Source organism: Saccostrea cucullata, unplaced genomic scaffold (assembly GCF_032062105.1).
Source record: "Saccostrea cucullata isolate Sc308-1 unplaced genomic scaffold, CSIRO_AGI_Scuc_v1 ctg4453, whole genome shotgun sequence".
Classification (NCBI taxonomy): Eukaryota; Metazoa; Mollusca; class Bivalvia; order Ostreida; family Ostreidae; genus Saccostrea; species Saccostrea cuccullata.
In genome coordinates, this window is record NW_026937483.1 from 668 (window position 1) to 72,756 (window position 72,089).

The 72,089-nt window shown below is 33.3% G+C and overlaps 2 protein-coding genes and 2 pseudogenes across 2 annotated transcripts; all 4 read left to right on the forward strand.

Moving 5' to 3' along the window:
- The first annotated feature begins 13,943 nt into the window (after nucleotides 1-13,943).
- On the forward strand, nucleotides 13,944-21,881 carry LOC134248273 (PR domain zinc finger protein 12-like; annotated as a pseudogene).
- An 8,321-nt stretch (nucleotides 21,882-30,202) lies between these two features.
- LOC134248270 (uncharacterized) lies at nucleotides 30,203-31,341 on the forward strand (annotated as a pseudogene).
- A 916-nt stretch (nucleotides 31,342-32,257) lies between these two features.
- LOC134248271 (uncharacterized) lies at nucleotides 32,258-34,369 on the forward strand. The gene has a single exon (XM_062730685.1). It carries the CDS (start codon nucleotides 32,258-32,260, stop codon nucleotides 34,367-34,369), a length of 2,112 nt encoding a protein of 703 aa, XP_062586669.1.
- Nucleotides 34,370-34,557: 188 nt separating this feature from the next.
- Nucleotides 34,558-37,839, forward strand: LOC134248272 (uncharacterized). Its single transcript, XM_062730686.1, has one exon. The coding sequence runs from the start codon at nucleotides 34,558-34,560 to the stop codon at nucleotides 37,837-37,839; it is 3,282 nt and encodes a 1,093-aa protein (XP_062586670.1).
- The last annotated feature ends 34,250 nt before the right edge of the window (nucleotides 37,840-72,089 follow it).

Below are 72,089 nucleotides of genomic sequence, written 5' to 3' on the forward strand. Positions count from 1 at the left end.
CAAGTACCGTCGAATAGGATATTAACCCATCTGCTGCCACACCTACTGCCTAGATATTTCCAAACCTTTAAATTGCGTGGTGCAAGGAAAAAGAAAGGGGGGGGGGGCAGATGTGATCAATGGGATTCAGATGCGGAAATTTCACAGTGTATTATCACACAGCTGCCTTTTGGTCAATATTCTAGGGTGTTTAGCACGTAAGTGGCCACCGCTTTAAGGGTACAGGTAATTCAGACTGCTAGAGCTGAAATAAGACTGTCACGAGCACAGATTTCTTATCATTTTTGTACGATTGAAATTGTTTGTTTTCCTGTTTCTTATATTGTTTCAAGACAATATACCACTCTTTTAACCTTTTGTGTTGCCACATTTTGGCATCAGACGAAGATCAAGGTAACTTCCAGCTAGGTTAAATTTTGTCAAACACGTGCAAGTTGTGATAAATTTGTGACGAAAAATGATGCACAGCCTATAGGAAAATGTCCTTAAATGGGTTTTGATTCCGGTTGTTAATTTTTTCAAAGTAATATCAAGTACAATTAAACACTAAAATAAGAGTTAGTAAAACGTGGAGCAAGGAAGATCAAGATATCAACATTCCAACGGCCCTACCTTCTACCTCAATTGCCATTTTGCCAATGTTTTGTGTTTTTTAGTGAAACCAGTTTTTTTTAAATTTGATAATGATCACAAAAGATGCTAATTACATAAAAAAAAAACGTGCCGCAAAGTACAAATTTATTGTTTTTAAGCTTTGTCACTGAACATTGGTTTTCATCGGTGATATTTGATTTTCTTTCAACAATTGTTCAGAAGACTCACTTGTTGTAATAATTTGAAAATATCATACCATTCTATAAAATAGTTTTGAAATAAATACATTTATTAAAGTGAACACTTAGAAATTTTGTTGAGTGTATTGTGTGATTTTCGAAAATGCTCCTGTTACGCCATGCAATGAAATGCATGCACATTCAACTTCTTGCGTGTTCAACATTATATATACACGGTATATAGCATCTTTTTTTCATAAAGATAGTAGGGAAAATGCAATAACATTTCAGTAAACAAATCTTAATTCAAACTGCCTCAACCCCCCCCCCCCGAAAAAGAAAACCTGGCACCCTTCTTCCATTATATTGAATGACTTATCAATTAAGAATGTCGGAAAAAAGATCGTCATTACATTTTCATTCATCCTAATCGTATAAGATTTGAACGTAAAAGTCAGATAAAAATAATATAACATGCGTGCAAATTTATGTGCCTACGGTTCGAAGGAGAATTCTCAAAAGGTCAGCTCTTTCTCTCTCTCTCTCTCTCTCTCTCTCTCTCTCTCTCTCTCTCTCTCTCTCTGTTAAAACTTGCAGATCCACTCACCCTAACCCTAAGGCAATTCAGAGACGGGTGAGCGGAACTGTGAGTTTTAACTATGACATTTTGTATGACATAGGGTTCCTACAAAACAACGCGTGTCTAAGGAATTTTTTGGACAACCCTCGTATGCATGTTAATATAAAAATTACTATGGATTATATTCAATTAATTCCTTAATATTAAATATATATATTATGACTTCTATGGCTTCTACTAATGGAAAAAAAATACTAGGGTTTGAATTATCATCATAATTAGATAAAACCGATGATGACAAATCATTTCTTTCTAAGGTGACTTCACAACAAATATTAACTTCCAGTCAGGAAGTTTTGTTTGTCAGTAAGGTTTTGGATCTATCTTTTCTTTGTAAGGATTGTTGTAATAAACTATTAAATCAATCGTATAATTTATTTTTATACATTTTCTATGTAATGACGTTCTTTTATTGTGTAAGTTAATATATGCCTGTTTTGGATAAAGCGGCATTAAGAAAGACCGAAAACGTATTTCTATAAATTCCCTGAAAGCGGTCTTTTGTTCGAAAGTCCGCAGTCTGTAGAACGATGTCAGGTGTATGAGATTCCGAAAATGTTCATTACCAGACATTATAAATCAATTCTTATTTCATATCATGCTAATAAGCATTGGTATCTAAGGCTGGATTCAAGTAAATCTTATTTCTCTAAAACTGTATGATTTTTTTCTTTTATAAGGCGCAAATATCAACTTTTGTAAGACCTTTTCTAGGAATTCCAAAAACCTTGAATCTTATAAAGATGAATGAAATGAAAATTGTTACATGAAAAAATTTCATTTTAAGCTTCATTTTGATGCAATGTAAATAAAATATTAATTTTTTGAGTTATCCTTCCTGGCTGAGGACCCGATATCCTTAATACAAATTCTCCATAGCAACCATTTTCGTTTCATTTTTTTTTTAGTTTAAGAAATAATTCCACTCTAGAAATCTGTAAATAATAGTTTTCTTGCTATTATGCTAAAGAAAATGCCAAAAATGGAATTTTTCAGATATGTTAACATTTTTAAAATTCACACTATTGACTGAAAGACAACTCTTTCATGACTTTCTACTGAATAATTTAATAAGTTGCAGTAATTACTCCAACAAATAATCTATCAGAGTATGCAAAAAAGAAATCTGTAAATAATATATAGAAAAGAGAAATTCATGATTTCGATGGTGTACTTTCCGTAGGTTACTCTGTATTCTTGGCTTCAAAATTGTGGTTTTGGTAACCATGGCAACCGGGACTCACAATAAAAAGAAAATGACCCCATAAATGTTCTATACATGGTGTTTCAACATAACATGCAAAAATTTTTTACCTTTTACTTGGATCTCAGAAAATGGCCTTATTTTGAAAAAAAACTTTGGCAATGGCTGATTGTGTGACCTCTCAAGTTTATTTACGTTTTTTTTACATAATGTTTCATTTTACACAGGATTAAAATCCACCATTCAGTCGACTGAATGGTAACTGAATGCCCACTGAATGGTCACTGAATGGTCACAGAAAAGACCTTTTCCTGTGACCTTTCTGTGATCATTCAGTTAACAATCAGTCGACTGAATGGCACATACATTTCAGTGACCTTTCAGCTATGCATATTTTTATTAGATAATCGGCATACATGTATTTTTAACTTAAAAATTTAATTTAATTTTTTCCTGGTATAATAGCATTAAATTTATCTTATTCTGAATAAAAAATTGAGAAAGAAAAACAATGCTCATGTCCAGAGATGCACACGGGTCTCCTGTGCAAGTGTCCGCGACCCTATCAATTACGCTACGACTGCTTGTTGATTTCGCCGGATTAAAATTCAATGAATTTGTAGAAATCGATGGAACAATCAGTTCACCTGTTGTATCGATGAGCTGCGATGTGTATATATCTTGTATATCTTTTGTATATTCTATGTTAGTTGCGCGGATTTTGGGGACAGCCTGATTAATTACACATCTCCTATCGGGATGATGACGATTATCAGCAACGGGCACCTGTTCCAGTGTCAGAGATTTGAGATCGTTATAAATTCTCTATCTAAAACCTTAATAGAATAATTTTATTAAAACAATATCATTTAGAAAACTAAAATCTACTATATTTAGTTTCTTCTACAAGAGGCGTGTATAAATGATTTATTCCATTCGTGTTAAATGATTTTAAAATGATGTCTTTCAAAAGCTAAAATATCCTGCGGTTTTGACAATTAAGAAACGAAATTGATCAGTAATATTAGGGATCTTCAAGAAAAAGAGTAAACAACTAGAACCGAGCTCGTTGCAAAGCAACGAGTAGGTCTTCCGTCTGAGCTACGGACAGAGAGAAATCACCTTGAGTCAAGGTCATGCCACGTTCTAATGTTAAAGCAATCTTTTAATTGTAGATATCATCTTATCATGTATTAAGACTATTAGGATAGTAAAGGAATGTTTGCGACCTTGACCTTGTCAAAATGACCTTGGGTCACACCATGACACAGGCTGGTGATGAGCATATCCAATTTGTGTGCTACCGTATTGACAAATTCACACGTTTTTTTCAAACAATGCATCCAGCCAAAATATCTTATCCTAAATGACCTTGATTCAAGGCCATAACCCACTCTGCATGATTTAAGCCATATCTTTTTTTTTAGATAGGCCTTGTCACTGCTAATATACATGTGTAAAAAGTTATGGTCAATTTTCAACAATGTTTAAATTTTGGAAAAGCCGGATAAACTTCAAGGTCAAATTAAAGTTCAAGATATACTAGTATTTGAAATGATTTTATTACAGGTTACGTACATGTGATGTTTGTGTAATATGAAAGACCTATCTCTCCTCATTAAAAATTTATGATCAAGCCTCAAGGTCAAGCTGTCAAAAGTCAGTGTATTTAGAAAAGAGTTGTCTTAGGTAATACAAAGGGATGAAATAAAAGCCCTATCTCTTTTCATTCAAAAGGTATGAGTATTGTTTATGTTTTTGAAAAGCAGGTCAAACTTCAAGGTCACAAGGTAAAAAATCAGTGAATTTTGAAAGGTGTTGTCACAGTTAATACATCTTTATTAAATGGAAGCTTTCAAATGTTATGGTCAATTTAAAGTAATGTTATTTTTTTAAGTATGTCAAGCTCCAAGATCAACGTCGAAGGGTCAAAAATCACAGTATATTTGAAAATCAGATGTCACAGATAATGCACATGTGAAATATCAAAGTCCTATTTCAATTCATTCATTACCAAGTTTAAAGTTCTCGTGACAGATGGACAGACTGGCTGACGAATAATGTTTAATGTTCCCAAAAAATAAATACATGTCATTTGAACAAGATAAATTGAGAAGTACGAATAATAAAAAAATAATTAGAATATATTAGAATATAAATCAGGATTCCTACATGAGATTTCCTTAAAGACTTATTAATGCATATTATTCAAGTACATGCAATACATGTACGTTGGAGGTTCAAGACGCGGAGACCGGTCATTTCGATGAGAACATATACACAAATGTCTCGTTACGGGGTAGGTGGTGTCATAAAAGGATTAATTCGCCTGATTCCACCTCTGATGCTTTTTTAGCCTGTCTTTGCGCTGCTAGTGATTTATATTGTTTAAACAGAATTTAATTTTATGAAAAGAAATATTGTAAATGCTATTTTTTGACATATGCTTTAAATAGTAAAAAGGAATTTGTCACTCAGTATTTATCTAAGGAATTGGTGTCAATCCTCTACATCAAAGAACGTCTGACTTTTATGTATGATATAAATTGCGTAAATGTGTTAATTGAAATTTGATTGAATCCCGTATGTTGTGTGAGAGAGTCAGTTTTTAGATCCGCCGTGGACTATCCCAGACGTGAACATAAGATGCACTGGAAATTCCGTCATCAAGAAAATATAGTTTTACTCTGGACTACCGTATGAGTAGAATTTAGCGAAAATTTAATTTTCATTATTAGCGAGGGTTCTGACATCGCTAAAATTGAATATCGCTAAAAATTAATTGTGCATTATTTGTGATAGCTTCTTTAGTAAGCATTTTAAAATCGCTAACATTGCTTCTCGCTAAAAATAAAATACCATATTTTAGGTCGAAATCGCTAAATTTGCGTCTCGCTAGAATTTCCACTTATACGGTATTTCGAGTTACCAAAACGTTTGTGTGTGTGTCGGAGGGTGGGCTTTACAACCTGGCTTTGTTTTCCGTGACTTGATTTGATTTATTTTTCAAAATACAAACTTTAACTTTTTATTGCTTGACTTTCGTTTAATAAATTTTCATCACAAGTTTACTTGTGTTACTTTAACCAAATATATTCTATTAAAATAATGATTCTTTGTTAACTTTAAATTGCTTGAAATATAGTGTAAAAATCCAGAATGAAAATAATGAATGTTAGAAATGAAATTATTAATTGTCGGAAATGCAATGCACATTTCTGGAAATCAAATGCAGCAAAAACTGGTACCTCCCTTTACCCAAAGAAACAAATATTTGTAGTACATGTACACACTTCGATGCTCGATTGAACACTCTTATCGGCGCAAGTTTAAGAAATTAAAACGTTTATATGTAGGAAAGTTTAGTGACGCATACTAATCTTTTTTTCTTCATTTATTTGACGACCTGCGAATAAAAAAAATGTCGCGTATGACTATTGGTTAACATTATAATAGGTTATGGATTAATCAAGGATTTCAACACCAGTCCTGACCTGTACGTACCTGAACAAACTAACCAATTGACATTATCGACTCTGAAGGAAACATTGTATCATTTGAGGGAAGGGGGGTTACGTATCGCGATAAGAGGAAATTTAATAATCTCTTTTAGTCCAATAAACACGAAAGAATGGCTTGGAATATTTGTATGCAACTACATGGCTTTCTCAGATACAATTTTGCATTTGTTTAAAAAACTTCTAATTTTTTCTCTCGTATTCTGAAAGCTCGGAGTGTATATATTTTTGGGGCCCCTGTGTATAAAACAGCATGTACTTAGTTACAATCATGTACCCGTAAAATCGTGTCATAGTGATATTCTTTTTATTCGAGATAATAAAAGAAATACATTTGGCACAATACCAATACAATTATAAGCTATGTATCAATACATGCAAAACTCAAAGTTGCTTCATTTAATTTTCGATTTTCATGAGAATTGGAAACGTCACTTCCACTTACAATTTGCTGTGCGCATCTGACGTGTTTATTTATTTGCTTATTTAAACAACATCACAAATTTTTTCTGATATAAAGCAATTAGAATAACTTGATATAGGCCCGTATAATGTAACGATTGCAATACTTCAAAGTGGAGGGGGAGACGGGGCCTAAAAAATCCTCGTTCTACATGTGTACCTTTCCAATAATAGAATCATCCGTACAAATCAAAAACAAGTTGCAGCATTGATATCCCCATTTTTTTAAATAACGAGACTATAAATAATGGACTTCACAAGGGTAGAATTTAAATTTTAAACATTATTTTATGTACAATGTGCAATTAAAATCACAATCAAAATTGGCAGAGTTATCGATAGGTCATCCTGTATCACCCTTCAGTGTAAGCGATGAACTCGTCCATAGATACCTCAGCAGATGAGAAAAGCGCGCGTAAAAGCAGCACCTTTTTTCATTCGTCAAAGAATAGAATCCGACATTCAACACTTATAAATCATTTTCAAGAAAACCTTTATATTTGTGTATAGAAATACTTTTACGATTAGCGCAAATGACATATTTTCTTTATCTTAAATCTAGGACTCTAGTAAAAATCAAACAGCGGTAATGTTGACCTCACTAATGTATACAGGTCAATGTGCGATCGATAAACGGGTTGAATAACCATGTGATAACTGTACACACAAAACACGCACACTGACAAAACTTTCAGGGTCCGAGGAAAATTCACGGTGCATGAATTAAATGACTGTGAATAATCTTAAGCTTGAATTTTTAAAATAAATATTGCTTTATTGAATATTAATACTTAAAAAGTATTTTTCCTATCTCCCGTTTTGTTCTTTAAACTAAACACAAGGAGAAAATTGTCTCTGAACAATCTGTATGACATCCAGCTAGAGAATACGTTAAAAATATCTTATTTCAACAAAGTTTAACATTCGATTTAGCTAGGTCTATTATTCTTATCTTGTTAATTTCAGTTATACGTGTGATACGCGTACGCATATAGAATTCTTCACTTGCTGTATAAAATCATTTACCTGTACATGGACTATAAAGTTTTCTGCTCATCTAATAACACATGAATTTAGCAAAATAACGTTTTCATGAGATCAATAAGATGTTAAAGAACCCATTTCATATCGATAACCATATCGAAATATTTACCGATTCTGAGTTATAGAGCAAAAACTTTCAAGCTCCATCGATCCCTAATTTGAGGGGCCAGCCCCTTTTAAATGATGTCAAATGATAGATCTTAAAATTAAGCACAATATTTGTTCAACATGTCTTAACAAATTATTTTTTCGTTTAAAAGATACATAAGGTAATATGTGTAACTTTTTTAGCTTTTAGGCATTCTCATTTTTTAACCCCTTTCTAGCACCGTTTTAAGGGCAGAAATCGAAAAAATAAAGCGATGTGCACAACGTCAATTCTTTTAGTATTAGAATTCATTAGAATTTCTGCTCCAGGTTTTGTCGTTTCTCAGCCTTTGTCTGGAAAAGAACAGTACCAAATTTTCATTTAAAGGGAAATAACTCGAAAGCGGAAGAAAGTTTTTGAAATTTTTGAAAACATTCTAATTGAGTTTTGTAAAGTTTAAAAACTCTGAAAATTTGAGCGAAATCCGTTAAGAAATGAGCGAGTTATGAGGTCTCAAAGTTGGCGTCTAGGAAAAAAAAAAGAATAATAGGAATAATCTTGACCATCAGATTCAGTAGAATTATTGAAATAAGAAAGAAACGAAATTGATCAGTAATATTAAGGATTTTCCAGAAAAGGTGTAAATAATATAAATTCTGTCTCGATCATCATTCAAAACTAGATGCAATTAGGTCAGAAGGTAAATTTAATTCTAGTTTAGTGTTTATTTCAGCACAGTACAAAGGGAAATAATTCATACAATATCTACTGTCGTAATCAATATAAAGTTATTTTCTCAATGGTTCATGTAACTGAATAGATGAGAGAATAATCAATAGCACCGTTTTGAATATTAGATAACTCTTGATAAATGTCAGTCCCTGTGTTTCGTTGAAAAAATAAATCATTCTCAAACAGATTTGAAATGTGTCAATGTATACATTAAATTCTATCGAAGAAAATTTTGTTTAAGTTATGTTTATGTCTGTTTTCCTTAACTCATTAAATAAAGCTGCACGTGTAATACACAATATTTATATATATATCGGTAAATATCCTCGCTGTAAGCATTTATTATCCCTGACACTAGTGTGTGTATTTAATAAATGTGAAACCCATTTTCTTTACTTATATAATAAACCTGTTGCATGAAAGTTTTTATGTTCATATGAAGCAGAATTTGTGCAAAATCTTATGCGTGAAATGAAGAAAACACTTGTTGTGACCTTCAACTCGACATTTAGATATATCGACGATGTATTGTCCATAAACAATGGTAATTTCCATTCTTATGTAGATACGATATATTCTGGTGAGCTTGAGACCCATCTGTTTCATACTTCGATATTGTACTTTAAACAAATGGTCAATGGTAATCTAACAAGCTATATGATAAACATGATGACTTTAACTTTTCTATCGTCAAATTCCCTTACTTATGCAGCAATATACCTTCATCACCTGCATACGTAGTGTATATATATATATCTCAGTTGATTCGATAGGCAAGAGCATGCTCTACGTAAAAATTCTATGGTCGGTACAATGATATTGTCAGCAAATACAATTTACCAATGAAACAAATGCTGACTGACGTTTTTCATACTATTTGTTAGTGCATTATTTATACACTGAATTGACGACGGATTTTTTCGTTATTTCCCGGCAAGGAGCACACAGCGGGTGTGACAGATCAGCAGGGGATGCTCACTCCTCCATGGCACTTGATCCCATCTCTGATGTTTCGGAGGTCCGTGTTCACTCTGCTCCTATTTTGTATTGCTTTATGGACTTTGAAATTGAATACTTTTCGTTATCTCCATATCTTTTTTTTTTATCTCTCTCATTTAGTCGAATTTAGCATGGTTTGTCTTACATGTATAAAATTTGTTTCAATCAGTTTCATTATCAAAACTTACACAATGTCATTTATAATATACTAGTATTCTTATATGTCCATGCTATAGAAAAACCTCTTTCATCGATAGGTATTTAGAAAAAAAATCAAGTTTGTATATGTTTGTGTTACTTATTTTCCTAATGATATTCACGCTTATATGATTTAAAAAATAAACGGTTTCCATTGCGCAGGTATGTTAAGGTTACAAACAAAAATTCTACTTGCCTGTATGATATGACGTCATAGTAAACTTTATGACGCGAAGTTTTAGAGATAACGATTTCTTTAAATCGATATCTAAGATTGATCTGAGGTCGTATCTTGGATCAAAATATGCAAAGACATAAAATAAACGGAATTTTGTCTTCTCTGGGTCTCTGTATTTATGACAGGGGTAAAATACCAAAACCGTGACGTCATAACTGTCGATAATGCAGTAGCAGAGTGAAATGGAAACGTAATTCATGTAAACAAACACAAGAAATCGGAGTTTAAAAGCATTTAGAATGAATATGTGTGATTCATGTGGGAATAAAGCTTATGAATAAGGTATGCTAATATAACTCTACAGCTTCTTCGCAAAAATAAAGCATAAAGGGTGTTTACTTGCCGATCAGCCTTTCCTCTGTCGTTCGTAGCAAAAAAGATGCAAAAGTTCAACACTACGCCGTATACTTTGAAACTTAATTTTTGTTTCTATCTAAAGTTCTTATTCTATTGTTTTTGGAAAGTGCTGCTAGAATCGTATGATTTATGGGCATTGATGCATTTTTTTCGATGTTATGAACAAAATGTAAACATTTTCGGAAGGTTTCCTCCGAAAGTGTTGAATAATTATTTCTGTGATAGGACAGTAGGATTCTAGCAGCACTTTTCATAATACAGAGATTTTTTTTTACATAACTATGACTACAAATTGAAATTAATTGTCCCCGGGGTAGTGTTGAACTTGTCACTTTTTCATTAAGGCATTTTTTTCTAATTATAGACGTCACGTGGTGACGTCGTGGTGTAGTGCCTCTTGTAGTATATGTCTCATTGACGTCTATAGAATGCATAATGATAGCAAAAGATTTATCCATGACTTTTCCGATTTATTAGTGTTACATAACTATAAAAAAAGTGTTAATTCGCCGAATTCTGATCCATGTGCTGCCTTAACATACCTGCGTGTGTCACAAACAGCTTCTATTAGACAAGAAAGATAACTCTACATATAATTTGGTTCAAATTTTAAATTTTGCATCAACTGAATAACTATGATGCTGTCTACTGAATATTGTCTTGTCTTTGTGAACTTATTCATGTTAGTGAAAACAAGGGTTCACTTCATAAAAGATATTTAATCTATTTAAAACACGACAACACAGTGTTAAAAGTTCAGCGGGTTTTATAATCCAATAAATAAATAAACATCTGTATCTTTACAACTTACAACAGGTCCTACAAAAATCAAAGTAAAAAAACCCCAGTACATACCATATATGTATTCAGCAATACATACCATATATGTATTCAAGCTCTGCATTTGAACAGCCAGTTTGTGCTAATACTCACCAATGTAAGTTCAATAACTCCTTTATTATATATCTAAAACATTTCCTCATATTTTTTAGTATCAGTATTCAAATTAACGCCTGTGCTGCACGTGTTCAATATCGCATCATTCTGATGACCCCCGAGCATTATGATTAGCATTTTTGGTTTTAAAAGGTTAAATATGTACTAAAATTCTAATAAGCATTTCATTTTTGTGCAAATAATGAAGAAATCTTACCCAGATGTCACTTTTTTTATTTAACTCAAAAATATTGATGAACACACATTACAACTGTTTACCTCAGTGGAGAAAATACAATCTAGCAAAATGTGTATCAAATTATATCTATCTTTTAAAATGTTTATAATTCATGATTTGATAACAGATTTTCTAATAGGTGTTGCAATGCAACTTGAAATCAATTTAGATCCACGGGCAGAATGCTCCACCTGATGAAAACACCAAGAGAATAACAACTATTTAGTATGCAGTGTAGAAATGATTTTTTTTTACAAGTTAGATACAAGGTTTTCAAAATAGATAGTTAGTACATATTTTAAACTCACAAAGCTATTGCTCCAAATGTGTATCCCTTCTAGCGCAGATATTGATTGATGTAGACTGGCAAGCTTTTTAAAAAGATGTTACTTGTGTCTAATTTCATGTCACAAAAGGTAAAAGGCTTTTATGAGACAAGAAGAATAACTCTTCATGATTTATCTCGTCAGGTTTTACTTCAAGAGTTTTTCATAACTTTATTTTTAAGATAATTTGCTGTTTTGATTTACAGTAAAACTATCAGTTATTCAAATCGGATATCTATAACAAATATCAGTCAAAAGAATTCATACGCACTATTTCTGAACTCAAAAATACATATATGCCTATAAATTAAAAAAAAGTCAAAACTAGAATAAAACTTTTACTTTTCCTCTCTATATGACACATTGACACATTATCATGTTTACACAAAAATGGCTCTGCTATTATTTCTACTTTCAAAGAGAGTTGCTGAAATTGTTTCCTGGATTTGATTATTTATTTACGGTTAAAGAAATACCAAATGCATTCATTTCAAACTAATGTCAAGAGGCCTTCCGATTGTAGCTACATTCTTATTGAGTTGGACTGTTACAGGTAAAACATATTAAAAATCATCTTTGGAATAATGACAAGGTTAAAACAAAAAAGAGAGGTTATTTACTTTTAAATTATTTGAAATTGGTAATAGTCTTTTTTCTGAAGCAAATATATCAATATCTCCTCTTGACGTTTGTTTTAAAATATGCTAATTTTAAGTCATTTTTGGTAAGAAAAATTGTCTTATCGTCTACACTGAAATAAAAATATAAGGAATGAATCTTATTTTAACACATGTTTTAGTATATAACATTTTTTAAGCCGTAAGGTATATTTACGTTATACATGTAGTGCATTATATAAAAGAAACTTAACTCCTCAAACGCTATCATTGACATTTTAGCATATTTACAATGACTTGTTGATGTGAATTGAAGTACATAAAACTTTATATAATTTGAAAACATGAAATTGTAAGAGTGGGAACATCTTAAAGATTAAAGCATAATCTGTTAGATGACGAATATATCCTTCTATTATTTAAATCATTTAAAGTTTTGATCGCCATTAAAACAACCTTTGAAATATGTTTTTCAGCATTTTTATCATACATTTTAATTTATCTTTAATCAACAAGTTACCAAAATTTTGTGCGATTTTGAGTGATAGTTCCGAGATACTGATATCAATATGGTTCCCCAAAAATTGAGATAATCTCTGGATTTGTCACTTGATTTTCCTGTGCATTGAGTTAAACCAGAGCATTTATTTTTTCATAGCATTATTACAAAAGTCAACCCTTCCGACGGTAGTATATTAATATCATGTTGAATTCCAGTGTATTATTCCAAAGTCAACAAATGTCACCGCGAATTTTCGATTTAGGATAGAATATACAGAACCCAGCAGGTACTAAAATATCTGAACCTAGTTTGGTACTTGTGAATGTTTGTAAAAAAGAATTGACAAATATTAAACATTTTTCCAAATAAACATGCTGAAAAATCATTACAGGGGAGGACGCGTACGTATGTTTGATAGTAAAATTGACGTAAGCTGTAAATCGCCCAAATTAGAGCGGAGAGTTTCTGTCAGTTTAAGTGAAAAAAGTCATGTACAATGTACATGATAATGCCTTGACAATAATTTGTATGAAAATCTAATCTTGTTGTACTTTATTTTTTCACCGTCATGGTTTTGGAAACATTTTAAGTTCATCTCTGATAACCAAAAAAACACTTTTATTTGGTTGAAAAATTGAAAACAATTTGTACATCAGAATGCCTTTTTTTTAAATTGAATTCAACTAAACCCACAGTAGATTCCGCCACCAAACCGCGATTGCAAGAAATTTATACTGACTGCAAATATGCAAAAACAATGTCTAATTCTAATGCAAAGTATGGACTACAAAATTTTTTACAAAATTATCATCATAACAGCACGTGTTTTTGAAATTTATCTTTTCCCCTACGTGAAATTATTTCATGGTATAACAAAGTGATTTTACTGCAAAGTAACCAAAATAAACAATGACCAATTTTTAATTTTGTCACATAGTCAGAGATGAATTTTATAGCATGTATCTTGTGCGTTTCTTTTTCCTTTCAGTATATTATTTATATCAGTTGACAGTTTTGATTGCCATTAAGAACCTTTGAAATGTTCCTCTGGGATTTATCAGAGGTTTTGAGATGCTTGGATTTGTCAATGTGAGTGGTTGTGTTTTCTCTTTCCACAAAAAACCGACGTCCATGTTGAATTCCAGTGACTTCTGTCACCAGCAGCAGAACTGGTCGTCTCTCAGAGGAGAACGAAAAAGTACTCACCAAATATATTGAAAGCAAGAGAACAGGGGAAGATCTCTGTATGGAATTGCGCTGTAAATCTAAGGTCATATTAACCATTATGTACAATGGACATATATCAGGGTATATAGACTTGCATAATCTAAATATTGATGAATCGTAATTTGACATCGAATATCGAAATACACTAAACATACTCTAAATCTCAAGTTAAACACTCGAATATGTGATTTTAAATGGAACCAACCACCCCACCCCACCACATCCCCCATCCACCCCCCCTTCCAAAAAAAAAGAAGAAGAAACTCATACAAATTTAACAATAGATAAGAGGAAAATTGCTCAGAAATTACTTATAGCAAAGTGTAAACTGGTTAATAAATTAATATTTTTTTTGTTTCTTTATAACATATATCAAGAAGGAAATGTAAGTATGAGAAAAAGAGGGGGGTAGGAGAGAGAGAAAGAGGGATATATGACATGTAAAACGTGTTTACCATTAAATCCTTGGAAATGCTTTTGTTCTGAATATGCTAGCTGCGGAACTATAGATCTCTGATTAAAAAGAAAATAAACGTAATTCGAAAGCTGCATGAATCTCTTCTACAACTTCCGACAGACATAACCTACATCATGATCTCACATAAACAGAAACTCTCTATCACAGTAACGGGAACTCTATCACATTAACAGTAAGTCTATTACATTAACGGGAACTGTTTTACATTAACAGACTCTTTTATATTATAACGCTATTTTATTCATGAAATCATTACATCAACAAGAACTCTATTACATTAACAGAAACTCATAATATTAACAGGAACTCTATTACACTAACAGAAACCTATTACATCAACAGGAACTCTATATCATTAACAGGAACTCTATTTCATTAACAAGGGCTTTGCCACATTTACAGGAACTCTACTACATTAACTGGAGCTTCGGACATTAACAGGAACTCTATCACATTAACATGAACTGTATTACATAAACAGGAACTAAATCACATTAACAGAAACTCTATTACCCTAACTGAAACTCTATTGCATGAACCGGAACTCAATCACATTAAAAGGGACTCGATTACATTAACCGGGGCTTTATTACAGTAATAGAAACCTTATTATATTAATAGCTCTATTGCAACTAATAGTAGTTACAACAGTAACTCTTTTACATTTACGAAAAAACTCTATCACATGAACGGAAACTCCATTACATTAACAGGAACTTTATTACCTTAACAGGAACATTATAACTTTAACATTAACTCTATTTCATTAACAGAAACTCTACAAAATTAACAGACTCTATCAAATGAACAGGAACTCCATTATCTAAACAGGGACTTATAATATAAACAGTAACTCTATTACTCGAACGAGATCTCTACTGCATGAACAAGAATCTACTACATTAACAGGAATATCAGATTTCTCAGAAGGAATGGGATATTGAGGCTGAGAAAAAAGCCTGTAAGGATTAAGGTTCAATAACCCTCTGATAGTAGAGATAACTCTTACATTAATAAGTGTTTGTTTGTTTTCTTTTCTTGAATCAAGTAAAATTTTATTTTTTTTCAACTTATGAATAATTTAATAAAAAATAGATTTTAATCGGAAACTTACAAATAAGTCAAGTTTACATAGAGACCCATATAGATGAGATTCTAGGGAAAACCCATTCTTGCAATGAATCGAGAAGCCTACTTCTAAAATTTTCATTTTTGTCATTCGACAATAATTTTTTCAACCTACTAATTCCTTTTTTTTGGGAACTGGTGCGAACTTGAGTGTGAAGTTTTTGCAAAGTGTAAACTTTTTTTACTAATAGCTCTATCACATACATACGGGGTATATATCTCTCCGTTGATGAGATAAAGAAAAGCATTACGCAGCACTGTTAAGGCTTACTACGAGAAATCAACGGAAAACAGAAGTGCAAAAACGGGCATTGTTTTTAAAACTGAATTTATTTTTATTCAGCTGTTCTATTATCACAGAACTTAAATACTTATGGAAATAGTATAGTATAACCTACTCTGTACTGTATGGAGTTTAGTCCCATCGATGGACAGTCACGTGGTGAATGCATAGTAGGTACAAGGAATGTAGGTCAATAACAAATCTCAATATCGCAAGGGCATACCCCAGTTGAAATTAAAAATTCAAGCTATTAATTGTTTCTGCATATTTTGTACTTTCTGGAAAGTGCTGCTGCATTGAAAAGAATCCTCATTTTAATAGTTAAAATTTTATGTAAACAGGCCAATGTCGAAATATGTTTGACTTTTACCAAATATTTTGTGTACTTATAAAGTCATGCTCTCGATTTAAAGAAAGCAGCAGCACTTTTCAAGTTAAGGAACATATCCTCTATTTATATTCAAAACACGGTCAAGATTTATTAAGTGTATGCCCTTGCGAAAGAGCGGTTTAATGAGGCACTTCGATGTAAAATATACATAACCTGAACATAAAAACGCGACAGAATTATCTAAATACATTCTCTCGATAGTTAATGAATAATGGCACTAAACAAATGAGATACATTGGTATTATTTGCCTATTAAAAATCTGTAAATAATGTTCTGTTTTATAATAAAACGCATTTTTCATTGTTAAAAAATTCTCAAATCTGCCTCTCACAACACTGAAATACGTCATATTTACCAAAATGACGTTATGATTGACAAGTTCATCGAGATTAGTGATTTGTTTAAAACCAGCTGTATGGGATTTAACTAGCGACTTTTGTTAATGCATTGATAAGTTTTATTGTTGTTTATTATGCTAATACAGTTTAAAATTATTTCATTTTCGGGTAATATGAGGAATGCATAAAAGTAATATTTTTGATGTGACGTCACAGTTGACTTTTCCCGTATAAATTAGGCCCCACCCCCTTTTTCTAGCCTAAACAGTGCTGCGTAAGGAGATCTGATCAAACATTTTTACATTTATAAAATATAAAGTATATTTTTCATATAACTACTCGTATTTCAGATTTAAAGATTATTTCTCATATAAGGAATGCATAAGCAAAAAGGCATTTCTTTTAAATTGATACATCAGATATACATATATAAAGCCCTCCACCTATGTAAGAAGCTCAAATATGAAATCTGTCTCTTATAAAATGATAATTATTCAAAAGCTAATACACACTTTATCTGTAAAAGTGCATTCATGGATAGACACTTTGAACCTTTCTTAAACAAAAAAGATTCGATTGTTTTAAACAATACGTATTCTTGATATTGCAAAAAAAAAAAAAAACAAAAAACTGAAGTTTGAAATACATTTTATCTCAGGTGAAAATTCTATGCTTGCAAAGTAAGGACTATATTCTAAATTCATTTTCTGTCTTTCCAGTTTGTGCAGATTTCATTAAGAACGTTGTACAAAAATCTAAATATAAACGCATTCCTAATGCAAAGGTATGTACAGCAACAGGAGAAATGCATTGTTTAGATTTTTTCACGTTACATTTAACAAATGCCAAACATTTCATATTTTAATGAGACCGAGTATAATTACTGTATTTCTGCCTGAGTGATTTCGATATTTTTTTCTGTTATTGTTTTAAGACTAAAAAAATCAAATGCTTACCGTCCCGATTTCTTTTGGGGTCATCTCAAGTGTCAATTGTTACTAGTGAACCCTATAGGAAAATATTGGAAAAGCGCCAAATAATTCATTTTTTTTATTTTTTTTTAATTTTTTGCCCTAGAGATTTCTTTTTCATTAAAGTAGATGGAAGATGTAGTTAAAAGTCACAAAATTGTGAAATTTAGAAAAAAAGACCATCTAGTTGTTCTAGGAATTAATTACGAAGCTTTTTTTTTTTACCAATATAGCCCAATTTCTCTAAAATGACCACATTAATGCAAATCAGTGCAGATGAATCATTGGCACACAATTTTTACGGTAAAATAGCAACTTTTTGATTGCTGGTATTTTTCTTTGGATGGTCTGTCATCAGGTTTTAGTATAATATCCATTGACGTCCTGAGTATACAAACGCCATTCTCCGGTGTCATGCATTTCTTACAAAATCGGCCATTTCAGCATATTTTTTTTCAAATTGATATCGTAAAAATCAACCTTTTAGACCAGTAAAGGTTTTTAAATAATGTTTGTTTTGTAATAAAATTTAAAAAAAAATGGCTTAGGTGTAATGTTGCACAAATGACATCAAGAAATAAATAAGCTGCGCCAAGTCATTCGCACTCGGTTAGACTCGGTCTCGTTAAATATGTACGCAGGCAATTGATCAGTAGATAACACTAAAATACACTGAGAGGTTGTATACAGAACTCTTTAATGTGCAGTGTTTAGAGCATCCTTAATGCTAGACCTCTACCATTTAGTTTCCATTCAGTGAAACATAAGGAGAAAACGAACAGTTTGCAAGATCCGTATAACAATACGAAGTAGGAGCAGAGCAAATATAGAATAATTTCACAGACTTTACCATTATCTAAATGATATACTAGCAGTTAAAGTAATCATTTAAGCAGTTAAGATTATACTAAAATTATGTGTCCTTGACCTCTGTTTCGTGTCCTTGACATTTTCTTGTACATGTAAAATTCCTCTAGGTTCCTTGCCTCACCAGAGAGCTAATCTGACCACGCCTCCAGGATTCGCCATTAAATCTTCTTCACTTCCGGGAGCGGGGATTTGCGCACTTTGTTCCGAAGTTCACGATCCTGGTTGTTTATGAAGGACTTATTCACACTGTGGACAAGAAGGAGGCTTTTTATTCATGGCAGGTAAAATCATACAAAGAATCAAACAAAATGAAAACTTTTTTTTTAATCCCTACCGGTGAAAAGTTGTTTCCATATTTTACTGTTACATATTGCCCCTCTAGTCTTCCCACTTGGTCATTTTTGCTCTTCATGTAAACACTGGCAGATTTTGAGCTGATTTTATAGGAAAACGAAATGAATTTCTATATTTTAAAATATTAGTCCCCTGTCTGAAACACGATGGACTAAAGGTTTCCTCTGCTTTGGTCCCCCGCCTGTCCGTCTGTTCAACTTGGTTTATCTGCACTTTTTCCTCCTACATGTAAAGCCTGGCAAATTTTGATCTGATTTAATGTATGTTAGTTGCCTATTTAGTTTTCATTTTGTTGCGCTTCAATGATCCTTGCATTTTTCTAAACACTTCCAGACATTGAGCTTATTTCTGGTATATGTTGCTTGACTTTGATGAGTTATTGATCATTTTTTATTTTTGTTCCATATCAATGATTTCTGAAAAAAAAAATCAATTTTAGAGGGAACAAGATTACATTCGCCTGTAGGGGACTGGTATTGCTAATACAACACTCTCACAACGCTTTATTTTTTAGATTCTTTTAATCCCTAAATATTCATTACCTCAAAGTTATTTTGATCAACATGGATCTGATTGTCATCAAGTATAAAATATATAACATATTCTGAACTAAAATTCATTCTTAAGCATTAGGATCTTATTGTTTTCAAAGGTAGATAAGCAGGGGAGCGATGGTACTTACAACATAGATGCAGAAGATCCGGCCTGTAGTAACTGGTTACGATTCGTAAATTCTCCCGCTAAATATCAACAGGAAAATGTCGTTCCTATCACGTGCGAGGGCATCATCTTCTATATGACGTCACGTGACGTAGAGTCGGGTGAAGAGCTTTTAGTCTGGTATGGTGACGGATATGGGAGGTTTTTAGGCGTAAACCGCATACATCCTTGTAATTGAACAATACATTTTATGGTTAATTGTTTCCATCCGGGTATTTAAACAATCTTCTTATCAGATAACTTGACCATATACAATGTGGTCATTAAAACATTTTTATGCCCGCGTGAACAAAGTTTCGGGGGTTTATAGTGTTTGTCGTGTCCGTCCCTCTGTCTGTCTGTCTCTCTCTCTCTCTCTCTCTCTCTCTCTCTCTCCCTTTGTGTGCCTCTCTGTCTTTTTGTCCGTTTGTACGCAAAAACTTTAATACTGCCCATAGCTTTTGATTTAGTGGAGCTATGACTATCATATTTCACATGTGTATTTTTTGTGACAAGACCTTTCTTAGGGTACCACATAACTTGACATTTTGACCTTGACCTAGGAGTTTGACCCAGTTTTACATAAAAATCATAACTTTTACTTTGGTCATATCATTTGAACATTGGATACCAGGGTTGTTATAATTTACATATAATTCACATATATATTTTGTTAAGAGACCTTTCATTGGATACCAACAACTTTGACCTTGGAGATTTTAGTACTTGTAAAAAAAACTTTAACCTTGGCCATAACTTCTGAACGGTAAGGCCTAGGGCATTCATATTTCACCTAATTGATCCTTGTGACAATAAATTTCATTTGATATTAAAATTCTTGACCCTTTTACCTTGACCTTTGAGATTGACACATTTTTACACAAAAAATCTAACTTTTACTTTGAAATTAATTTTTTCAATGGTAGATTCTAGGAATGTCATATTTTAAATATCAAGTCTTCGTGTCAATAGCTTCCTATTGAAACCAACAATTTAAACCTTTTGACCTTAGAAATTACACATTTATTAGAAAACTTTACCTGGCCATAACATTCGAATTGTAAGATTTAGGTCTTCCAAACTTCACTTACATGTATGTAGTCATTGTGAGAAGACCTTTCATTGGATTTCAACACTTTTAACACTTTGACTTTGACCTTGGTTTTTGACCTACTTTTTACAAACAAATCGGAGTTTATCCTACCTTTAAAAACGCTTACCTTGGCCGTTACCTTTGAACAGGTTGTGCAAGGGTTTTCTATGTCATATTTGTATTTTTTGAAAAGGCCTTACTTTATGTACCAACATATGTGATCTGCATTTGAAAAACCTTAACCTTCGCTATGTTGCCATACGGGTGTATCAAAGTTTCACAAACACATCTTGTTATTGCATGTTGTTGTTTCTTGGAAGGATTTAAGACGAAAACCCCATACACCTGGGTATACACGGTAACAATTAATTCATAACATGCTTTCATTTTTATCACAAGCATACAATAACAAAAATATTTTTGTCAAATTTCTCTACAATGTAATTGATTAAAAACTTGATACTCTTTAATCAAGAAATATGTAGATTATATTTTAACACCTTTTATAAAAAAGTTATTTAGATTTTTTTTTGCTTTCTACAAATCTGATTTTAAGCTTAAAAAAAACTGCACATTAAATCTGGAAAATATATTTCTGCAGAATTGCAAAATTGTTTATTTCTAATTTCACCCACAAACATTATTATTCCTATGTTATTCAAATTGAAATAAAGTTTGGCCTAGGTTTGCTTATGCTCGTTAGAAAATATTCTATTGTAACACATACCACGACGCAAAAAAGAGAATACTTTCCCTTCAAATGTCTACTGAATTTGGATACAGCGGATCAAATCTTATAATTTTTAGAGCATTCAGGATGTAAAGCAACAACTCATATTGTATCGATGGTGTTTCAAATTTGAAGATTATATAATTTTTTTCTTGTCCTTTTCTGCAGAAGTTGATCTCAACGGTTCATTTGCATTTCGTGCCAATGTTTTGACATTTGACGACAATGAAAGACTCATTTTTGATAATTGGACACCAGTGACGTATCAGAACTGGAATCCTAACGATGAGGGCGAGGCAGCAGTTGACCCAATCTTTGGCCTCCTTTTGACATATCATAACGACGGCAGGTGGCGCTGGGTGACTGAGAGAAACTACACGTACTATACTGGAGAAGGCGGACTAAAACTTCCCTTTATTTGTGAGGATTCTCCATTTTATTTGTAACAAGAAGAGCTTTCTGGTTCATAGTGTTTCATTTTCTTTAAATTGAAATAAACATTTGCAATTTTTTTTTATAATTTTATTAAACATGTTGTAAAACGTTCTAGATAATTTCAATTAGTTTTCTCAAGCTTATGTAGTATATCTATCTCTTTGGAAGAGATATAGATCCATCCTAATGATTTTAAATAAGTTATGAATTGCATGTGCATGGAAACAGAATGTACGTTATATTATGGTGTCTCGTTATATTCGCAAGGACACCTACAACTCAAATCTCTTCTCACTATACGTATCATTTTTTTTTAAAAATGACAAAAAGCTGATTAATAATTTTCATGCACCTTTAATCCAAGAATCAGGGACATATATATTTTGTTCTGACGGTCGGTCCGTCTGTCTGTTTGTAATTTTTATCTGATTTATCTTTAAGTGGATAAATAACTTTAAATGACTTTAACCTTTGATTGGTTTGAACTATGGATTTCAAAATTCACAGATGTATAAAATATTAAAGGACTTTTTCTTGGGATTAAATATTTTATTAGACATTTTGACATTCATTTTGGAAAATGGCACTTTTGGGAAATTTTCCTAAATTTAAGCCTTGGTCATGTGAGCTCTGGATTTCATATTTCAATGGTGTATTCCATGTGTAAAACGTGATCAAAGAAATAGGGGAAAATGAGCTTATTGTTCCACTGAGACAATATGCTAATACCACGAGCTGAGGATTTACTCTTGCTGGACAAAATGAAATTAAAAAACCGCCAGAAATTGATGTAAGCATGTGTAACATAAGATGTAAATACGTTTACCTCACTAACTGCCGATTATCATACATTTTACACATGCCAGAACGTATACAAAATGCTTTAGAGTAGCTATTGAAGGATGCGCAAGGTTGAGTGTATGATGGTTTAAGTGATAATTGGGTGAACGGGGATGGACGTGAAATGAAATTTTGTTAGTTTTAAAAGCAGCACTAATTTTTATTCGAATAATACACAAAATAACGTCAAATGATTAAAGTACTTTCTGAGAGAGATGAATCAACTGTATCGATAAATACGATTGTTATTTCAAGGATAAATGGTAGATATCTGGGTGGTTTCACAATACGAATGGTCTTGTCAATGAAACATATGGAGATAACAAACAGAATTCAATATCAAAACTCCATTAAACAATACCAACTATGATGTGCTATTAATACTGCCGAACACTCTTAATTAAAGTTTACGAATGAGCAACTGACCAAATGCTTGATTAAGAATGTCGGGTTCTAATAAGTTTAAGACGTGTCTGGATGTTAAGATGCCGTCGTTTTTTGCACAAAAATAGAAAAAAAATTAAATTAATTAATATGGTCAAAATGTGTAAATTGCTCATTTTTCGACATTTGAATATATAATGAACTAATTTCTAAAGGTTAAAACTGTATTTTTTACCCGTTAAAATTAGTTAATTATTTTTTCAAATAGAGGATAATATGCAATCCATCCTTTGTTTTGTGCCTTAGTTGTAATTTTTTATTTACAAACGAAAACATATGAATTAACAGCAAAAACATATTTCAAGAACGATTGCCTGACCTTTAGTTAAAACACCTGCATATGTTTACTAGTACTATTTCATTTTCGTACCATGTTTAAAAAAAATCAATGCGGTAGATTGTTTGGGAGTTGTTCTTCCTCTCCTGCCACGTATCGTAAATCAAATAAAAATAGTTTTAATAGTTATTAATATGCAGAGTGCCGTCATGCAGACGTGGTTATTATATTTTATCATAAGTCGTTTGATTTTTTTTCTGTTCAGATATGGGAACTGGTATGGGAGTTTTTTAGGCGCAAATCGCATACATCCAGACAGGTTAACAATGAAATACATTTTATGGTTAATTGTTTACATCCAGGCATTTGAACAATCTACTTGTCACATAACTTGACTATATACAATGTGGTTTTTAAAATATTTTAATTGCATGTTCTTTATCTCCATATTTCCTTCGATGCTTTCATTTTTATCACATGAATACAATATCAAAAAAAAAAAAATTGTCAAATTTCTCTAATATGCATTTGATTAAAGAATTGATACTCTTTCATAAAAAAATTATGTAGATTGTATTTTTACTTCTTTTATAAAAAAAATATTTAGATTTTTTTTTTGCTTTCTACAAATTTTATCTTAAACTTTAAATAAAAAACTGCACATTAAATCTGGTAAAAATCTATGTCGGCAGTGTATCAAAATTATTCAGTTCTATTTTCATCCATAAACATTATATTCCTTTGTTTTTTCAAATTGAAATAAAGTTTCGCTTATGTTTGCTTATGCTCGTTAGAAAATATTCTATTGTTACACGTACCACGACGCAAAAAAGAGAATACTTTCCCTTCAAATGTCTACTGAATTTGGATACAGCGGATCAAATTTTATAATTTTTAGAGCATTCAGGATGTAAAGCAACATTTCATATTGTATCGGTGGTGTTTCAAATTTTAAGATGAAATAATTTTTTTCTTGTCCTTTTCTGCAGAAGTTGATCTCAACGTTTCATTTGCATTTCGTGTCAATGTTTTGATATTTGACGACAAGGAAAGACTCATTTTTGATAACTGGACACCAGTGACGTATTAGATCTGGAATCCTAACGATGAGGGCGAGACATCAGTTGACCCAATCATTGGCCTCCTTTTGACTTATCATAACGACGGAAGGTGGCGCTTGGTGACTGAGAGAAACTACACATACTATACAGGAGAAGACGGACTAAAACTTCCCTTTATTTGTGAGGATTCTCCATTTTATTTGGAGCCTGAAGAGTGTTCTGTTATATAGTGTTTCATTTTCTTCTAATTAAAATAAACATTTGCAACCATTATCTCTTTTCATATAATTTCATTCAGCATGGTATAAAAAGTTCTAAATCATTAAATGGAGTCTTCTTAAGTATACGTCGGATCGTATGTTCGTCTCCCCGGAAGTCTTCTAGATTTATCCTCGGATCGTGCATTCCTCTCCCCGGAAGAGATCTAGATTTATCCTCGGATTGTATATTCGTCTCCTCGCAAGTGATTCAGGTTTATCCTCATGTTTTAAATAAACTGTAAATAGCATGCACACAAAGACAGACAGTGCATTATATTGTTTCGTTATTCCCAAGGAAACTGACTGGGATCTCCTCGCACCATACATAGAAACATTTTAGCACAAAGTGTTGTTTTTAAAATTTATATCCGTAATCCAAAAAATAAGGGGCAAATATATTTTCCTAGGACGGCCGGTCCAGTTGTCTGTTTTTTAGTTATTTTTTTTCCTGATTTATCTGTAAGTGGTAAATCAATTAGCCCTGACTACAGCCTTTAATTGGTTTGAGCTATGAATTTCATATTTCACAGGGTTTTTTTTCTTTATTTTGACGGTCAATTTGGAATTTGGAATTTGAGCCTTGGTCATATGAAGTATGGCTTTAATATTTCACTGGTGTATTCAACGTGTAAAAGTATTTTTGATTTTGATCTTTATGTTTGACTCACTTTTAGAAAAATTTTCAAAATTTTATTCTTAGCCATAGCTACTACACAGTTAAATCAAGTGATATCATACTCCTCACGCTTATATTTTGATAAAACCTTCTCTTGAGTACAAGCAGGAATGACCTTTAACCTTGATCTTATGGATTTGACCTACTTTTCAAAAACGTAACTTTGGTCGTATTTACTGAATATTTAGTGCTAGGGGTTAACTATTTTACGGGTTCATTTTTTGTGGTAAGAGCTTCTCTTGAATACCAATATTTTCTTTTTTTATATTTTTATCCTTTTATTTGGACATCAGACTTTGACCACCTTTTGAAAAAAAACTTTGGGGATAACTTTTGAATGGTTGATTTCGTGACTTTTATATTTCACCTGTGAATTCTTTCTGAAATTCTTTTGGGCATCATTAATATTGACTCCTTGACCTTGTCCAGTTTGACCTACTTTTGAAAATCTCTAACTTTGGTCATAATTACTGAACTGTTACTGCTTATATGGTTTTTATTTTAGAAGGTAGACTCATTGTGAGGAACGTTTCTTTTGGTACCAAAACTACCTTTATATTGACCTTGGTGTTTGACCTGCAAACGACAACATTTATCATAAGCCTCTTTGTTTCACAAACTTTTCTTGAATTTTTATCATTAGCTCCTAAAACTTTTTCTATTGATTTAATAACAAATTTCAAGTTGTAGTCTATCAAATTTTTGGATATACTAGTATATAAACCATCGTATACACATTGCATAAAAGAGAATGACTTTTCACACATATTGAATCATTTTTTAAAAGATGTAGTCTCATAATTACAAAAGTTTTAGCAAACATATTGTTTAATGTTAGCTTGCTTTTTATTTGCAAAAGCAGTTGTAAATATAAGATAACATCTTTCAAAAAATAATGAATCAGTGCTTATTTTTTTCTAACTCCTTGTCTTGTTTTGCAAATTTGATTTTTTTTATTTAAATGATCTCAAATTTTGCTTTTAAGATTTGTGACGTCAAAATAAAACGCTTATTACAAATGTAACCTTTTAATCCCCGATCTGTGTTAGAGTGTTTTGAAATAAAAAAAAATTACAGTTGATTTAAAAAAAAATATCTTAACATCTTTATTACAATGAAACTTGTTTTATCCAACATGCACGGGGAACAGATTAAAAATATATGTGTTGGAATAAACAAGGTGTAGTATTGCAGCGTTTAAAGATCATTGAGATAATTATAAATGACAAATGAAATTAAATGGCTGAAATCACAGTAAAGAGTATTGCATGTGTCGGATTAAACAGGTTCCACTGTAATAGGTTTAACAATAAAGTAATCTTCATCCTAATTCTCTGTCCAGTTATCTTCCTTTATCAGTGTTTGGAAAAAAGAACGCAATTTTTCTATTTTCAAATTTATTACAACACATATAAAATACATCTTTTACTGAATACATCCAGTATCGATTTGCAGAGCCGTTCAACCACCTTCTTTTACTGTTTGTTACTTGATGTTAAATATTAAAAAAAGAACTCAGCGATAAAAAATAATTTAAAATCGTCTCTTGGGGGTTTCCGTAATCCATGGATGATGTTTCGTCTGTAAAAAAAATAGATTAATACTTCACAGATAAATGTATGATAACATATTCTTTTTATAAAAAAAAACAACTTTTATTACTGAAAATTTCAGAGTGATACAAAAAGAAAAAAATGGATATTAAGATGTTATGATATTTACCTAGTGCCGTCTGACCATCATGGTTGTCCCCTTCACTGACGCTCCACTACTTACTGTGGGGGACCATGGGTAGACCCAGTCTGCCGAGGACCAGGGACCGTTAAGGAAGGCGTAGTGACAGAAGTTAAACCACCAGCCTCCTCTGTAGTCAGCAGCACAGTTATAATACCACCTATCATTATCTCTGTCTGGAGTACTGAAGTACATCCCAGACAGATCGACGTAAGTGGGGTAACCTGTATCTAACATACTGTCTCCTGTAGAATTAAAAAAAGAAACATATACATGGACACTTGTTTAAAATAGATCAGTAGAGTTATATCCACTATACTCGTCATGACCTCTGTCTGGGTGGAGAAGAACATCACAGACAGATTGTAGTAAAATAATACCTGTATTTATAACACTGTCCCCTGTCAAATCAAACAAAAAGAATCACAAAGTTAATTGATTAATATATTTTTAATCTAATTGTCAATAATAATATTGAGGTACTTCTAAGATAGACGGCTTTAAGTTCTGGAAAGATCGATAATAATTATTTTGTTCAGTCTTAGAATCCCTGGTGTCTATCAAACTTGCATCTGCAGAATTACAGAAAATATATAACAGAGATAATAGTTATTAATTTACATCACATTAATCTTAATACTGAAGTACGTCTAAAATACATTGTTTAATGTGCTGTTTCCTGTACGGAGAGGTAAAAATAATACACGACAACAAAACACTACACAATTCACAAAGCATCCTTCTAGTGTAACAATAAACAACAGACCTGTTACTTTTTTAAGCATGGTATTATCGGGGGATTGGGGTTAAAGGTCATTTGAAATTTTAGAAAATATGAAAAAAATAACATTTATGAACATAAATGTGTTTTTGGCAATCATTGTTAAAAGAGAGTTATCTCCTACTTAGGAATTAATTGGAAAGAGTTATCCAAACTTGCTCACCGCTAGGGGGCATTGCAAACAAAAACAAAAGATCAAGTGTCACGCTGTTGGTAGCTGGAAAGTTTTTTACAGTTTTGAACTGTCAATGTGATGTGTTTTTCGCCTACCAGTGTGTAAAAGCGTAAGTTTTGAAATGTTTGCAATCGAAGTTGGTGCTTAGAAAATCAGGAGATTTGTAAAGCTTTGACCATCTGTATTTTTTTCTACAGCAATGAGGCGCGCTTTTAGCGTGGGGTGTTACGCAATATGTACGAATAGGTTCTTAGTTTTTCTGACAATGTTACCGACGTAAAGTATATTTAGCATGGATATTTATCTCGTATTAGATTTTCTAATCTGTTTTAACTCAAAATTTTGCCATATATATGTTGTGTTAAGGAGTCTTCGAGCATATAACTTTGGGGTTAGAACTGGTATATTTAGCCGTGCATTCTGATTGGCCAATTTCTGCAATGGAATGCTGATGTAAACAAGACTGTTTAAAATGGCACGAGTGCTGAATTTTTTTTTATGAAGTGCGTTTGTTGACTTTATGGTACACTGGAGGGCCGGATAACAAATTCTCAACTTGTGAAAGAATTTGTGATGCATTTCCTGCATTCAACCCTGATTTTGTGATTGTGCAAATATGTCAAATGATTAATACTCTAGTGACATTTGTGTAAGTGAAATTCCAGTAATCACTATGCGTTTGGTGAACTTTTTGAAACTATATGTATGTAGATATGCAGTAAAACTAATGGTATGCAAGCTTCTTTTGGTGACAACGCAAGAAAGCTCTCAACTTCACGTTCAATGACCTAGTCCCTCATGCAAACAAAAATGTTAGAAGAACAATTCAATTCAAGACACTCCAAGGGAAAATTGTGTGGACTTATAAACAGTGTGTGCGAAATCTCTTTCATGATGGGGTGTAAGTAAACAAACAATACCGTCTGCCAAAATACTACAGAAACAATATTATGTGCATATCAATTTATCAATAAATATTGTATAAATGTCTATTAAACAGTCAACAGAGAATTTGCTTATGACCAAGAAGTAATAATTGTATTGACAATTGTTCATGATTTTACTGCCAAATGATGACATTTAAAGACATATATAAGAATTTATACTTGTAATGCAATAAATGAATAATTAAAAATGTATATGTTATTGTATGATAAGATGATTTAATCATTCAAAAAGTTGAAATGCATATTTGTGATAGAAGAAAATGTTTATTTACATATATTTATTATCTTTTCAGTTTGAGATATATAGACAGATAACCAAGGCGGTAGCCAGGGTTATATTCACAGAACTATGTAAGTGATTTATTTTCAACAATTTGCACCACAGCGCCAGCTGTACGGTAAAATTACACATAATGCTTAGAGTGCTTAATCTGTGGTAGCGTTAGCTATGATATTAAGGCGATAGCCATATTAGTTGTGGTAGCGTTAGCTACAAAGTTTATTATACACAAGGTCATAGTGCTAGCTATGAGATCACAGAATTGTGTAAGTGATTGATGTTCATCAATTTGGGTCACAGCATTAGCTGTACAAATAATATTTCAATGGCTAAACTAGTTAGCATTAGCTATGAGATTGAGGTGTTAGGCATACCTGGTAGCGTTAGCTACAGTAGCTAATCATACATACAAATTAATAGTGTTAACTATGAAAGTTGGCGTTAGTCAAAATTAAGATTTTTACAGTCACACTTAGCAATTGTAGATAATGATTCACGTTTAATTATATTATTAATTTCAGCTGAAGGAGAGAAGAATAGTAATTTGTAATCATACCCAAGTGATAGCTGCTTTTTGTACTTGGAGATGTAAGTGATTTCCAACATAAAGACGTATTTTTCATATAAATAACAGGGTTATCTGTGAAGAAAAAGTATTTCTATATTGGCACTGAATAAAGTTTGTATTAAGCGATGGTCATGGGTGGTGGCTTGATCAACTAAAATTTGTTGGCTACAAAACTGTGATATAAGTAAATCATTCACATAAATACACAGCACTAGCTATTATTATATCTGTTATAATCTCATCTCAGTCTAACCAGTCTAATACAGGCAACAATTTGGAGGGAATTTCCATGTCATCCACATCATTTGCAACATCGCCTGTGACATCAGCTGCGACATCATCTGTAGCGTCATCTGCGACATCACCTGCACCATCACAAGAAACACTGCAATCATCGACTACTGAAGGTAATAAAAATAAGGGTACAGGGCCACTTCACATTGGTCGTCCTTTGGGTCTAGGGATCGATACGAAAATTAAGGCAAAGATATGGGCTGAGGAGTTCATCCAGTTAGGTTGTCTGGTGTTCAAACACCCATATGTCAAGTTGGAGGCGGTGCAGGCAAGTGACAATAGCGTCACATTTCTTCAAAAGGGACACAAATACTTCTTCAAATCCTTACAACAGTGGACAGGAGCCTTCCACGTTTTTGTGGCAATTTACTGTGAGAAGTTCCCCGAACAGGCACCTAACCTCATTAAGTACATGGCTACAGTCCAGAAGCTAAGTTCTGATGCCGGGGAGAGAGCAGCATTCCACTATGACGAGCAATTCAGAAAATGGAGGGCAGAGAATTTAGACCAGATGCCGTGGGAGAAGATAAACTCTGAGCTTCATTCTGAAGCTTTGCAGATTGGTCTAAAATCAAAATTGTTTCAAACAGAGGGAAAAACCATTCGACCAAAACAAAACCAGCAGCAGCCATTTCGTGTGAAAAACAATAAAAAAGCCATGTTTTAGCTTCAACAACAATGCTGGACAGTGTGCAAGATCAAACTGCGAGTATGCTCACATATGTAGTAAATGTTTTGGAGATCACAACAAAAAAGACTGCCGGCTTCCAGACAACAACAAGAGACCTAATCATTCAAACACAAAGCCAGCAAATACCCAAACTCCATTCAAGAAGTAATGTTGTGACTCCTATTTGTGTAAAGACATTGGCAGTTTGGCTCCAAAATTATAATCAGGAAAAAAGACAATACCTCATAGATGGTTTTACTAATGGTTTCAGAATTCCTTATCATGGAGACAGAAAATTTAGGTTTAGTGAAAATCTCAAATCTGCGAAGGAAAATATAGACATTCTGCAGCAAAAAATTGACATAGAAGTTAAAAAGGGACGAGCAGCAGGCCCATTTACATTAGATAAATTGCCATTCGAAAATTTACAAGTTTCTCCCCTAGGATTAGTTCCTAAACAAACACAAGGTGAATGTGCCGTTACACGGCTTATATGTATATATGTTCGTAGACTGTTTTGTGTTATTCCGTTTTTGTCCGTGTGAAATGTTTTAGTCTACCGTTTATATCCGAATATTACTTGTGTTACTATTCAGTGTTTCTCGTGCATTCAAGATCGCAACTGGCGCCTCGGCCGCACCACTGTTTTTCTATCATGTTTGAGACTTTTGAGCCACAATAGAGTGAGTTAATAATGCTAAATCAATTTAATGTACATTCTATTTATATAAATTCAGTTAGGAAATATTTCTTTGTGTAAATTTAACTTTAAATTTGCAAAATTCAGCGTCAATGTCAGTGATGTGTATTCAGTCTTGTTTTGTTCTTTTTTGTTTGTAGCCTTTATCGTAAGATCATCTATATGTCAACTGAATAAAATCTTAAACGATGATTGAGGCGTTATAATAAAGGTCTATTACCTACACCATCATGGCTGAGAAGAACGTGGTAGCGGATGACCCTCACACCACCGAGGACGGCGTCAAAGAAGAAACAGACCCTGAGCCGACAGAGGAAAGAAACACCACACCATCAGAAACAAGTGAGAAACGAGTAAGAACATTAACAGTAAAAGCTAAAGAACTGTACGATGCTGAAGTTAAGAAATACAACTCAAAAATCGATTTAATTTGGACTGATATAGAGAACATTCCCAGTGAGATAGAAAACATTAGTCATTATACACCAGCATTGCGTGTTCTGGGTTCCAGACTTGATTATCTTGGAGATAGATATGAGGAAGAGTGTGTGTCATTTCGTGAATATCTTACCCGAAGAAATACAATAGAAAGCCAGCAGGAGTTGGACTCCCTCACGGCTGCCTTCGACAAAGGAAAAGGTATTATTCAGGAATTAAGGAAAAGAATCAGGGATACTCGTATGGAAGCAACAGAAACTGCCTCACGGAGGTCCGCTTCAGTAAGGACGTCGTCATCCCGTGTTGATTCAATCCTGTTCAAGAAACGTGTGGAAGCAGAAACGCAACGTGCTAACATTCTATTCCGAGAGAAGGAACTTGCGATCCTTAAAGAAAAAGCATCACTTAAGGAACATGAAGCAAAACAACAAGCTGAAAGTGAACGAAAGAAAGCAGAGCTTGAGGCTACGCATCACTTGTTAGAAGAAAAAAGAAAAGCAGCACTCGTAGAAGCAGAAGTGAAAGCAATAGAGAACTTTGAGTCGGACACTAGACAAGGGTCTGTTATACCATCAGATATCGATGTACCGATAAATCGCAAACAGTTTACTGCTCGTTACATCAGTGATCACAGTGATAATAGTGTCTTCGGTAAACAAACTTCAAATTGTGATAATGGTCCCATAGATCCTGTGATTGATCAAGACATACCACATCAGAAAGAGACTCAGTCTAACCTGAACCCTATGGCAAAAGAATTCGTTAGTCAACATGTGAAAAATTCTGAAGATCAGAATGTCGTTAGTGATCTTACAAGATTTCTACTCAAGAAGGATCTGTTATTCTCAAGATTTTCGCAGTTCAGTGATAAACCAGAAACATTTGTCACATGGAAAGCTAGTTTCAAGAGTATAACAGAGGAACTGAGAGTTACACCGTTTGAAGAAATGGACTTACTAGTGAAATTCTTAGGACCAGAATCCTCAAAGTTTGCAGCCAGTATTAGAGCAGCGAATACAGCATACCCAGAACGAGGCCTTCATAGGATATGGAAAAGACTCCAAGAACGTTATGGAAGCCCTGAATTAGTAGAACATTCTTTAAAGAACAAACTCAGAGACTTTCCCAGAATTAGTAACAAAGACAGTAAACGTTTGTATGAATTAGTCGACATTCTAGCAGAAATCGAGTCTTTAAAAGAAGATTCAAACTACTCGACATTATTGTCCTACTTTGACTCATCTTCTGGCATTATACCTATTGTGAATAAACTGCCTTATAACTTACAAGAGAAATGGACGACCCGTGCCGCAAGCTACAAAGCTAGACTGGATGTTCCATATCCACCATTTGATTATTTTGTGGAATTCTTACAAGAAATGAGTAAGATTAGAAATGATCCAGGATTTCAATATGAAGGATCTTTTAGTACCCCTGGACCAATTCAGAACAAGAAAACCAAGAATACTACAGTTCTATCGTGTAAAACTGAAGTGGAACCAAACAAGTATGTGTCTCCCAGAGGACAAAGGTGCCCTACTCACAACACACACCACAGTCTTAAAGATTGTAAAACATTCCGATGTAAACCTTTATCTGAGAGGAGGAAGATCTTGAAAAACTCTGGATTGTGTTTCCGATGTTTGGACTCGAATCACTTAGCTCGTGATTGCAAAACAGTAGTGAAATGTGAGAATTGTGAAAGTGACACTCATCATACTGCGCTCCATGACTACTACAGATCCAAACACTCGGATCAAGGCGGGGAGAAAATGAACCATGACAAGACAGATGTGCAGAATAAGTGTACCGTGATATGTGGAACAAACTTTAAGGGCAAATCGTGCTCTAAAACTATTCTGATCAACGTTTATCCCACTGATCGACCATCAGAGAAAAAGACTATCTATGCCATAGTCGATGATCAAAGCAGTCGTACACTCGCTCGTTCACAGTTCTTCAATATGTTTGATATGGACACTGATTCTGTGACTTACACATTATCATCATGCAACGGTTCTGTGACACTCACTGGCAGATGTGCATCAAACTTTACCTTAGAACCAGTATTGGAAGGAAACCAAATTCATCTACAGTCTGTGATAGAATGTGATGACATACCAAACTGCAGAGAGGAGATTCCTACACCAGACGTGGCACGTGCATACCCTCATCTAGCAGACTTAGCCACTCATATACCAGATCTGAATGAAGAGGCAGACATTTTGTTACTCATCGGAAGAGATCATCCAGATGCTCATCATGTCCTAACACAGAGAACTGGACCTCATGGAGCTCCGTTTGCACAAAAAACTATCGTTAGGATGGACAGTTATAGGAGAGTGTTGTCTTGATAAGGTACATGTACCTACGAACATTGTGACCAACAAAACGCACATTCTACCATCAGGAAGAAGCTCGACATTTCCACCTTGTCCTTCTTACATGCATGTATCTAAAGTTGCAGACAACTCATTCTGTAGTGAGGAAATAATGACTACTGATATTTTTGTGAAAACACCCCCAGGACAATGAACCAGGCATGTCAGTGAATGATCGAGAATTCCTAAAAATTATGGACAATGAATGTTACAGAGATGAGAACGGAAACTGGACTGCTCCGCTTCCATTTAAGACCAGTAGAGAGAAACTTCCGAATAATCGTGAACAAGCCATGAAAAGAACTCTGTCATTTCTAGCTTCTTGTAAAAAGAACAAGTTGAAAATGGAACATGCAATCTCGTTTATGGACAAAGTGTTTTCTAAAGGCCATGCAGAAAAAGCATCAGAGCTTAAGGACGGGGAAGAGTGTTGGTTCCTACCGATCTTCGGCGTCTACCACGCAAAGAAGCAAAACCAAATACGTATGGTTTTCGATTCATCTGCAGTATTTCAGGGACACTCCCTGAATTCAGTTCTTTTAAGTGGACCCGACCTTACCAACAGTTTACATGGGATTCTACTAAGATTTAGAAAAGAGAAAGTAGCTGTGACAGGTGATATTGAACAAATGTTTCACTCATTCAAAATTCGAGAGGATCACAGAAACTTTGTACGATTTATTTGGTTCACAGACAATGACCCAGCTCTACCTTTAATGGAATACCGTATGTGTGCTCACCTATTTGGAAACTCACCTTCTCCAGCAGTAGCAACGTATTGTTTGAGACAATGTGTTAAGATCAAGGAGTGTGACCCAAAAGTTCGTGAATTTGTTAACAGAAACTTCTATGTAGACGATGGTCTCGCATCTTACCCAACGGAAGATGAAGCATTAGAAATCCTACAAAAAACGCAGACTACACTCAAAGAAGAAGGGAACTTGAGGTTTCATAAGTTTGCATCAAACAGCTCGTATATCATGGATGTACTACCTCCAGGCGACAGGGCTAAAGATTTATCTGACGTGGATTTACACTTAAATGCTGCGCCATTACAACGGAGTCTGGGACTCAAGTGGAATGTAATGTCCGACGCATTCACCTATCAGTTTGTACCCAGGGTCAGGGACCCTCCGCTAACAAAGAGAGGAATTCTTTCATGTCTGAACAGTCTGTACGATCCACTTGGATTTATAGCCCCTGTGATTCTGCAAGGCAGATTCTTATTTCGTGAAGTGATAAACTTACCTGTTGGATGGGACGACATGGTTCCAATGAATATCGCCAATGGATGGAAAACTTGGTGCAACACCTTACACCATCTGTCGAGTTTACAGATTTCTAGAACTATCGTGCCAACTTCCCTGGGAGAAGACAATCGAAAGGAGATACACTTCTTCTCAGATGCTTCCGAAAAAGCCGTTTGTGCAGTGGCTTACTTACGTGTGATACCAAATGACAATGCATGCATACAGGTTGGATTTTTGATGGGAAAGTCAAAACTTTCACCCCAACATGGTCACACTATTCCCAGACTTGAACTGTGTGCAGCAGTTTTGTGTACAGAACTCGCATCTTTTGTGCTAAAACACATAGACACTACTATCCATGAAGTGAAGTTCTATACAGATAGTCGCATAGTCCTTGGATACATTTATAACCAAACCAAACGTTTCCATACTTATGTAGCTAACCGAGTACAGCGTATCCGTCAGCACTCACCTCCAGAGCAGTGGAACTATATTTCAACTGAGGAAAATCCTGCGGATATCGGGAGCAGAGGAATTCTAGCGAATGAACTACCTCACAGCATGTGGCTTCAAGGACCTGTTTGTTTACAACAACAGAGTTATCTATTTGAAAAAGAGGATTTTCCACTTATTGACCCGGAAAGAGACAACGAAATTAGAAACGCTAACATTGTAGTACAGAAAACATGTTTCAACGCCCATGAAGTCTACAACAGGATAGATAGATTTTCCTCATGGACATCCTTAGTCAGAGCAATTACTGTTCTCCGAAAAGTTGTGATGAAGAAACTTGGTTTACCATTGTTGGATCCTGTACACATGAACCGTGCAACAGAACTGTTCCTAGTGAAACTCTGTCAAAATGAAACATTTTCTGCGGAAATCACAAACTTGACCAATGACAAACCAGTATCTAAAGATAGCTCGTTACGCTACCTGGATCCTTATCTTCATGGTGGAATCATACGACTAGGAGGGAGAATTCGTACTGGAGACGCCCTGTCTGACGAACACGGCCCAATCATTATTCATGGAAAAACTTACCTAGCTCGTCTTCTCGTTCTACATTGTCATGAAGTTGTGAAGCACCAGGGGAGACACTTAACTGAGGGAGCCGTTCGCTCGTCTGGATATTGGGTGATTGGTGGAAAGAGATTAATATCGTCAGTCATACATTCCTGTGTTACCTGCAGAAAACTCCGAGGTAAACTGGAACATCAGAAGATGGGAAATCTTCCGGAATGCCGTACAAAACCGTCACCTCCATTTACCTATGTGGGCGTGGACACATTCGGACCCTGGGAGATTGTTACGCGCAAGACCAGAGGAGGTTCGGCTAATAGCAAACGCTGGGCTATCTTATTCACCTGTCTGACAAGTCGAGCCGTACATATAGAGCTAGTGGAAGATATGTCATCACCTATGTTTATCAACGCCCTCAGACGTTTCATAGCCATAAGAGGAAAAGTTACAGAATTTCGCTCGGATAGAGGTACAAACTTTGTCGGCAGTACAGACGCACTAGGAATCACTGCAGTCAACATAGAAAGTTCACCAGTAAAGAAGTTTCTTACAGACAGTGGATGTTCTTGGATCTTCAACCCTCCCCACTCTTCCGACATGGGAGGGGTGTGGGAGAGGATGATTGGCATTGCTCGACGGATCTTGGATTCTATGCTTCTTAAGGAAATAAAGAAAAACCTTACACACGATGTATTAAATACTCTCATGACGGAAGTTACTGCAATTATAAACAGTCGACCGATAGTACCTGTATCAACCGATCCATCTCAACCCTGTGTGCTATCTCCATATACCTTGTTAACACAGAAGACAGAACTCGACGTTGGACCATTTGAGCGATTTGATACGAAGGATATGTACAAGTCCCATTGGAAATACATACAAATCTTAGCTGACCATTTTTGGAGGAAGTGGCGCTCACAGTACCTCCAGTTGTTACAGTCAAGACGCAAGTGGGTGGACCCTCAAAACAATCTTACCGAAGGTGATGTCGTACTCTTGAAGGATCAAGACTCCGTCAGGAATGAATGGCCGATGGGTATTGTTGTCCGTGTCTTTCCAGGTGAAGATGGAAAAGTGCGTAAAATCGAACTCCGTGTAGTGAGAAATGATCGTGTCGTCAACTACGTTAGACCTGTTACAGAAGTGGTTTTGCTGTTTTCACCATAGAGACTGTTTGCGATGTTGGACATCACAGGCGGGGAGTGTGCCGTTACACGGCTTATATGTATATATGTTCGTAGACTGTTTTGTGTTATTCCGTTTTTGTCCGTGTGAAATGTTTTAGTCTACCGTTTATATCCGAATATTACTTGTGTTACTATTCAGTGTTTCTCGTGCATTCAAGATCGCAACTGGCGCCTCGGCCGCACCACTGTTTTTCTATCATGTTTGAGACTTTTGAGCCACAATAGAGTGAGTTAATAATGCTAAATCAATTTAATGTACATTCTATTTATATAAATTCAGTTAGGAAATATTTCTTTGTGTAAATTTAACTTTAAACTTGCAAAATTCAGCGTCAATGTCAGTGATGTGTATTCAGTCTTGTTTTGTTCTTTTTTGTTTGTAGCCTTTATCGTAAGATCATCTATATGTCAACTGAATAAAATCTTAAACGATGATTGAGGCGTTATAGTGAATATGGAATAATACATCACCTTTCTTACCCGGACGGCTCTTCAATGAATGATGGCATTGGTAAAGAAGATTTGGCAGTTTCCTATCAAACAGTAGATGACGCCATTAACCTTATTCAGCATTTTGGGAAAGGAGCTCTGTTAGCAAAAACTGACATTGAAAACGGTTACAAAAACATTCCAATTCACCCTTCTGATCATGAACTTTTTGGATTTGCCATTGGTGATTACTTCTACTATGATAAAACATTACCTATGGGTTTAAGCTTTGCCTGTAATCTATTTCAAAAATTTTCTACAGCAATTCATTGGGTGGTGAATGAAAAATTAAAAATTGAAGGATGTGTCCATTTGTTGGATGATTTCCTGTTGGTTGGCTCAGCATGTATGGAGTCCTGTAATGGCCAACTTAAATTATTTTTGAAATTTATGAAAAGTATAGGAGTACCAATAAAAGAATCAAAAACTGTATTTCCAACAACAATTTTAACTTTCTTAGGTCTTGATTTAGACACAGTAGCCATGGAAATCCGCTTGTCTCAAGAAAAATTGCTTCGAATGCGTTCCCAAATTGATGTTTATAAGAGCTGAAAGAAAATTACACTCCAGGAACTACAGTCTGTAATCGGGCTCTTGAATTTCGCATGTTCAGTTGTGCCACCAGGCAGAACATTTTTGCGCCGATTAATAGATCTTACAAAAGGCTTGCAGAAACCACATCATAGGCGCAGATTAGGCAAAGAAGCAAAAGCCGACATTGAAGCGTGGTCAATATTTCTTAACCATTTCAATGGCAAATCACTGTTCTTAGAAGATGTATGGTACACATCAGACAAATCGCAACTATTCACAGATGCAAGTGGACTTGGATTTGGTGGATATTTTGGAGTGAAATGGTTTTATGGTAAATGGCCTTCATCATGGTCCAAGTATCACATTTCTATCAAAGAACTCTTTCCAATTGTGGTCGCAGTTCAAGTATGGGCTCAAGAGTTTGCAAACAAGAAAGTCTGTTTCTTTTCGGACAATATGGCAGTAGTGCAAGTGATCAATAAACAAACGGCTAAAGATGTATTACTTATGAAACTATTACGTCGTCTTATAGTTCAGTGTCTGAAATTTAACATTTATTTTCAATCTCAACATGTAAAAGGTGTGAACAATATTCTTAGTGATAAATTGTCTCGTTTACAGATACAAGAATTCCTGAAACTTGCTCCAACAATGAATCAGAACCCAGTATCCGTGCCAAAAGAGATGTTCAAGCTCTAAATTCGGTGTCAACATATTTGAGCCAAAGAAGTGTACACAACTTTTCAACAAAAGTACTTTCCTGATTCCCAGTTATTCCCAATTTCCGCAAACCAATTAGTTTTGTTCATATCTCATTGTTTTCAAAAGAGTTTGGCTCCACAAACAGTTTTAAGGTACCTGTCAGCACTCACACATTTCAGCAAAATGGAAGGTCATGAAGACCCAACACAACATTTTAAGGTGAAACGAGCCATACAAGGCTTTCAAAAGCTTAAAGCAAAGCCAGATAGCAGACTTCCAATTACTCCATTGATGCTTCAACAAATTGTGAACTCTTTGAGAATTGCACCCAATCTTATTATCAGATGCACTTATTCAAGGCTATGTTCCTTTTAGCTTTTCATGCTTTCCTAAGGATGGGTGAAATAACATCCTCTTCTCTGGGAGATCCACTACCACTATCAACAGTATCATTTGGAAAACAACATGATGGGTCCCCAGTAAGTTTGTGTGTAACCATGGTCAACTTCAAGCACCATATTGGAAAACCACCCGTTACTTTACAATTATCAGCAAACAAGGAAAACAAGCAGTTATGCCCTGTTTTAGCTCTATGGGACTATATGAAATTGAGAGGACAGAATGAAATTCCACTGTTTATGTTCCAAGACAAATCCCCAATATCTAGGCAATATTTCAATCAACAATTGAAAATCTCTTTAACTTTTTTGAACTATGACACAAAAAGTTACAAAGGACATTCTTTTAGAATTGGTGCAACTACATGGGCAAAATCAAAAGGAGTTTCCGATGACCAAATTCAACTGTTAGGACGTTGGAAATCTAATGCGTATAGGAAATACATTCGAATTCCTTTATTGAATTTGTAAACAGGACATGGGGTCAGGGGCCTCTGTCCTTTAAAGTTACTTGTAGAGTATGGACACTAAGTTTTTTGTATCAAATACGGTAATGTTAGTTTGAAAATAATTACTGCAGTATTTTTCTGGCATGGGGCTTTGGACCTCTGTTGGAATGGAATGTTAATGTATCTTTATGAAATTATGTATTTTTGAAGAAAAAAGTTTTTCTTACATATTGTTATGTTATATAGTTATATTGCATGGTAGAAATCTAGTCATGTAGTTATTTTCATTTCAATCTCTTGCCATTGACATATGTCAGGTAATTATGCTATACAATTGAGTGTCTCATTCATTTTGGGGTGGGGGGTATTACTTTTCAATACGCCTTTCAAGTAATACTGTGGCAATTTTTGGTCCCCCACCTTTGATTTTCAAGGACATAACGATGAATATATTATGTAATACTCTTTGTTCATGTTGGCATAATGATTTTTACAAGGCAGAGATGTTTTCGACCCGGATGTAATAATATATGTTTTTTAATATACATCCGGGTTATTTTATTTCAAATTTTTGTAGTTAGTGTTTTGTTCCAATATTACGTCATTTAATTAATAAATGACCATTTTCAATTCTAATTTGTGTTTGAGTGATTTATGAAAATCAAACAGAGCCAAACTAAATGAGAGCTAAGGGATTTGACAAAAATAACATTTATGAACATAAATGTGTTTTTGGCAATCATTGTTAAAAGAGAGTTATCTCCTTCTTAATAATTAATTGGAAAGAGTTATCCAATCTTGCTCACCGCTAGGGGGCATTGCAAACAAAAACAAAAGATCAAGTGTCACGTTGTTGGTAGCTGGAAAGTTTTTTACAGCCCACCACCCTCACTAACGCAATGTGTAAACTAGTATTTTTTATTTATTTTTGTTTTGATTACACCTCGTATTCATAATATCGTTTAGGCATCAGTTGTAATATTTGTTTATTTTGAAAATTTAATCTAGTCAATCATTTTATATTTTTCTGTGTTATTATTTTTATTTGTCATAATGTGTGTTGGGGTAATTTTTGGTCCCCCAACTTTTGATTTTCAAGGACATAACGATGAATATATTATGTAATACTCTTTGTTCATGTTGGCATAATGATTTTTACAAGGCAGAGATGTTTTCGACCCGGATGTAATACTATATGTTTTTTAATATACATCCGGGTTATTTTATTTTAAATTTTTGTAGTTAGTGTTTTGTTCCAATATTACGTCATTTAATTAATAAATGACCATTTTCAATTCTAATTTGTGTTTGAGTGATTTATGAAAATCAAACAGAGCCAAAATAAATGAGAGCTAAGGGATTTGACAAAAATAACATTTATGAACATAAATGTGTTTTTGGCAATCGTTGTTAAAAGAGAGTTATCTCCTTCTTAATAATTAATTGGAAAGAGTTATCCAATCTTGCTCACCGCTAGGGGGCATTGCAAACAAAAACAAAAGATCAAGTGTCACGCTGTTGGTAGCTGGAAAGTTTTTTACAGCCCACCACCCTCCCTAACGCAATGTGTAAACTAGTATTTTTTATTTATTTTTGTTTTGATTACACCTCGTATTCATAATATCGTTTAGGCATCAGTTGTAATATTTGTTTATTTTGAAAATTCATTCTAGTCAATCATTTTATATTTTTCTGTGTTATTATTTTTATTTGTCATAATGTGTGTTGGGGTAATTTTTGGTCCCCCAACTTTTGATTTTCAAGGACATAACGATGAATATATTATGTAATACTCTTTGTTCATGTTGGCATAATGATTTTTACAAGGCAGAGATGTTTTCGACTCGGATGTAATAATATATGTTTTTTAATATACATCCGGGTTATTTTATTTCAAATTTTTGTAGTTAGTGTTTTGTTCTAATATTACGTCATTTAATTAATAAATGACCATTTTCAATTCTAATTTGTGTTCGAGTGATTTATGAAAATCAAACAGAGCCAAAATAAATGAGAGCTTAGGGATTTGACAAAAATGAAATTTTAATATTATTTTGTCCGAGAACGTGCCTTCAAACATGTATAGCATGCAATATAAAGTAAATCATAAATAACGAGATAAGATATGGTGTATCTGTGAATGTTATAAGATGGTAGATTTCCTATTAAATAAATGTAAATGTGAAACGCGTGAGGTCTTTTGAAATTGACTTTTAAGCTTTTTTAATATGAATATTTATCCGATCATTTTTTTTATCATCAAATTTTTGCAAACCTTTAGACATTTTTAATTTATGACGGACTGTAAACTTCCTACTCCGTAGTAATAATAAATGTGAATCATTGAACATCAGACTAACATGCTCTGTAAACTTTTTCCGTATCAGTTAAAATGTGAATTATCAAAAATTATCAGGAAACCAAAGCTGAATAACAATGTTGAACAAATGTAATTATTGGATTTAATTGTTTAAAAAAATTACATAATTTTCCTTGTACATAAAATGTATAATTAGAATTTCATATACTTGACAATAATAAATTCAATATCTGCTGAATACGTGAATGGTACCTGCAAGTGATATTCTGAAATACTAAACATGTTCAATAAGCGTGGAATCAAAAACGTATACAAAATATCAGAAAAAACACATGTTTCTCTTTTTTCAACAACTTTATAACCTGTCAATACATAAAAGTATAATTATAATGATATAGGTAATTTGAACCTAATTCTAAGAAATTAACGTGACTACACTCACCTAAAATTCCATTGACAGGTCCTGCAAGAAAGAGTTGATATTTTCCTGCTTCGTCAGAGACAGAGAATTGGTTGTAGATTTCATACAGCGTTGTACCATTCTGGAGAGTGATGGACACATAAAGGGATGATGGGTTGTCTTTTGTTAATTTATGGATTACGTCATTTCCTATATTAAAATATATTTGAAATCATGAGTTCATCGAATACAATTAATTCTTTTAAAATCTATATGAATCTACCGTAATGAAAAATCAAATTATTTTCCATAGCTGTAGACAATATTGCTAAATTTGGTCTCGTTAGAATATGCCGCTAATTGATATTCTTCTTTTCTATTATTTTATTATTTGAAATATCAATTAAACACGATATCTAAATATCATGGAACACACGTTACCCAGTCTTGAATTTAGATCTTTATTACGCATTATAATTTTTTACTTACCACAAGAATTTATTCAAACTTAGAATGAATAAAAAGTTCTTATTTAAAACCGATTTACACTTACCAATCCAGACGTTCTGTTCTGGTGAACCAAAGCCATTCTTATAATCCGTCCAGGTCCTGTCAAAGGTCACGGATCCGTCTACGCGTTTCTGAATGGCCTTTGAAAATTAACACGCGTAACAATTCAATATATTGCTTCGAACAATCATAGGATCCATATGTTTTGATATAAACTACAATAAAATCCTACAATTCTTAAAATCATCGATACAAGATGTGTTATATTAAGTACTTTTTATTCTAAAATAAAGGACCTACCGTCCATCCACCGCCCATTGTGTTCATATCGCAGTACGCACTGACCGGTATTGTTAATGTTCTGTAGGGGTATATATCATACACCCCTGTGATAGTGGTACCGTCTTCTTGAAGTTCCTTGCAATCTTTAGGCTACTAACAAAATCTGAAAAAAAAAGTACAAGAAACTTGATAATAAAAATCGTGTACCCTTGAGAAAATCCTAAAAAGAAACCCCAAAGAATCAAAGAGAATAAAAAAACCCAAATATACATACCGTTATCTAAGTAGTATCTCCAACCGGCCTCATCAGACAGCTCAGACGTTAGACTTTTCTTGTGGGTACGACATTTCTTCATTTTGAGAGTTAAAACCAAAGAAGCTGCACTCCCTTTGACACATCGCGGCGCACTCAGTCCGAGAATGAACATTATGTTCCCCTAAAAGGTCATTGTCTGACTTCTTATCATTAACTTCGAGTTTCGCTGTATAGTTCTGAGAAATAATGGTAGCTTTAGATAAATATAAGAAGCCTACAATTAAAGTGATAACCCACTGATAGCTCATTTTCTTTGTTGCGCGAAATTCTGCTGCGTTTTTACGAACCTGTAAAGCTCTGCTAAATGGTTTTTCAACAGCCAGATATATATATATCGTACCATAATCAATGTCTGAAAAGTGATTGGTTAACTGTTACGTATTCTATATTTCACTATTGTTTAGGTATCGATTTTATCGAAGTTCATATGAATTGTTATGAATTTTTATAAGCGTATTTTTTTGAAATTGCAATTTAAAATTTAACAATGGAAGGTGTTCTGTTTTTAATTTAGTTAATGCCTGTTATGTTATGATGTTGTACAATGTTTTTTTGTTAGCTACATATGTATCTTTTAAATATGTATTTTTGATATATATATTCCTTCATCAACTCAAACTGAATGAAATTGGAAATCAGCAAATTTCTAAAATTCAAAGTGAAAAATTATCTGACTCTAAGACATTATAAAGAATTTATTGATATATTTCAATTTTGATACATGAGCCTCTAAATGTTAATGTAACACTATAAATCATCATTATTATATTTACTTTTGAGTCTTATAAAAGACGAACATTTGTAAGATATAAATATCAGAAAATTCTATAAGGATACTTTTAAGCCTGTTAAAAATAAAAAAAAAATGAAAAGTACTTTTGATAGATGTTCAAAAAGAATCGTAATACGTTGTTAAAATGACAAAGGCGTCAAGACCTGAGGGAGGGGGGGGGGGGGCTTATCCATAGACAGTGGTAATTTTGATTTACCTTTTTTGTTGACATGCCCCCCCCACACACACACACTTTCGATTTACCCCCCCCCCCCCTTTCAATTTGCTTCCGACGCCCATGAATGAGACCCAGATTGGTGAATTTCTTTAAGGAAAGGAAATAATATAAGTTGTAAAACGTGTTTCCGAATCCTGTTTGTATTATCTACTGTGTATACATAATGTCTAATTTCAATGACATAAAGTTCAAACTTAAATGGTGAATAGCTAATGTTGCACATGAATCGCACACTTATTATTTTAACTTAAAAAGGCAAGTGGTCCTCGGGCTTATTGAAATAATGCTAAATCTGCACATAGAGACAAAGAAACAAATCGGGTGTAACTTTAAAGCCTTCAGTTAACAAGCCGGGTGTAATTTTCTTTAACAAGATGATGAAAATAAAGATTAAGCGTCATGCTATCGTTTATATGAAACTCTAACATCACATATTTTCGAGGTTTGAGAAAAAAATATATTCGTTTATGAGGACTTGATTTCATGGTTAAAGAATTGTTTAATAGTAATTTATTTGTAAAATTGATATTATGATAGACGTACATTCATGGGTCTTTCATTTTATACCTTAAGAACCACGAAAATAAATACCTCACAGAAAATAGTGAATTCACAGTTGTTCACTTGGTAAGCAAAGACGTAATGAAAAAAATGTACACATGCAATTTTAAAAGCAGTTACAGCATAAAGCTGGCAGAAATGTTGTAAGTAAAAAGGTCAACTGTGACAGGTCAAGTTGGATGCAGGAAATAATTAAAAAGAAATATTTTCTTGTTTGAAATATCTTGAAATAAACTTGATTGTCAATACATTTTAGCATACACAAGCAACTTTATTTGCGGTTAGTATCACTGTATGTATAAAGTTGCCGTGAATAGAAAACTGTTTTACATTAACGGTCTGAAACTTTCAATTTTTTCGATTAGGCATATTTTTCATTATGTTAGATTACAGAAAGTAACTTTAAAACACTGCTAAGTTTTTAATACAGAAGACAGTCCAACAGATAAGAACTCATGTTTTCATTTTGTACCATTCCTGTCAAATTAAGGAAGTGCAAAGGTTACATGATTGAGTTTTTTTTTTCTGTAAGTCAAGGCGACGCAGAGAACTTCTAGCAAAAGGACGAATAAAAAGTCGGCTGCCACTGTAAGAAACCATAAAAAAACCACAGGAGAACCAACACAATCCGTTAGCCAGAGATGGTTTGTGAGTTTTCAGTATTAAATCCTTAAGTAAAAAGCCGGGGTTTTTGCAGGGATCGTGTGACCAAAAGAGAATCATATACTATAGATTGTTTTTTTTTTTTTTGGATAAATTATACATTATAAATTATACACAGTGTTTAAGATACAGATTAGTCTCATATGTATTATAGAATATAATGAAATGAATACCTAACGCGTATGAAGTTATTGCATAAATGCTATATACAATCAACAAGAAAACTGTGATGTATCCATCAATTGTCAAAAACATAAAGTAAACAATTCCTGGAAGGATATGGAAATAACGAACAGTATTCAATCTCAACGTCCATTAAACAAATATACAAAATATGAGCAGAGCAAACACGGACCTCCGAAACATCAGAGGTGGGATCAGCTGCCATGGAGGAGTGAGCGGGAATTGTTGATAATCAAACCACTTCTATTTGTTGATAAAAACATGCCTCTGAATCATGGATACTATAGTGGAGACGATTTACAGAAAGTTTCTAGTCAAAAGAAAATAACACAAAAACGAAACAATTTTAAACCTTTTCAATTTAACAGTAAATATTGATAGCAAAATATAAATTATGATCAGACACATGATTAACCTATCAGCAAAAATCTATTTTACTTAATGAATATAAAACACAAACCTTGTAACGTATGTATTTATGCTATGTCTTAAATAAGGTCTCTGTCTTTTTTATCTCAGGAAATGTTAAACATCTTTATACATAAAATGTAAAAACATATTTTTTAAGGATGTACTTCATGGATGTAAGTATATTATATATATAGTAATTTATGGAATAATTCAATTACAAAACTACATTCCGATAATATTAAATCTATATATATTTAAGTTTTTGAGTAGATGTGATGTGACCGGTAGGTATATGATCATGTTATCGATCTTATTGCTTATATCCTGTTCCATCGCCAACCTAGTAGACAAACTATTGATCAAATAAGCAACCCCTACCACACAGAAATCCGGAAAAATAAAAAAGAGAGTTTCAACATGAGAAAAGCTTTTGATAAACAGTTTCTAAAAATATGTGTCGAATTTAATGAATTGTTTATCAAACTTCAATCCAAATTTGTTTGGTATGTATTCATTCCTAAGGGAAATAGACCTTAATGGAAAAATTAAATTTTCTAAAAAATTAAAGGAAATGCAGCTAAAATATTAATTATCCTCTTTCTATCTATCAAGAATCTTGAGTGGGTTTCTCATGAATATTTCAAATGCATTTAAATGGGTTCAGAGTTGAGAAATATTTCCGCCATGAGTCTTAAAAACATCTAGTTTAATTATCATACAAATAATTCTTAAAAACATCTAGTTTAATTATCTTACAAATAAGATTCGGTTTTGTTTGACTGTATCATTTATTTATTGAATACTAAGTTTGAAAATGTCCGTTTACTCTCATAAAGGATAAATTATGTTATTGACAACTTTATTTCTTTTACATTGAGATTGTTTTTACCTAGAAGTTAAATCACTAAGTTATTCAGCATACCATAGTTAGTTTTATGGGGTTTTTGGTCAACATAAAGACTTTGATATAGCATTGAATTTCTGGTTTATAAACGTATTTGTCTTTTTAAAAGGTCTATATCTAAAAAAAAAAACAAGAACGTATTCTTGTTAAAAAAAAACTCATAATTTTGATTAAAAGCTTAAATATAGGCAAGAGGACGCATAAGTTGAGTGGTTTCCAAAGTTTTCTTAATTCTTCCGGAAATTCGTAAATTTTAAGATGGTTTTCACTTCGGAAAAACTGATCACAAGCTTACATTTCTGTGACTTTTATGTATAGGATGCATCTTATAGGAGGACTGATCGGAAAGTTCGTGGACTAGCACCATAAAAATAAAATCGCTTAAAATACGAGTATATCTTACAGAAATGTAACTGCAAACAATTTATGAGATGTAATGACTTCAGAAAAGAGGATGGGTTCCTGTTTTCTAGCATGCTATAAAGTTTCATCCCCCTGTAAAAAACTGGCATTGACGTAAGAACTATTTAAATAGCACATTGAATAATAAAATGCATTTAAATTACTTGTTTTTAAATACCAAAAAAGACTAGATAGACGTGAAAAGTGAAAGTTAATGCTGATTTCTAGTGGTGTCCAAAGTGTGTCATGTAGAAACGTTATGTTGATCATATATGATTGACGTGGAACGCCGACAAACAAATATGCTGTTTTAATTAAGTTAGAATCTTTCACGATGTATAAATCTATTTGAAATAACATATTCATTAAAATCAGGTATTCATGACATCTTTAAATTTATATAAACAAGACGAGTTTAAATCTTTCCTTGCCTCCAATGAATCTCATCAAGATAAGTGTATTAGGTAGAGAATGTCCAAATTGAGAAACAATGACGTCATGCAACAAAATGCCGACTGTGCCGGTTGAAAAAGAATGTCTTTTTAATTTATGATAATTCGCCGGCTGAAAAAAAAATGTATTCTTAATTTATGATAATTTTCGGGGAAAAAAATGAAGGTATCAAGCTAAATTTTCAACATTTTTCTAACTTTTGTTGTTTATGTTCATTAAAAATATTTTACATGTAAGTATAAACTTCATAGTATTAATTTTAACGTATCTGCCTTTAAAACTTTTTGAACAACCCTCGTATAAGTGTATGATTAAATGATTAATTGTATTTTTTTAACGTCCCACTCGAGAATTTTTCACTCATACAAAGTCGTCACCGTATACCGGTGAAGAGTTTTAAATTTAAACCTATACTCGGCACTTCGGTCGAATGAGCAATGAGGGTTCTCTATCGTGTCAAAGCATCCCGTGACACGGGACCGGGGTTTCTAATGTCATATTGGAAAGACCCGCGACTTTCACTTCTAGTGCCGAGCGCTTGGCGAAGGAACTACCTATGATTACGTCTAAGGTTTAACGCGGATCTGCCAACAGGATAGAACCCAGACTTCCCCATCACTGTATTTGTTGACATGGTCATCGACCATATAACTTTGAGATATAAAAATTCCGTATGCAGGTGATGAACGTATATTGCTGCTTAAGTAAGGGAAGTGGATGATAGTAGAAATAAAGTCATAACGTTTGTCATAGAGCTTGGGTGTTAGATTACATTAAACGTCTTTTTTTTTAAATAAAAGTAACAATTTCCTAAGTTATATGGTCGATAAATGACTTTTTCAGTATATACAATATATCAATAAGTCAAATGCTGACTGACAGTTTTTGTACTAATTTAAAACTATTATTATACCCCCGCTTGTAAATTGGGAGGGTATATGGTAATCGGTATGTCCGTCCGTCTGTACGTCCGTCCGCCTGTTACGCTTTGGGGTACTTATCTCTTATACGCAACTCCTCTCACAACACTGAAGGAAATTTCTCAGAATCTTTATTTCATATTGCCATTGTGCACCTCCTATTTTGCTTTTTGATCTGACATGTATTTTGAATTTTCCAGAGCAAAACATGGATATTGCCAATATATTCATATGGGAGGCAGGGAGTATTATTTAGTGAGCTCATTGCTCACAGTAACACACCGTATTGTCCATAGAATTTTGGATTCTCTCGTTACTGTCCGATTATGACAAGAAGCACACATCGAGTGTGAGCGTTCGGCAGAGGATGCTCACTCCTATATGATCCAACTTCTTAGATTTTAGAGGTCCGTGTTTGCTCTGCTCCAAAATTTGTAATTTTAAGTGTTTTTTTTACGATTACGATTGAGTACTGTTCGTTATCTCCATATTTTTCATTTAACTAGAAACTTCTTTTTGATTTTCAGATGGTTTTAAACAGGAAAGATGCAATTATTAAACGAACTTGATTTAAAAAAAAATTGGCTGGTACCGATACCATAGTTCCACGCCTGCTAAAACTCGCTGCACCAGAAAAACACAAATCTATCACTCTTTCAATGTCAGTATTTTTAAATGAATGAATTAAAATTTGGAAAGGTAACGCCCATTTACAGAAAAGTAGGCTTAATCCTGGTAATTATAGGACAATATCTTTCCTTCCATATTTGTCGAAATTGATCGAAAAACATGTTGATAATCACGTCCCTAATTCTTATCAGACTTTTATTATAGCCCCCGCTTGAAAGCTGTCCGTCCATCTGTTACGCTTTTGGGGTACCCATCTCTCATCGGCAACTCTCCTTCTACCACTGAGTGAAATTAATGAAAACATTCACAGAATCTTGATAACATATTGCCATTGTGCACATCCTATTTTATTTTTTTGATCCGATACATATTTTGGGTTTCCCTGCTACAGCAAAACATGGAGTTTGAAATTTATTTATATGGGAGGCGGGAGTAATATTTAGTAAGCTAATTGCCCATAGTACCTCTAGTTTACTCTGTAAATCACTATCAGGTTTCAAAGTATCAAACTTATGACCAAGTGCTCTTACTAAATTGATTGATAAATGATTTCAAGCAAGAGATACTGGTGAACTTGTCGGTGTAACCTTTCTTGATTTTAGTAAGGCTTTTGATTTTGTGAATCATAATATTTTGATTAAAATTTTGAAACTAAAGCAGTGAAATTGGTTGCCTCAATTTTGAACAGTAGATATCAAAGTGTTCAACGTGGAAATATAAAATCTGAAAAAAAGTTAGTCACAGCGAGAGTGCCAAAGGGATCACTTTCAGGTTGAATTTTTATCCTATTTTATTCAATGATCTCCATTTTTCATTGAAAATCATACATTAATTAATTTAAGGATGACACTACTCTTCCCTTTTCTGAGGGTAATATTTCTCCGATTCAAAATATGTTATCATCGAACATAAGAAATACAGAACCAGAGTTTTCTCAGAACCAGATGATTTTGAACACTAGTTAAACAAAATTCATGTTGTTATCCACACATCACCCTAACAAAAAATACTATAGTTAACTATAGTTTACTACCTACTAAGAAAAAAATAATACCTTGACACTTTAAAAAGCTTTATCAAAAACTTTGAAAATTTAAAAAAACTTTATCAAAAACTTGGGATGCTTTGAATTACTTTATCGAAAAGTTTGATACTTTGAAAAACTTTATCGAAAACTCTGATACTTTGAAGAACTTTGTCGAAAACTTGGATACTTTAACACTTCGGAAAACTTTATAGAAAACTTTGACACTTTGAAAAACTTTGGCGAAAACTTTGACACTTTGAAAAACTTTGGCGAAAACTTTGACACTTTGAAAAAACTTTGGCGAAAACTATATAAAACACTGAAAAACTTTGGCGAAAAGTTTGACACTTTGATTTACTATAGTTAACTATAGTAAACTACAGTTAACTATAGTATTTTTTTGTTAGGGCAGAGACGGTCAAAACTGAGAAACCAAAATCTAAATTTACAAATTTCAGTTCAATTCTTGTGAGTGTCAGACATGAAAAATAACTTGGAATTCATGTTAATAATTCATTCATTTTAATACACGTCTCGATCCTGTTTGTAAAGCCGTATCTCGATAAATATCTGTATTAATAAGGATTATGAAATATCTTCAAATTACTACAGAAAAGTTATTCTATCATGCTTGCATAATGCCATTAATTGAATACAGTTTCACAGTTTGAGGTAGTGCATCAATATCTAGCGTAAAGAGTATTCATAAGTTACAGAAAAGGACAGGGCGCTGTATCTTAGATTATGCCTATGACAAGTCATCAATAGCCTTATTTGAAAAAAAAAACTTGATTGACTGTCAGAATATGAGCCATTGATTGTAAATAAGTAAGTATAGTGGTAAAAAGAACAGCTTTACAGTTCAAGTCCAAAGTACCTGTCTAACATGTTCAATTTCTGATCATCCAATTCGTACCAACTAAGCCCTTACTCTAATTTTGACTTGTGTGTTCCAAAGCACAAAACTGAAATGTCTGAAAAAAATCTTCTCAATATACGCTTGCAGTATTGTGGAATAACTTATCTTTAAATGTAAAAATGTTTCCATCATAGACCAAAGTTCAACTTAAATTTTTGTATAATCGTATATTTGTTGGCTGTTTTAGTTAAATAAAACAATTATTATTATTGAGTGTTGTGACATATATATTATCATGCTGAATGTACTATTTATTATGTATTTATTATTGTGTATTATTCATTTTTAAAGAAGGCCTCAAGTAAGAATAGTGCTTGCACTAATAGTAACACTCTTTAGATATTATTATTATTAATATTAGTCAACGTTGATACAAATCTGTGTATCATTTGCGATGATAAACACATTGGAATGCATGCTTCCATCACAAGCTAGGTAGTGATTTGTAGGTCGGGAACTTCCATGACTTCTATAGTAATTTACTTTCAGGTAAATACATACAGATTACGAACAGTGTTCTAACCAAACATTTCCTCAAACAATTTAGTAGCTGGGCAAACATTGACCTTTTAAACATCTAAGTTATGATCAGGTGATATGGATGAGTGAACAATTCCTGCAGATTGGTCAAACACTTCGTTTTCTTATGATAAGAAAAGGTAAAAAGTCTGTCGACAATTTAATGTGGAAATTATGTCCTTACAGTTACTATGAAGAACACCTTCACTTTTTCACTTACTGGGTAATAATAAATTCTCTTTGATGACATGAACATTGTATCCACTTAATTAAACAATTACAACCAATGACTATGTTATCATCTGCCTTGTCAACTTGGACCAGTACATACAGACTGGATAATCTATTTAATTCTTTTTCACTTATGAAATATTTAACTCAGGAAAGGAAACTTTCTTCTGCTGTACAGTTCTATTTCCCTAAAGGTTAACACAGGAAGTGATGAGTAATTAGTCAGCATTAATATAATATAAGTATAGGCCATTTAACGAAATTCTAAGTAAGGGATCAAACAAATATCAATGCGTGGAATTATGTGTTGAACCAAGTGTTGAGTTTGAAGATAAGGACGTCACAGGTATCTTAATAATTATTTATTCACAAAACACTAAAAGGATTCCAGAAATCTAATTATGCAAATGAATCAAACCTCTTTAAGAGTATTTGATTTTCATAATCATTAGATTTAAATAAATCCGCATAACAACAAGCAAAAGCACTGAAAAAGTATTGGACAGTTAAGCAAATTGATGATTATGTTATTAAGGAGATAATCAATCGAGTCTCTCTCTCTCTCTCTCTCTCTCTCTCTCTCTCTCTCGTATTGTAAACAGGCCCTTCAATACAGAGTCTGTAAATGTTCCTCTCATCGGCATCAGAGAACTGTTTATAAAGTTCCTAAAAATAACAATAGTTAATGCGTTTCTACTGAATAAGTGATAGATAGTAGATGAACATATATATACACCCTATAGATTTTTTTTCAATTCTAATAGACAAACATTCCTTAATTCCTCCTTATTTTTTTCAGAGGCAGAAACAAGACCTTTTGTTAAAATCTAACTTACGGCCTTCATTGATTTTTAGTGACAAATCAGCCACAGATTGGCACATTCATTTCAGTGATCTCTCAGTTGCCTTTAAGTCACGTTTCAGGTACCTCTCAGTCAAAATTCATCGAACACATTTCCATCAATATTCAGTAACTTCACCGTCGGCTTTCTGTGACAGTTCTGTCGTCCTTCAGTGACCTTTCTGTCGTCTTTCTGTGACCTTTCTGTCGTCCTTCAGTGACCTTTCTGTCGTCTTTCTGTGACCTTTCCGTCGTCCTTCAGTGACCTTTATGTCGTCCTTCAGTGACCTTTCTGTCATCATTCAGTGACCTAGCTTTCTGTCGTCTTTCAGTGACCTTTCTGTCGTCTTTCATTTACATTTCATCCATCTTTAAGTGATTTTTCAGTTTCTCAATTCTGCGATAGTTTTACTGGCTAACTAGTTTATAATCATGTACATTTCCTTCACAATATTTCGAATTAATTTATTACCCAATCTGAAATCTTTTTCTTGTGAGAAAGTTCACATACCTTAAACTGGTACTCACTGTTTGAGAAGGTTCAATTGTCTTTAAAGTGTTAACTTAATTGTTAAACTGTGATTTTAAACTTGCAAATGCCTGAATGATTATTATAATTTTACAAAATTAATGGTATCATTTCAAAATAGTTTATTTCTTTAATTAGATTTACACAAAAAAAAGATGATAGAGAATAATGTACTGATACTCGAATCAAAAGTTGTAAATGTTTGTAAATGTTGTAAATGTTTTTTTTTCTGTAAATCTCTTAATTGGTTATGAATTTCAATAGTATCAGCTTGTACATGTATAAGCAATCAATCAATCAATCTGAAAAGAGTAATTTTCTATTAATGCTCAATATTATGATGTTGCTATGTCTAATCTTGTTTAGTACTCGGAGGTAAGATCCGTTTGAGCTTCCGTTTTTTTTTTTACACAAATTAAAGTGACATTTTTCTTGCAATAAAACTTAAAACTATCGAGTTTCAGTACGAGGTATAACAATTATATTATTAAATATTCCACTTTAAAGGTGCCTATTCTCTAAAATCATTATCTTTAGATTTAAAAGTCAATATTCTAAAAAAGAATTTGTTTATAAATTGTATGATGTAAATTTGTGTGATTTTATCATAGGTATTTACAAATTAATTTATCAAGCTTTCTCTGATGCTATTTGTTTAAATTTTTCAAACTGACTTCTTACAGATAGGTAGTATTCTAGGTATTTTACATATTTTTATTACTCGTCTGTCTTGGTTTTGTCGAAATGCAGCGCCGAAAAATGACAAAACAGCATTAAGAAAAAATAGTGAAAGGATTGGATAATATAGTATTACGTATCTTTCAAAATAGTAAATTGTAATTATTTAAAAGAGAATTCTTTTACATTTATGATCTGAAACTTTGAAAGTTTGTGTTGGTAGGTACTTTTAGGATGCTAGATTTCAGGAAAGGAAGCTGAAAAAATGGCATCTTTTTAACATGGAAAATAGTCGAACAGATGAGAAATACTTCTTTCATCTTGTGCCTTACTCTAACATTAAGGTATTGAAAATACAGAAATTACATGAACTGCAATGTTTTTGTATGAAGGCAAGGCAAAAGTATGTTTGAAAATGAATGAATACAAAAACGGTTGCATTGGACGAGAAATCATGAAAAAACATTTGGAAATTCTTTTAAAATATCATCCAAGAGTATGTAAAAATCATAACAACTGTTATGTTTGAATTATGTTAAAGTAATCAAATATGATCAAAATTTTATTGAAAATCATTTTTGAAATATTCGAAAATTCAAAAATTGCCGAAAATTCAACATTTGAGTACGCTGTACATATGAGAATTCTAGTATATGTAAGCAAAAGCAAAATTCCAATATGAATTTTTAAACGTGTATTAGTATATTAATAGCATAGTAATCGACCCAAGTCTGAAAGACGCGCGGGAACGTGATTAAGGGAAGGGGGGAGGGGTAATTTTCTGCTATCAAATCAAAACTTGTCGAATAAAAATGATGCAAAAAATATAAAGATTGCTTTTACTACCAGCTACCTAAAGAAAGTTTGTTACCAAAATTAAAAGACAAGTTTTTTCACAGATAATTTTTGAAATTGAAAAATGCACATTTTTCAAGGGTAAGATAATTCATAGTATTTCAGGTTAAAATCTTTGACATTTTTTCCATGATATGCATATCAAAAAGATTACTTTATTTTTGTGTTAAATGGTTAAAAAAATAAGTCAATAAAAGTTGACAGTTTTAGCTACCCTGGCTTTTTTGAAAATCAAGGATTAAGTAGTTCATTGATTAAGAATTTTCTCTCCTCGTAATTAATTAAAGGGGGTTAACTTTTGGAATTTACTTTCCAAAAACAATTCTAACGATTTCGTCCAAAATGTGCATACACACATTAGATATAGTAATGAATTAAATATACAAAAAAAGCGAAAATCAAACGACAGGATCTTTTTGGGGGGTATACTATATACGGTAGCATTGTGTGTTATTCCATTTTTTTAAAAAGGCCCCAAGGAAGTATGGTGCTCCCACTAATAGAGTCACCCTCTTAAAATAAGGTATTATTAGTAGTAATATTAGTCAACGTTGACTGCAAAGCTGTGTATCATTTGTGATGATGAACACACTGAAATGCATGCTTCCATCACAAGGAGGTGGTTTGTGGGTCGTGAACTTCTATGATTTGTATATTGATTTACTTACAAGAAAATATACACAGATTACGAACAGTGTTCAAGCAGAAAAATTTCCTCAAATAATACAATTTAGTAGCTGAGCAAACATTGACCTTTGAAACATCTAAGTAATGGTCCGTGATGAGTGAACATTCCCTGCAGACTGTCAGACACTCCGTTTGCTACTTCTCATGACAAAAACGTAAAAAGCTGTCGATAATTTAATGGGAAATATGTCCTAAAAATTACTATGAAGAACAACAGTCAGTTTTTCACTTACCGGGTAATAATAAATTCTATTTGACAAGATATCCATAATTGACAAGAGCACTGTATCCACTCAATTAAACAAATTACAACCAATGACAATGTGATCACCTGCTTTGCCAACTGGGACCAGTACATACAGATTAGATAATCTATTTAATTCTTTTTCACTTATGAAATATTTAACTCAAGAAAGGAAACTTTCTTCTGCTGTACAGTTCTATTTCCCTAAAGGTAGCATCCACAAGTCATTTTACGTTATTTATTACGCTATGTGACAGTATACAAAACTACCAGTTTTAAAAAGCGTATTTAACACACTTTCGTGTCTCTTACTTCAAAAAATCTAATTGAACTGTAAAGATAAATTGTTAAACAATCTAAAAATTATAATTTTATAATTTTTTATCGCTGTTTTTTGTTTTAATTCCTATCAAATGTTCAAGCATGTTCTGAAATAAAACGTCACGATTTTAGCGCGTCGTAAAAACCGCATTCTTTTATTCCGCTGTTTATAGGACAACAGAGGATATATTCAGATTTCTTTGTACAGTGGTAGATACAGCTGATTATTCTGAATATAATGATACCAAACACGACTAGCCAGATTCGTATATTGCTATGATTATGGATAGTCAAATGTAAGCATTTTTTCGGAGAGTTTTTTCACTCGTTTGACGAACCGGTTGCATATGTGTTACAATAATAGATCGAAAGAGAATCTTCTCCTCTTTAAGAAACTGTGTAGCTTTATTTTCCTTACATCGGCGCTAAGAAGCGATCTTTCAAATAACAACACAACATATAGCCAGCGCGAATGATATTTGACGTCATTTTCACGCCCTCCAGGATTCCTGGAAATTGTTTTGTTATGGAGTTTGTTTACTGTAACTATAGAAATATTCAGAGGGGGATAACTCTCGATGTCTTTTTTATGGGGTACCCGAAGGGGTAATTTTAAATATAATAATTTTTTATCTAAGAAAAATAATAATTAAACATGTCAAAAATATAAAACAAGGAACGATGATTAGGACTGAAAAAGAAAACTTCTATAAAGTAAAATTGACGTTATAATTTTGAAGCAATAAAGAATTATAATCATGAGTAAGAAATAAAATAAATATGTAAGAAAATAAGTATCTAGTGTAAAGAAAAAAATACAATAGCCTTCTGATTTTTTGATTAAAAGAAATGTAAATAAATTCAATTGAGTTCATGAAAAAATAAGTTTATTGTATAATATGCTAAATTCCAGAAGAACGTGTTTACAAAATTCATGTCACAGAAAATTTTGTACTTTTGGTACGTGGGATATCTTTTTTTTATAACGTTCATTCAGCTTGTTTCATATGATTTTTTTCCCATTGATATACAGTTTATATCCATACATTGGCATTTTATTGAAACTTGATATATATGTATTTATTATTTTTATATACAACACAAATGTAAAAATAGTATTTGCCAGGTGCTCATTTTTTTCAAGAGACAATAAGGCCTACAAATTTCCATGGATATAGATCATATGCATTTAATCTAATACGTTGTGTAGATTTTATTATTTTACTTAGATTATATTTGACTGGTAAATACTATCTCTGAAATTTCTAAGTATTCTTGATTACAACACTAACAATAAATTACATGCATGTTAGGGCATAAACGTCGGAAGCAAATTGAAAGTGGGGTGGCTGATTGAAAGTGGGGGGGGGGGGGCGGCTAAACCAACAAAAAAGGTAAACCACAATTTTCAATGCCTAAAAAATATCTATCTTTGAAAAAAAAGGGGGGGTTAAGACTCCTATACCCCCCCTTACCACCCCCATCACCCCCCCCCCCTGGTTTCGATGCCTATGTAGAATATGAACATATGGATGGGTAGACAGATGAATGGTAAAAATCAAATAGGCAAAATAATATTACTGATGCATCAAGAGGTCTAAAATTTAAACAAGAAATTAAAATTGTGGTCCCCCAGCTGCATTTCATCATGTTTCTGGTATTTTTCACTTAGAGCATCTCAGGCGGCTCATACATCGCACCTCGGAGGTTTGAATGGAGCCTAGCGGAGTCAGCCGAGGATTGCCGAATGGAAATTTTTCGATATTTCAACTTTTCATGGCCGACATGTTTTAGTTTTCATTTCTGACATTTTAAAATTTTCATTTCTGACTCTTTTCAGATTGTACTTTTTGGTTATTAAAACAGTATTAAAGAATTCACTTATGAAAAATTTCATTTACGTGATGAAAAAAAATTTAAAGTGTATATCAAATGTCTTAGACATTGACATCTAATTTAATGAACATACATGGGGATGAAAGTGCTGCATGTACCGATGTACTATACATGTACATGTACGTGTATAGACAAAATCTTTAATTTGTTTTACCGGCTGTTTGTCTCTATGTGGGTAATATTATATTATTTATGGCATATTGTTCCAAATATGAACGCCCTATAATATGTCATTCAAAAGTTATAACTAAAGTTGATTTTTTGAAAATTAGGTCAAACATATACAGGTCCAGATCAAGGGGGTCAGAAATCATATCAATGAACATGTTAAATATGAAAGCATTATCTCTTCTCAATCAGAAGTTATAAGGGGAAAATTGCATTTTTGAAAAGTATGTCAAACGTCAAGGTTCAAGGTCAAAATCCATAGTGTATTTAGAAAATGATAATATACATATGAAATGTGAAAGCTCTATACAGTGCATTTTCCATCGTCACAAACCACGACTAAAATGTACAATCCTATCACATACTAGTAAGCAGACGCCAAACCGTGGCTTGTGACTTTGTATCTTTTCTCATTCAAAAGTTATGACCAAGGTTCAAGTTTTTGAAAAGTTTTTCGAACTTCAAGATCAGGGTCATAAGATAAAAAATTATTAGGGGCCGCCAGGAGGCGGTCAGTTTCTCGATATGAAAGTTTGAAGTCGCCGTGCGTTTCTGCGGACTTAAAACAATTTAAATAAAAATATTCATATTATATAGAATATTAAAAAAAGCTATTTTAAATGTTTAACAAAAAGCACAATAATCATAAAATCAAAATTTTATAAACAATGGGTGTAAATGTTTTATCCAATCCTGATTGACAAACTCTAACATGACAGAGACTTGAAAGAGAAGAAATGTAGTGGTGGATCTTGGGGGAGTTGGAGGGGGGGGTGTTAACATTCTCTAAGAGAAAGCGAGGAACCCCACATATTTTATATTTGTTGCGAAAACTACTTTAACATTAAACTTCTACCATAGTTCGTTTACAAGTACCAAACTGAGTGCAGACACGCAGAAATCTATGGACAGTTTGCTTATACAAATACAGTTTATTGTATATGCATTATGCATGAAGAAAATCGGCAATGTCACATGCACGTGTTTTATGTCAGGGGGATATTTTAATAGATAAATGTAAGAAATTTTAAAAACAGATCACGCAAATTTCAGTTTCTTATTACATGTACTATATCAAAGGAACAATTAATTGGGTTTGCGGCCGATTTTTGACGCTTGCAACAATATATAGGTTTCTTGTAGTGTATTTAGAAAGGTCTTGTCACAGTTTAAACACATGAATAATATAAAATTCTATCTCTTTTCTGTTCCAATTCTAAAGAGATGACCAAGGTTGAATTTTTTTGACATACAAACAGATTTACAGTCTGACTGACAAACAGACAGACGAATAAGATTTAAAGAAACCTCGATCGCTTTCTCAAAAGCGGGGCAAATCAAATTTTTTACATCAGAGAGAGAGAGAGAGAGAGAGAGAGAGAGAGAGAGAGAGAGAGAGAGAGAGAGCTTTAATAATTCACAAAAAATTCGGACAACCTTTAACACACATTAGGAAAGATCTACATGTTTAACTAAATGTTCAAAGGAATTTTAAATTAAATCCCCCCTCCTTTTTTTCAGAATTTATCATATACTGCTGTCATATCTATTACTTATATTCTTGTAGTTTTTTTAGTTATTCAGAATATTAGTCTCCACTTACATATCGGAATAATTTAAGATTTACATCACACTCCCAGTTAATACTAGTTCATTACCAATTCTCCGCATCATATCAAATGTATTCGTATGAAAAATTTAAAATACAATTTTTTGTTTTTAATAATTTATATCAAAAATTCATGATTTTTAGTTTCCTTATATAATAAGTATTTATCACTCCAACTCTCTATAAATCCCATGCGCGGATCCAGGAATTAAAGTTAGAGGGGGCGCCCATAATCGGCAGGGGTCTGGTTTAAGCTGAATTCTAGAGATTTTGTAGGAAAAATTGAGGTTAACCGAGTAGACATTTTTACATTTTCTCGAAAAAACTATGATTTACGCTAACTTTGACAATTTAAGGGGGCGGATGCGACCCCCTTTGATCCGCCACGGAATTTTGTAATTGCAAGCATTGTGCGCAACACAAAGATTAATTTTACAAAAGGATAAATACAGTCTTTAAATTTTTAGTAATTAAAGACAAAAACCCAGTGACCTTGACTGTGACCTGTATGTTAAAAATAACTTTTTCGTTTTTAGTTAACCTTTGCAATAACTTTTGAACCACAAGAAATAGAGACTTCATTTTTGGTATCCATATTTTACTAATCATGTTCTCTCAAATGACATCAAGGTCAATTGCCTTGTGACCTTGACTGTGACATATGTGCCAAAAAGTTTTTTTTTTAATTTTGTCGTTGCCGGGTGCATAGTGTTTCACAAACAAATCTTGTTTTAAATTAATTTTTGATCATTTTTATTGATTGGATTTGTTGACGTCTTTTTATACGCATAACGTCAACGTAACGTTGCGTGTCCCATGTGACCCAATTAATTATACTGGAAGACGACTCTCACTGTCTAATGATTCAAGTCAATCTAGGTGTTTGATGCAATTGAACTTTAATAACTCTGATTTTTGGCAAAGGAAATAAGAAGAGAGAGATTATATTTTGAATACATTACCTTAAGTTTTGACCTCAATGCTACGAGGTATTTTCTTCAGAAAAGTGGTCACACACTAGAACAATACCTTTACATTTCGCAATCTATTTTTAGTAACAATGCTTGACCAGAAAATTTCGAAATTTTATTTTTCTTAAACAATTTTTTATAAGCTTCGATTTGATATATAACACAAGTGGTATATACTAAATTTAAAATTTGACTTGTGGTTGCTACTAAAGGTTAACACATGCAGTGATGAGTTATTAGTCAGCATTAATATAAGATAAGTGTAGGCCATTTAACGAAATTCTAAGTCAGGGATCAAAGAAATATCAATGCTTAGAATTATGTGTTAAACCAAGTGTTGAGTCTGAAGATAAGGACATGTTTACGTTACTCGTATCTTAATAATTATTTATTCACAAAACACTAAAAGGATTCCAGACATCTAATTATGCAAATGAATCAAACCTCTTTAAGAGTATTTGATTTTCATAATCATTAGATTTAAATAAGACCGCATAACAACAAGCAAATGACATTGAATAAGTATTAGACAGTCAAGCAAATTGATGGTTATGTTAAGGAGATAATCAATCAAGGCTCTCTCTCTCTCTCACTCTCTCTCTCTCTCTCTCTCTCTCTCTCTCTCTCTCTCTCTCTCTCTCTCTCTCTCTCTCTCTCTCTCTCTCTCTCTCGTGCTCTCTATAGGCCCTTCAATACAGAGTCTGTAAATGTTCCTCTCATCGGCATCAGAGAAATGTTTATAAAATACATACAAAATTGCATCATTCGTAAAGTAATGGTGAAATATATGTAAAAGTTATTCGACCTTGCAAGCTTATGAATATCATCACTACCTACAAAATGAAATTTTCAGTGTTTTAAAAAACCTAAAAAAGTGTTTGAAATTATTGCATTCAAATGTGTGCTCAAAACGTAAACATATGTAAATTTCAAGTTTAAGTCATTATAAATATATGTCTTCAGTGGGAAAAAATGTGTTTGATTGCTGAATTCTGGAATCTGAATAATATAATATATCTTTAATTGAACTTTTATTTGTAAAATTACACGCGTAAATATGCCAACAGACAGAAACTGTTACTTATGATATTAACTAATTACCCGAACCAATTCTTGTGTTCACCCTAGTTATGTTATATACTGATTCTCTCTGCTGTTTCTGGATTGTCATTAAGGTTAAAGAAAAAATGTGAAATTTACTGTACTTTTTGTTTATTTCTTATCAATCAGATATAATCAATATAAAAATTTTTAGATGGAGAATAGAGAGAGAAGGAGAGAGAGATGTCTTTCTGTCCACTATGTCAGCTTTGTGCCAACTGATTTCGAACATGACTAAGAACATGGGAAAAACAAGGTTAAAACTGTGATAATGGTTAGGAACATGCTAGATTTCCTCAAACATATTTTGTGAAGGAAGGAGAAATCATATTTAAAAATCTTTTACTCTGAAAATAACAATAGTTAATGCGTTACTACTGAATAAGTGATAGATAGTATATGGACATATGTGTACACCCTATAGCTATCTTCTGGTGGGTTTGAATCAATTCTCATGGATAAACATTAATTAATTCCTCCTTCATATGTCAGAGACAGAAACAAGACCTTCCGGTTAAAACTAAAAGACAGCCTTCATTGATTTTTCAGTGACAAATCAGCCACAGATTGGCACATGGGTACATCCCACTATTTTTTTTAGAATCGGTAGGAGAAGAAAGTAGTGCAGAAAAAATTTCAAGTTCCTTAATTTGCACACTGGCATAAAAAAAAATTGGGCAGATGTACTAAACTTAGCCTCACACTTGTTGATAAGGAGTATCAAAATTAAATTATAAATCATTTTTTAAAGATATTTGAAATATATTTTGTTGTCACGTTACAAAATTTTCCATTATAACAATGTGACCTCAATTTGTGCGAAAAACAATGTGAGCGTAATAAGTTCGTAAAGGTGTATATTAATATTTGTTTTCACAACGTCTATTTTTGTGTATTGTTTTTTATTTGTGCTGAAATATATCTAAATATTTTTGTTAGTATAACACACCTGAATTAGACACTCTAAAATGTTTTGTAAGCACATTTTTGTTGTTTTTGTCACATTACTAGTATATCCTTAACATTTCAGTTGTTAAAATTCCACTTAATATTTACTCCTCAGTCCCGGCCCAGGTGCCACAGCGCTCACCTGAGCACATTGACTATTAAAAGGCACATATCAGATCAGAACTGAGTTTACTGAGGTTGGGGGGGGGGAGGGGTGATTTCAACGAACTAAATCTACACTACCTCAGGATGATTCCATATATATATTACTAATTATTACTTTGAAGTACTTGAAAAGAAGATTTAAAAATGTTTTTCTATACATGTATATTTTTATGTAAAATTTCGATCGGCCACTATTGCCCCGTCCTAGTCCCTTGGGTCATGATTTAAACAAACTTCAATCTACACTACCTGAGGATGATTCCACTTGAGTTTCATCTTTCCTTGCCCAGTGGTTCTTGAGAAGAAGATTTTTAAAGATTTTCCCTATTTACTCCTATGTAAAACTTTGATCGGCTATTTTAGCCCCACACCATCCCCGGTGGTTATGATTTGAGCAAACATGAATCTACACTACCTAAGGATGATTCCACATGAGTTTCATCTTTCCTTGCCAAGTGGTTCTTGAGAAGAAGATTTTTCAAGATTTCGCCTTTATACTCCAATGTAAAACTTTGATCGACCATTTTGGCCCCACTCTACCCCCGGGGGACATGGTTTGAACAAACTTGAATCTACACTACCTGAGGATGATTCCACATGAGTTTCATTTTCCCTGGTCCAATGGTTCTTGAGAAGAAGATTTTTTTAAAAATGCCATTAATTTTTCTGTAGTTCATAATTATCTCCCCTTGGAAAAGGGCGTGGCCTTTCATTTGAAAAGACTTGAATTCCATTTACCCGAGGATACTTTGTAGCAAGTTTGGTTAAAATTGGGCCAGTGGTTCTTGAGAAGAAAATGAAAATGTGAAAAGTTTACAACAACAACGACGACGACTACAACGACAACGACAGACAACGGACAAATTTTTATAAGAAAAGCTCGTTTGAGCTAAAAAGATTTATGAAGCATTTCAGACAGTATTTAAGGACATTTGATATACTAGGAAAAAAATATTCATTTTAATTACACGTTTTTTTATTAAGCAATAATAAAGATGAAATTATTTTTTTCAGCACTCAGATAATGTTTGCTTTAATTTTTAACTAATGCCCAATATTACGATGTTGCCATGCCTTAACTTGTTTAGTACTCAAAGGTAAGTTAAATGTAGATTTAAAACACATAATGATGCATATTTCTTTAGACAAGTAAACACTATAAAATCACACGAATCACAAAATTTCTGCATTAAAATTACATACTGCAACATCAATCATTTACTGAAAAAAAGGCACCCTTCCCTAAACTTACGCTCCCCTATAAGGGGTTTGCTTCTACAATCTCGAGGGCTTTCATATAACATAGGAAATTTATCATGTGGAGCCCTGTGACGTAATTTTACATTTAGACCTATTGATATTTTTCCTGTGACTGCAGCAGGAGTTGTGATATATACATATATAAAATAGATGCATGGAAAGATTCTACATAATTGGACACGTGTGACGTATTAGAATTTGAATCCTAACGACGATAATGAGACAGCGGGTTGACCTTATCTTTTGCCTTCTTTTGATTTATCATAACAACGGTAGGTGGCGCTGGGTGACTGAGAGAAACTACACGTACTATACAGGAGAAGAAGGACTAAAATTAACCTTTATTTATGAGGATTCTCTATTTTATTTGGAGCATGAAGAGTGTTCTTTATTATAATGATTCATTGAAAAAACATTTGCAACCATTTTCTTTTGTTATATAATTTCATTAAGTATGGTGTATAAAGTCCTAAATCATTAAATGGAGTATTCTTAAGTTAACGTCAGATCTTATATTCGTCTCCTCGGAAGTCATCTAGATTTATCCTTGGATCGTATATCCCTCTCCTTGGAAGAGATTTAGATTTATCTTCGGATTGTTTATTCCTCTCCTCGGAAGAGATCTGGGTTAATCTTCATGTTTTAAATAAACTATGAGTAGCATGTACACAAAGACAAAAAGTGCATTATATTGTGTCGTTATTTTCCCAAGGAATCTGACTGGGATCTCCTCGTACCATATATACAAACATTTCAGCATAAAGTGTTTTTTATTTCTATCTGTAATCCAAAAATAAGGGCAAATGTATTTTCCAAGGACGGTCGGTCCAATTGTTTGTTTGTTTGTTATTTTTTTTTTCTGATTCATCTGTAAGTTGTAAATTAATTAGCCCTGACTACAGTCTCTCATTGGTTTGAGCCATGGATTTCATATTTCATATTTCACCGGAATTTCTTTAGTTTGACGGTCAGTTTGGAATTTGGAATTTGAGCCTTGGTCATATGAACCATTACTTTAATATTTCACAAGTGTATTCAACGTGTAAAAACTTTTCTTAGGGTAAAAGTATTTTTTACTTTGAAAGTTTTGTCTGACTCACTTTCAAAGAAATTTTTAAAATTTTATTCTTTGTCACAGCTACTACACGGTTGAATCAAGTGATATCATACTCCTCAGGCTTATATTTTGATAAGACTTTCTCTTGAGAACAAGCAGCAATGACCTTTAACGTTGATTTTATGGATTTGACCTACTTTTCAAAAACGTAAACTTTGGAATTATTTACTGAATATTTTGTGCTAGAGGTTACCTATTTTACCGGTTCATCTCTTGTGGTAAGAGCTTTTCTTGAATACCTATATTTTCTTTTTTTTTTTTTTTTATATTTTTATCTTTTCATTTGGACACCAGACTTTGACCATCTTTTGAGAAAACTTTGATGATGACTTTCGAATGGTTGACTATGTGACTTTTATATTCCACCTATTAATTCTTTGTGAAATTCTTTTGGGTATTTTTTATATTGACTCCTTGGCCTTGTCCACTTTGAAAAGGATATGAAAATAACGAACAGTATTCAATCTCAAAGTCCGCAAAACAGGAGCAAAGGAAACACGGACCTCCGAAGCATCAGAGGTGGGATCAGGTGCCATGGGGGAGTGAGCATCCCCTGCCGACCGGTCACACCCGCCGTGTGCTCGTTGTCATAATCAGGAAATAACGGAAAAAATCCGTGGTCAATTCAGTGTCTATGGACAATGGACTAACAATTGGTATGAAAAACGTCAGTCAGCATTTCATTCAATGATAAATTGTATTTGCTGACAAGGTCATTGTATCGACCATAGAATTTACGAAATGATGACTTTAAACGAGACTGTTGATATTCTTGTTTCATCAACTTGCTTGTCAATAATTATCCTCGTTTGAGAAATTGTTCATAGGTAGAGCATGCTCTTGCATATCGAATCAACTGAGATATAAATACTCCGTATGCAGGTGATGAAGGTATATTGCTGCATTAGTAAGGGAAGTTGACGATAGAAAAGTTAAACTCATCACGTTTATCATATAGCATGGTTGTTAGATTACCATTAGTGTCTTTTTCAAGTAAAATATCCAATTATGAAGCAGAAGTATCGGACTCTGTGGTATCTTTTATCTCAAGCTCACCAGGATATATCGTGTCGACGTAGGAATGGAAATTATCATTATTAATTGACAATACATCGTCGATATATCTAAATGTCGAGTTGACCTACTTTTGAACTATACAGGAGAAGACGAACTATTTAATTTGGATCCAGAAAAGCATTCTTTTACATAACGTTTCATTTTCTGTAAATTAAAATAAACATTTGCAACCATTACTTTTCTTAATAATTGCATTGAACATGGTTTATTAAAGAGTTCTAGATAATTACAAGCATTCTCAAGTTTATTTGGTATAGTATATTCGTCTCTTCGGAAGAGATCTAGATCCATCCTCATGATTTTAAATAATCTATGAATAACATGTACATGGAGACAGAATGTACGTTTTATTATAGTGTCTCGTTATCTTTGCAAGGAAACGTACAACTCAAATCTCTTCTCACTATACGTATAATTTTTTTATCAAAGTGGTTTTTAATAATTTCTATGCACTTGTTATTGAAGAATCAGGGGCAGATATATCTTGTTCTGATGGTCGATTCGTCTGCTTGTGTATTTTTCTGATTTATCTGTAAGTAGATAAATAAATTAGCCCTGACTTTAACCTTTGATTGGTTTGAACTATGGATTTCAAAATTCACAGGTGTATAAGATATGAAAGGACCTTTTCTTGGGATTAAATATTTCATTAGACATTTTGACCTTCATTTTGGAATTCGGCACTTTTGGCAAATTTTCCCGAATTTAAGCCTTAGTCATATGAGCTCTGGCTTTCATATTTCAATGGAGTATTCCATGCGTAAAACGTCATCAAAAATAGTGGGAAATGAGCTTGTCTTTCCATCGTGACAATGTGCTAACACCACTAGCTGAGGATCTACTCATGCTGGACAAAAATGAAATTGAAAAACCGCAAGAAATTGATGTAAGCAAGTTTGACAGTGTAACATAAGATAGGGATACGTTTACTTCACTAACTGCCGATTTTCATACATTTTACGCATGCCAGAAACGTACTAGTAATCAAAATGTTTTAGTGTAGGTTTCTAAAGATGCGTACGGTTGAGTGCATAACGGTTTCAGTGATAATTGGGAGAAGGAGGATGGACGTCAAATGCTTAAAGTACTTTCTGAGAGGGATGTATCAACTGTAACAATTGTCATTTCAAGGATAAATGGTAGATATCTTGGTCCCCGTTAGTTTCACAATACGTATTGTCTTGTAAATGAAACATATGGAGATAACAAACAGAATTCAATATCACAAATCCATAAAACAATACCAACTAGGAGGAGAGAATACACGGATCTATAAAACATCGGAGGTGGGATAAGATGCCGTTGAAGATAGCGCATCCCCTGCCAATCGGTTACACAGGCCATTATGTTTCTTGCAATGTTTAAGAAATAACGAAAAATTCCGTGCTCACTTCAGTGTATAAAAATTGACTATCACTTAGTATGCAAAACATGAGACATCATTAGACTCAATGATAAATTGTACTTGGTGACAAGGTCATTGTATCGATCATAGATCTTACGAAATGAAGACTTTAAATGATACTATGAAAAATCGTGTTTCATCACCTTGTTTGCTCGGGAATGTTAAGGAAGCATTTAAATCATCTCTCGGGAAATTTAGACCTCTTAAAGAAAACAAGGTTGATAATTTACTAAACCACTGGTATACGTAAACCTTTATTAACGATTGCATAAAGATTTTAAAATTGTGTCTAAGGTGAAGACGTCCCTAAAAAAAAATACCATAGTTAACTATAGTTTACTATGGTTAATTATAGTAAATCAAAGTTTCAAAGCTTTCGCCAAAGTTTTTCAAAGTGTCAAAGTTTTTGATAACGTTTTTTTTTTTTGAAGTATCAAAGTTTTCGCCAAAGTTTTTCAAAGTGTCAAAGTTTTCGATAAAGTTTTTCAAAGTACCAAAGTTTTCGCCAAAGTTTTTCAAAGTGTCAAAGTTTTTCAAAGTGTCAAAGTTTTCGCTACATTTTTTCAAAGTGTCAAAGTTTTCGCTACATTTTTTCAAAGTGTCAAAGTTTTCGCCAAAGTTTTTCAAAGTGTCAAAGTTGTAACTATAGTTAACTATAGTTAACTTTGGTATTTTGTTAGGGGTGCGCCATCACCACCACTATATCACGCGAATTTTATTAATAACGAAATGTTCCTTGATAGCGAGAATACGTACTTTAATGGCAGACACATTCCTTAAACGTATCGTTTTCAGCTTAAACTTAATGTATATGAACATTTTTCTTAATCACGCAATATAATTTTGATGCACCAAGCATATTGATTTATCTTTGGGGTTTTTTTTCAGTTTGTAAAATTTGTCTGAGTATGAAAGGAGAAATATGTACAGAAATCATGTTCCTAAAATTCAGGTACAAGTAATTAATATATTGAAATTAGCTTTGAATACACACTGATGAAGTGACAATAATCAGTGTTCAACAGCACCTTCTGCGATATTCAGGTATTTTTAATTAATGATCTTTACAAATAAATTACATTTGATAAACTTTCTTGATTAGTTATACCCGCACTTTCGAAAGAAAGTTCGGGTATATTGTTGTTACTCATGTCCGTCCGTCCGTCCGTCCGTCCGTCCGTCCGTCCGTCTGTCACACTTTTCTTCCCTGAACTCCTCCTACATTTTTTACACTAGCTTAATCATCCTTTGGGAGATGGTTGGGGGTGTCATGTAGATGTGCAGTAAGGTTTCGGAATTTTGATTTTGCCCCGGGGGATCAAATGGGGGTCGAAAAATGACGTGTTTTATACAAAAAGCCCCTTCTTCCCTGAACTCCTCCTACATTTTTCACAGTAGCTTAATCATCCTTTGGGAGATGGTTGGGGGTGTCATGTAGATGTGCAGTAAGGTTTCGGAATTTTGATTTTGCCCCGGGGGATCAAATGGGGGTCGAAGAATGACGTTTTTTATACAAAAAGCCCCTTCTTCCCTGAACTCCTCCTACATTTTTCACAGTAGCTTAATCATCCTTTGGGAGATGGTTGGGGGTGTCATGTAGATGTGCAGTAAGGTTTCGGAATTTTAATTTTGCCCCGGGGGATCAAATGGGGGTCGAAAAATGACGTTTTTTATACAAAAAGCCCCTTCTTCCCTGAACTCCTCCTACATTTTTCACAGTAGCTTAATCATCCTTTGGGAGATGGTTTGGGGTGTCATGTAGATGTGCAGTAAGGTTTCGGAATTTCGATTTAGCCCCGGGGGATCAAATGGGGGTCGAAAAATGACGTTTTTTATACAAAAAGCCCCTTCTTCCCTGAACTCCTCCTACATTTTTCACAGTAGCTTCATCATCCTTTGGGAGATGGTTGGGGGTGTCATGTAGATGTGCAGTAAGGTTTCGGAATTTTGATTTTGCCCCGGGGGATCAAATGGGGGTCGAAAAATGACGTTTTTTATACAAAAAGCCCCTTCTTCCTTGAACTCCTTCTACAATTTACTCAGCAGCCTAATCATCTTTTGAGAGATGGCTGGTGGTGTCATGTAGATGTGCAGTAAGGTTTCAGAATTTCGATTTTGCCCCGGGGGTTCAAATGGGGGTCGAAAAATGACGTTTTTTATATAAAAAGCCCCTTCTTCCCTGAACTCCTCCTACATTTTTCACAGTAGCTTAATCATCCTTTGGGAGATGGTTTGGGGTGTCATGTAGATGTGCAGTAAGGTTTCGGAATTTTGATTTTGCCCAGGGGGGTCAAATGGGGGTCGAAAAATGACGTTTTTCATACAAAGAGCCCTGTTTTCCCTGAACTCCTCTTACATTTTACTCAGCAGCTTAATCATCTTTTGGGAGATGGTTGGTGGTGTCAGGTAGATGTGCAGTAAGGTTTCGGAATTTTGATGTTGCCCCGGGGGGTCAAATGGGGGTCGAAAAATAATGTTTTTCAAACAAAGAGCCCTGTTTTCCCTGAACTCCTCTTATTTTACTCAGCAGCTTAATCATCTTTTGGGAGATGGTTTGTGGTGTCATGTAGATGTGCAGTAAGGTTTTGGAATTTAGATTTTGCCCCGGGGGGTCAAATGTGGGTCGGAAAATGATGCTTTTTGTGCAAAAAGCCCTGTCTTACTTGAAGTCTTCCTTAATGTTACTCAGAAGCCTAATAATCTTTTAGGAGGGTTAAATATTTTGAAAATTATGTAAAACATCAACGTCAAGGGGTAACAAGATGTGTTTGTGAAATACTATGCGCCCGGCATCAACAAAGTACAAAAAGCTATATTTTTTGCATATAGGTCACAGTCAAGGTCATTGACCTTGGTGTTGTTTGTAAGAACTTAATTAGTGGGGTATGCATACTAAATATGAAGTTGTTATCTCCTATGGTTCAAAAGTTATGGCAAAAAGTAGAAAAAGCTATTTTTAGCATATAGGTCACCGTTAAGGTCACAAGGTCATTGACCTTCATGTCATTTGAAGGAACTTTATCAGTGCAGTATTCGAACCAAATATGAAGTCTCTATCTCCTATGGTTCAAAGGTTATGGCAAAAAGTGGAAAAAGCTATTTTTAGTATAAAGGTCACAGTCAAG

Coding starts and splice junctions, on each gene's coding strand:
- LOC134248271 (XM_062730685.1), top strand. CDS start 32,258: ATGGAAGCAACAGAAACTGCCTCACGGAGGTCCGCTTCAGTAAGGACG.
- LOC134248272 (XM_062730686.1), top strand. CDS start 34,558: ATGTCAGTGAATGATCGAGAATTCCTAAAAATTATGGACAATGAATGT.